This window comes from Pinus tabuliformis, chromosome J, assembly GCF_031772625.1.
Source record: "Pinus tabuliformis cultivar Carrire ecotype Pingquan chromosome J, CPIR1, whole genome shotgun sequence".
NCBI lineage: Eukaryota > Viridiplantae > Streptophyta > Pinopsida > Pinales > Pinaceae > Pinus > Pinus tabuliformis.
In genome coordinates this window covers 1,611,174,918-1,611,247,006 of record NC_142295.1, presented here as the reverse complement: position 1 = coordinate 1,611,247,006, position 72,089 = coordinate 1,611,174,918, and positions in this window count along the sequence as shown.

The window sequence follows — 72,089 nt, the reverse complement described above, 5'->3', positions numbered from 1 at the left end:
AATGTTTGAGATGGCTAGAAAGACAATGAATTGTATTCCTCACCTGTTAAATAATAATTTCAGAATCTCCAAACACTTTCAAATATTGAACCTTGAGGCCAATCGCTTTATATAGTCCTTGGACTAAGGCTTCATACTCAGCTGTATTATTCGTGCATTCAAACTCCAACCTACAGGACATCATTGTTTTTTCTCCTTGAGGGCTAACCAAAATACATCCTGCTCCCGAGCCTTCGCTAGACTTAGACCCATCGAAATATAGTGACCAAAATAAAGAAGTATTAACAATTTTATTTACAGTTTCCTCAGTATCATTAAAACATCTTGACCTATCTGTTTGTGAATAATTTTCGATCTGAGATGTAGAATTGTTTATTGAGAAAGGAGATGGTTGGGCAGTGAAGTTGCCAAAGAATGACTTAGATGAATAATTTCCCAAAATGTTGTTATTAAATGCTATTGGTTGATTTTCTTGTTCAAATTCTGTAACTGTATGGGTCATGTGTTTCTCCCGATCGATTTTTATTTGATTTGGCTTTCCCTTGTAGGGAAGCCACATATGGGACCAATCGGTAGAAATATACCCATGGAGTTTTTCAGACCAATCCCTACTCAAGATCAAACCATAAAATTCAGGTATATCGGCGATTAAGATATCAATTCTTTGAACTACTCTAGGATCAACTGATAGCCTGATAGTTACTGAGTTGATTTCCCCTAAAACCTGGACTTTAGTCCTGTCCAACTGCACAATATGAATAGCGGACTTTTGGGGTTCAATGTTCAGTTTGGAACAAACTGAAGCTGGCATTATATTAGAGGATGCCCCTGAGTCAATCAAACAGTTGTTCAGGTTTCTATAATAGATCTCATAGGTTAGAAGGAAAGGTGGAGTATGAGAATTTGATCTATCTCCAATCAGAACTGCATTAGTAGCTTCGACCATACCAGAAGGTGGTTGACCTAAATCATTTGCAGCTTTAGCACTGGGAAGGGGTGAAGAAGGAACAACATTCAATTATTTGAGAAGCAATTTTTGCTGATGTTTCAATTTATTGAGTTCAAACATGGTAATGTTTGCCTTAGTCTTTTTCATGTCATCAACAATATTGTAATCCATTGAATCGGATATTACCAATGTCTTAGATGTTGACGGAATATTTGAGGTTGAAGGTTGGTTTTGCGGAACTGTTGTAGGTGGCTTCTTTGGGGGTACCTTTTCCTTTGTTGTAGTAGCACCTGCACTCCTTTTCTTTGAAGTTGTCTGAACAAGTTCGGAGGTACTTTTACTCCTAGTAGTGATAGGAAATCCTTCTTCTTCATTTTCTGTATCGGAGTTAGGCAATATAAAATCCCACATTCCATGACATTCAACAACTTCCTCTTCTTTGTCAGTTGATGAGACTGTTTCCTATTCTCCTTCTTCAGGATCTGAATCTGCATTAGATATAACATTCGGTGGTTTTGATTCAGCTTTCTTGTAATTCTTAAAGGGCCTTTTGGTTGAAGTTTTAGCTACTTGTTTTTTGATTTCAACCATTTCATTTGACATAGTCTTGAGGACCTTTTGTAGACCCTCCATGTCATATGGATCTTTAGGGGTTTTCTTCTTTGAATCATCTTTAAAAGAAACTTTTTTGGTTTTTCTATCTTCAAGAGCAGCTTTCTTCTCTAGAGCATTAATACGTTTCTCCACAGCAAGTGCTTCTTTCATGTTTTCAGCTAAAGTTGGTTTTCCAGCCCTGTCTACAAAAATAGCTATATTGGCAGGTAGGGCAGTTATATACCACTCGCTTCTGATTTGCTCACTTGGTTTGGAGGCCGTTGGGATTTTATTCAAGAGTTTATTGAATCATGCATTAAATTCTTTAATCGGTTCCCTATGCTCTATCCTAAGATTGGAGAGATCATTTATTAATGTAGTGTTAAGGGCCCTGAAATCGCGTCAACAAGGGGGATACCCACCCGGTCGGGAACCTGGTTGGCGGCTCCGTGCCCGTTTGGTGTAGCGGGTCCGACTGGGGATAACGGGACCAGCTTCCCGTTCTAAGGGGGTGTGTGTGTGTAGAGTTTGGTGATGTGTGTGTGTGTAGAATTTGATAATGAATATATGGAATTATTTCTAAGCTAATCTAGTTCTAAACTCTGAGACTGAATTTTATACTACTTTAATCTATCAAGAACAACACATCTAATCTATGCTAACCCGGGATAGAACTTTTTCCATTATGCGATCTAGAAAGATTTCACACAATAACTGGTATTGAAGATTATTCAGCTATTATGAGAATATAAATCAATTAAGATGAACCATCCTGCATAAGAAGTTAAACAAAACGGTTGTGAACAGCATATCGCATAATCAGTTATTCATGTATTAAGCATAAATCAATGACTCCACCGTACAAAAGTGCCAAATGGTATTCCACTCATTCATACGTTAACATATAAACAACATCAGCTGTATATTACTCTAAGAATGCAAGCAGAAACTCGTCAAGAGATAAAAGTACCATTTATGACTGACTTTATACTCACAGACCTGAAGAAATAATGATCTATTTCTACTTACTTCTAATGCCTACTAAGAGTACAGAAGTGCAACATCAGTAGCAGGTATTAAAATGCAAACATAAATAAATCTTGATCCGTCCATTCATCAAAAACCCCCTCCGAGGGTGCAAAAGTGCATGTTCTGAGGACAAGTTTTTTGACAAATTTCCGGACCCTTCTCCAATGCAACGAGAAGGGTTAAATACTACTAACCAGCTAATTTTAATTACACAAATTTAGGGAACGGCTTCAAATGACCGCCCTTTTACTAAAACAAATTTATTTCTAAAAACTGAATCTAATTTCTAACCATTTCTGTATCTGCTCCTTAGTGCTGTAAGCGATGCACTGTTCGCCGTGAAAGAGTCGGCTGCTTGTCCTTTCCTTTTGTTCAAGCTTGAAAATTAGAAATAACAAGAGCTGGCACCTCTTTCTGACAAACTAGAAGATATTTTTGAAAGTGTTCTTCTAGAGGAGTGTCTTCACGGCGTGTATACTTAGTACAACTTAGATTTCTTCCAAACTGATTGTGCTGTTGCTATTTCAGTTTCCAGTCGTGCGAACGACTCAATGAGCTGGGGGTTTTGTTGCCTGAACGATTTTCTCAATTGAAACTTGTTTCCATTCTTTGTTCCAGGCTTTTCTGAGACATCTTTCCCCTTAAGCGTTTTTCTTTTTGCTTTACCCAATTTGGGACTCAGGATCTTTCATAAACGCTTTGCTTTTGTGCGCCTTTGACTCTGAGTCCTAGATAGCCTATTTCCATCAGCATTTGTTGAGTGATACTCTGGGATCCGCGGTCCTGCTGTATGCGGTATCCATCTGCGAAGTCATCTCCTCTCTTGTTCTTCTAGTCTTGGCGCTTTTCCTTGGATGTTTCCTGCATATAGATTTATATCAGTTGCTGACTTATAGTTCACGTAAATGAAAAGAGACAGAAGAAAAGATTGACATGAAAGCAATTAAGTTCTAATGAATGCATAATCATGTCACCCATTATGACTTGACTCTTCGAAAAACGCAACATAATCATCTTTGGATACACAGGCGTACAATCATTAATTTCCCGTAAGGTGCGCGCCTAATTTTAGGCTCACAGATCATGCCGAGGAATGCCTGCGACGAATGGCTTCTGCGATTTGCATCGCAGCATCGAAGATTGCGATGTAAATAAGTGGCATCGCAGCGATTGATAGTCTCATTTGTCGCACACCATAGATCGCAGGTCGCAGCTTCGCATGGTCGCAGATCGCATATCACAATATCACAAGGTTTTTTGCTTTGTCACTTTGTGCTGCTTATGCGACATTGCGACGTGCGACGTCGCATATCGGCCGTCGGCGGTTCTTCAGGTTTTCCCCTTTTGAGCGCTTTTAATGCACGCGATGCGATGAGTTCTCGCGTCGCTCCTCCTCAGTGTGTTTATGCGCTTTGGGGAAAGCGCTCCTTTTTCCTTTGCGACGCGATATAGCTCTTAGGGAGTTAATACAAAATATTTTTCAAACAAAAATATTTTTTGGATTTTTTTTGGTTAAGGGTCCCCCTTTGCTTGATGTTATTACTAATATTAAACAAAGAGGGGGGTTGTTGGTGACCACAACAATGGCGATTCACTGTGAAGAACCAGTTATCTCTGCATTTCTATTGACCGTTCACTTCCGAAACAACAAAAATATTTATATGTCTAAATTTTGTTATGGAAAGATAGAGTAGATTGCCCCTCACCTTGTCGACGATATTTTGTCTCAACCCTTTTTATATCTCAATTTCTTGCTTCCTCAGGTTTTTTCTTGCATTCGCATCAGACATTACTTGGTCTTGATAAAAGATAAAATAAGGTCTTCTCTGCGTACTGGCTTAAAAGTATGCTCATTTGTCGTAGGTAGAGCCTCTGCTGCCCGCAAGCGTCCATAGCCTCGACAGGGTTACCATGTTATCCAGCAATGATCCTTTTTCCTGCTTGAGGTTACTCGCAACATTCCAGAGAAAAATCTTTTTTGACACACTTTTCCTTTTTTAATTCTCTAAAGAACAATGTCTTGGTTTGGTGGCCAAATTATGACACAGTCATTCACCTGATTTACACTTTTGCTGAACAAGCCGGCTCGTGATGAGACCTCTTGTCTTTTGATTGCAACAATCTTAAGTCGTTGCCCTGTTTTGATAGACAGTATTGGCAAAGTCAGCAAGTTATAATATCTGTGATCATGATAAGCCGGCTCGTGATGAGACCTCTTATTCCTTGAGATATGGTGTTTTGTTTGGATTGTTTCTCTGAATGCTGTAATTTCCTTTTAGCAGGGAGGAAGTCATTGTTTTTCCTTAAGAAAGCTCTGGACGAGAATAATAGAGTTTTTTGAAAACAACAGCTTTGCAGAGAATGCTTATTTTATTATTGATGATACCTTTCATGGTGCTGATACAAAACAATTCTTTTACCAGAGGTTGCTTTTGTCAAAGTTTTTTAGAGGTCGAAACGAGTATCTTAATCAAAGTGAAGTTAACTCTATTTGTCAATAATAAAATTCAGATTTTCAAATTTTTTTTGCTATTTGTACAAGCGAAATCAAAATCTGATAGAGAATTGGCGTGCTCTTTCATGAATCCTTTTTAAATGATCATTTACAACGGGTTTTATTCATAAGAAGAGAAAAGCAAAACAAAATAAAAACTAAAAACTAAATCTATCCTACAAAAATTAGAAGATTTCTCTTCTATGGAAAATATAATTTAAGAATTAGTCCATTGACAGGTAAAGAATCTCTCCTTCCTACCAGATCCTGCAACACGAATGTAGACGGGCCTACGACTTCTACAATCTGAAAAGGGCCAAGCCACAACTTCTGAAATTTCGTATGTTTGCCCTTTTCTTCATGAGCCTTATCCCATTTCAAAACTAAATCACCCATCTGAAAGCTTTTTCTGGTTATGATGCTTGAGTCAAAAGAAGATTTTATTTGCGCTTGGTGATGAGCATGGGTTTTCCTAGCTTGTTCTCTTTGTTCTTCTAGTTTGATTATTTCCATTTGTCTTAATTGTAAAGAGGAAGTAGATACTTCATCGATATATTGCACTAAAGACAAAGAGGGAATGACTAGGTGAGTCGGAAGAACCACTTCTCTCCCATAAACTAAATTAAAGGGAGAAGTGCCGATTGAAGCTTTCTTTGTGATTCTATCAGCCCATAAAGCATTTACCAACGCTTTGTGCCAATTCCTTTGGTTTTGGTCGACTGTTCTTTTGATAATTCTGATTAGGTTCTTGTTTGTTGATTCAGCCAATCCATTACCTTGCGGATAGTAGTTGGCAGAATATTTCAGTTTGAACCCTCTTTTAAGCGCAAACTCAGTCATAGTATTTCCAGAAAAATATGAAGCATTATCAAACATTAATGTTGTTGGCAATCCAAACCTAGTGATGATAAATTGATCTATGAATTCAATAATATTTTCAGAATGAACTGTCTTGAGAGGAACTGCTTCTACCCATTTGGTAAAATAATCAGTTGCCGTAAGGATATACTTATGCTGCTTAGAAGAGTGAGGAACGATCTCACCTATTATGTCCAAGCCCCATTGACTGAATGGTTGGTCGATGATGACTGGTTGTAGCGGCATGGACGGTTTCCTTTGTTTTCCTGCAGCAGTCTGGCAGACTTGGCATTTCCTTACGTGATTGTATGAGTCTTTGAACAGCGTGGGCCAATAATATCCTGCACGCAAGATTTTATGTGTAGTCGCATCTCTGGCATAGTGTCCGCCCGCTGGTCCATCGTGGAGTTCCTGCAAAACCTTTTCGGCTTCAGTTTTCTCAAGACACCTAAGAAGCACAGAATCGTAATTCCTTTTAAACAAGACATCATTTATGAGCTGGTATTGTTTAGCTTTTAATCTCAGAGCTCTTTTCTTGGTATGATCCAGACGTGATGGAGCATACCCGTTCTTAAGAAAATAAATGGTGTCAGCATATGATGATTCTGCATCGTTTAGGCTTACCTCGTACGCTTGTACCTCTTCAGATGAGTTCTCCGGGATTTGCGATGCTCCGGCTAACATCTTGCAGAAGCCTTGACCTCTTACGATGTTTGCTGGTTTGATCTCAAGATCATATTCTTGTAAAGCGGTAATCCAATTAGCTCTCTTTTCGCCCACGTCTCTCTGCACCAAAAGGTTTCTTACCGCCGGAAATGGTATTACGACTTTAGTGTGGGCTTTAAGCAAGAAAGGTCTGAAATATTTGATCGCTTTGAAAACAACATATGCTTGTCTCTCTACGTCTGAGTAATTAATTTCAGCACCTTGTAAGTTTGAGCTGAAGAATGCGATTGGAGCTTCCACCTTCTCTTGATTTGTTTGGGTCAAAATCGCGGCATAGGATTTCTCTGAGGCAAAAGTGTATAAGGTAAAAGATTCTGAAAAATTTGGGGTGGCCAAAGATGGAGCATTGATGATAGCTTGTTTGATTAAGTTGAACGCTTCATGCTCATCTAGACCCCATTTGAAATTTGAATTCTTTTTTATCATATTTTGTAAGGGAGAAATAATACGTGAAAAATCCGGGACAAATCTTTTGAAAAAATTGATCTGTCCAAGGAAGGATTGCATGGCTTTCTTGTTATGGGGTATGGATATTTTGGAAATTTCCTTGATTCTGTCGGGTTCTATATGAATACCAGATTTCGACACTATGAATCCGAGCAATTTCCCTTCGCTTAATGCAAAGAAAGATTTCTTTGGGTTGAGCGAAATCCCATACCTCAAGCATCTTTGAAAGATTTGCTTCAAATCTTTGAGATGGTTGTTTCGTTTTTTGGAGTACACTGTTATATCATCCAGGTAAATCACCACCGATTTATTGACTAACCCTTTAAACGCGATGTCCATGGCTCTCTGAAAGGTAGCTCCGGCATTGATCAGACCAAATGGCATCTTCCGATATGCATAGGTGCCCCATTTGGTTCGGAACGTAGTCTTTAACTGATCATCGGGATGCACCAATACTTGATTGTATCTTGAAAATCCATCCAGGAATGACATTAATTCTGAGCCTGCTACCGCCTGTAATATTTGCTCCATAGGTGGGAGGGGAAAGCTATCTTTCTGACAGGCTTTGTTGAGATTTCAGAAATCGATACAGATTCTAATGTCTCCGTTTTTCTTCCTAACGGGCACCATATTGGATACCCATTTAGAATGCCTGACGGGGAAGATTATTCTGGCTCTCAACAACTTATTAAGCTCAGTTTTTATCTGATTTTCTAGGTTAGGGTGTATTTTTTTGAGCTTCTGCTGGACAGGTTTTTCATTGTCAATCATAGGGATAACATGTTGAATGATAGAAGTGTTGTATGTTTTTAGCTCATCGTAATTCCAGGCAAAAACGTTTTTGTATTGTCTCAGAAGACGGATATATGCTGATTTCTCTTCAGGGGCTAGGCCGTGACCTAGGTTAACGTTTTGTGGCTTCTGATCGGTCCCTAGGTTTACTAATTCATAGTTCAGGGTAGAACTGCAAAGTTTAGCATTGGCGGACCTTTTAAACCGACTTTTCAAATCATATAAATCTTCTAACTTGACCACCGATTTCGGTATAGCATTGTCAGAGCCATTTTGTTGTATTTGATGATCATGATGGTCTTCGTCGATTATCTGATTTGAGTAGGATCCTTCAGAAGTAAGGAAATTTACGATGTCAGGATCGTCGTTGAACACTCTCCAATTGGTGATATTGTCAGGGATGGATGGTCTAAAGATTAATTCTATTGAAAACCTATCAGGACTAAAATCTTCAGAAGGGATAAGTCTAGAGGCTACGTTAGCTAACAGGTTTGCGCTTGCGTTTTGAATTCTTGGAATTGACGAGATGTTGAATGCTACGAAATGTGCAGTGAGATCTTGAACTAATGATTGATAATGCTTTAAATGACTTGACAGGCAATGTATGGTGTTACGTACCTGTTTTACGACGATCTCTGAATCTCCAAAGACTTGAAGATACTTAACGTTCAATCCGATTGCTTTGTATAGGACTTGAACCAAGGCTTCGTACTCCACTGTGTTGTTCGTGAAATCGAACTCAAGTCTGCATGTGAGCATAATCTTATTCCCGTCTGGGTTAATCAGAACGCATCCTGCTCCTGCTCCCTCATTTGATTTAGATCCGTCAAAATATAATTTCCGAAATAAAGATGTATTTACAGAATTATCTAAAAGACTAAAACATTTTGAGTCATCAGTTTGGGAGAAATTTTCAACTTGGGATAAAACTGAATTCTCTAAGTATGGTGAAATATGAGCATTGAAATTACCTAGGAAAGAATCTATTGCGTAATTGCCTACAATGCTGCTATTGTACGTTATGGCCTCGTTTTCTCCTTCCAGTTCTATCACTATGTATTTTTGGTGCAATTCTCGTTCAACCTTTATCTGATTTGGTTTACCATTGTATGGTAACCACATGTGCGACCAATCGATTGAAAAATATCCGTGGAGTTTTTCCGACCAATCCCTGCTAAGAATCAAACCATAGAATTCCGGGATATCAGCTACTAGAATGTCGATAACCTGACACACTTTTGGGTTAGACAACAATCTTATGGTCACCTGATTGAGTTCACCAACCACTTCGACTTGGGATCGATCAAGTTGAACTATACGTACTGCGGATTTTTGAGGTTGCACATTCAATTTGGCACATATTGACCTAGGTAAAATATTCGTTGAATCACCAGAATCGACTAAGCAATTGTGCACGTTTTTGTTGAAGATTTCATATGTGAGAAGAAAAGGAGGAGTATGAGATCTTGATCTTCCTCCAATCAAGGCGATGTCATTTGGATCAATTTTATTGATCGTGTTGGTTGGAGGCCTTCCCAGATTGTGGGAAGCTACAACTGTAGGTAAAGATGTAGTAGGCACAACATGTAATTCTTTCATCATTATTTTCTGCTGGTGTTTCAATTTACTCAATTCATACAGAGTGATATTAGCCCTAGTCTTCTTCATGTCGTCAATGATGTTATACTCCATTTCATCCGACACTATTAGTGTTCTTGATGGAGGCGTTTGATCAGATTGGACTGGGCTAAACTGGGTCGCTTTAGCAGTTGTCTTTTTTGTTGCGACCTTTTCTTTTGTTGCAGGGCTTGCGCCCTTTTGTTTTGGGGTAGTTAGGGGAGGATCAAGTTGATTTTTGCTTCTCGTGCTAACAGGCAATGCTTCTTGATCCTCTTCTTGTGGGAGGATGAAGTCCCACATTCCTTGTAGTTCTACGACCTCTTCCTCGTCGGTCTGCCCTTCAGTGGTATTCTCTTCTTCTTCGTCTTCTTCAGATTCAACATTTGAGACAACACTAGGTGGTCTTACCTCCATGGGAGGATTTCTTTTAAAAGTCCTAAATGGCTTTTTCGAAGAAGTCTCTGCTACTTGTTTCTTAATATCAATCATCTCATTTGACATGGCTTTCAACACTTTTTGTAATCCTTCCAAATCGAAAGGATCTTTCGTTTGCTTCTTCTTGGTGTCTTCTTTGAAAGAGATCTTCTTAGATTTGCATTCTTCTATAGCGGATCTCTTTTCTAGGGCTACCACTCGTTTTTCCACTGCTAACGCTTCTGTCAAGTTGTCGACTAAGGTGGTCTTGTTTGCCCTATCTACGAAGATAGCCAAGTTTGGAGGTAAAGCCGTGATGTACCATTCACATCTTACTTCCTCGCTGGGTTGTGAGGCAGCGGGGATTTTTTTGAGGATCTTATTGAACCGTAAATTAAAATCTTTAATGGGTTCTCTAGCCTCAGCCTTAAGATTAGATAGGTCATTGATCAATGTCGCCGTGAATCTGTCATCACCAAACTTGGTGAGGAACTGACTTTGAAAAATGTCCCAGCTTGTGATGGATCCAGAAGGTAACAAAAAGTACCATGACCCGGCTGTTCCTTGCATTGTATAAGGGAAAAGCCGGACAACAGCGTCTTCGTTAGTGACTCCGTTAAGATTAACAAAAAGCATGAAATTATTGATATGTTCCTCGGCTAGCATTCCTGCTTCCGGATTGAATTTAGGCAGCCATTTCTCAGGATGGGCCGGTATAGGGCTCAGGGGTGGAGGCATTAAAACCGCCCCAGGATTGTTCCATGGAGATTGGGCCATCGTTGAGCTGCTAGTTAATGGAAGTGCAGAAGACGATCTCTGATGCTGAGAAGATGAAGATATTAAGATCTTTGATGTTTGAAGAGGAAGGTTTGTAGAAGATGGGTGAGTGAGTTGGAATGAAAGAGTGGGTGGTTGACTTCGCGGTGAGGGAGTTGATATGGACGAAGTGGATGAAGGAGTCTGACTGTCAGACTCTGGTGGTGTTTTCCTTGCTCTTTTCCTGGTAGGGAGAGGGAGTTCACTTGGTTGTATGCCAAATTTTTCACTCTTTGATCTGGTAAGGGGATGAGCAGGGTTGTACTGCGAAGTCACGCTGCTTTTAGATTTATCAGACTTCTGGTTAAAAATAGAGAATCCATGGAGTTTACGAATCAAATTTCGAATTTCAGGGGGATCAATGATAGATTGGTCTGATATATTCGAATATGTAGCAGTGGTAGGTACTCGAGCGACTTCAAATTCCGGGTTTAACCGTGTTGGAGAAGTCAAGGGAGTTGATGAGGGTGTATTACTCTCAGAATGGTATTTAGATATTTCTTTAGGTGCCACTCATAGTTCGGGCCCTCCTTCTAGCGCCAAATATGTTGAGGCCCTGAAATCGGGTCAACAACTAGGGGGATACCCACCCGGTCGGGAACCTGGTTGGCGGCTCCGTGCCCGTTTGGTGTAGCGGGTCCGACTGGGGATAACGGGACTAGCTTCCCGTTCTAAGGGGGTGTGTGTGTGTAGAGTTTGGTGATGTGTGTGTGTGTAGAGTTTGGTGATGTGTGTGTGTGTAGAATTTGATAATGAATATATGGAATTATTTCTAAGCTAATATAGTTCTAAACTCTGAGACTGAATTTTATACTACTTTAATCTATCAAGAACAACACATCTAATCTACGCTAACCCGGGCTAGAACTTTTTCCATTATGCGATCTAGAAAGATTTCACACAATAACTGGTAATGAAGATTATTCAGCTATTATGAGAATATAAATCAATTAAGATGAACCATCCTGCATAAGAAGTTAAACAAAACGGTTGTGAACAGCATATCGCATAATAAATTATTCATGTATTAAGCATAAATCAATGACTCCACCGTACAAAAGTGCCAAATGGTATTCCACTCATTCATACGTTAACATATAAACAACATCAGCTGTATATTACTCTAAGAATGCAAGTAGAAACTCATCAAGAGATAAAAGTACCATTTATGACTGACTTTATACTCACAGACCTGAAGCAATAATGATCTATTTCTACTTACTTCTAATGCCTACTAAGAGTACAGAAGTGCAACATCAGTAGCAGGTATTAAAATGCAAACATAAATAAATCTTGATCCGTCCATTCATCAAAAACCCCCTCCGAGGGTGCAAAAGTGCATGTTCTGAGGACAAGTTTTTTGACAAATTTCCGGACCCTTCTCCAATGCAACGAGAAGGGTTAAATACTACTAACCGGCTAATTTTAATTACACAAATTTAGGGAACGGCTTCAAATGACCGCCCTTTTACTAAAACAAATTTATTTCTAAAAACTGAATCTAATTTCTAACCATTTCTGTATCTGCTCCTTAGTGCTGTAAGCGATGCACTGTTCGCCGTGAAAGAGTCGGCTGCTTGTCCTTTCCTTTTGTTCAAGCTTGAAAATTAGAAATAACAAGAGCTGGCACCTCTTTCTGACAAACTAGAAGATATTTTTGAAAGTGTTCTTCTAGAGGAGTGTCTTCACGGCGTGTATACTTAGTACAACTCAGATTTATTCCAAACTGATTGTGCTGTTGCTATTTCAGTTTCCGGTCGTGCGAACGACTCAATGAGCTGGGGGTTTTGTTGCCTGAACGATTTTCTCAATTGAAACTTGTTTCCATTCTTTGTTCCAGGCTTTTCTGAGACGTCTTTCCCCTTAAGCGTTTTTCTTTTTGCTTTACCCAATTTGGGACTCAGGATCTTTCATAAACGCTTTGCTTTTGTGCGCCTTTGACTCTGAGTCCTAGATAGCCTATTTCCATCAGCATTTGTTGAGTGATACTCTGGGATCCGCGGTCCTGCTGTATGCGGTATCCATCTGCGAAGTCATCTCCTCTCTTGTTCTTCTAGTCCTGGCGCTTTTCCTTGGATGTTTCCTGCATATAGATTTATATCAGTTGCTGACTTATAGTTCACGTAAATGAAAAGAGACAGAAGAAAAGATTAACATGAAAGCAATTAAGTTCTAATGAATGCATAATCATGTCACCCATTATGACTTGACTCTTCGAAAAACGCAACATAATCATCTTTGGATACACAGGCGTACAATCATTAATTTCCCATAAGGTGCGCGCCTAATTTTAGGCTCACAGATCATGCCGAGGAATGCCTGCGACGAATGGCTTCTGCGATTTGCATCGCAGCATCGAAGATTGCGATGTAAATAAGTGGCATCGCAGCGATTGATAGTCTCATTTGTCGCACACCATAGATCGCAGGTCGCAGCTTCGCATGGTCGCAGATCGCATATCGCAAGGTTTTTTGCTTTGTCACTTTGTGCTGCTTATGCGACATTGCGACGTGCGACGTCGCATATCGGCCGTCGGCGGTTCTTCAGGTTTTCCCCTTTTGAGCACTTTTAATGCACGCGATGCGATGAGTTCTCGTGTCGCTCCTCCTCAGTGTGTTTATGCGCTTTGGGGAAAGCGCTCCTTTTTCCTTTGCAACGCGATATAGCTCTTAGGGAGTTAATACAAAAGATTTTTCAAACAAAAATATTTTTTGGATTTTTTTTGGTTAAGGGTCCCCCTTTGCTTGATGTTATTACTAATATTAAACAAAGAGGGGGGTTGTTGGTGACCACAACATGTAGCTAAAGACCTATCATCACCATACTTAGTAAGAAACTGTTCTTGGCAAGTGGTCCAACTGGTAATGGAACCAGAAGGCAAGGAAAAATACCAGGATCCTGCTGATCCTTGCAAAGTATAAGGGAAAAGCCTAACGACAACATCTTGCTCTGTTACTCCCTTCAAATTAACTGCTAACATGAAGTTATTAATATGTTCCTCAGCTTGTGTTCCATCATCTGGATTAAACTTGGGTAGCCATTTCTCAGGAGCATCAGGTAATGCATGCAATGGTGCAGGCATGTTGACTGCACCAAGCCTGGTCCATGGATCTGCCATTGTAACCGCAGTAGTGGATGATACTACTGTTGAAATTCCAGATGTCTGGGAAGGAGTTGATATTGAGGATTGCGCAGGTTGGGATGTTGAAGTTGCTAATCCCTGATGAACAACAATGTGTAATGAGGGAGTGGATGGTTAACTTCGCACCGGGGAAGATGACATGGAGGATGTGGATGAAAGTGCTTCACTGTCAGATCCTTCAGTGTTCTTCTTCGCCTTTTTCCTTTTGGGTAAAGGGAACTCAGTAGGTTCAATACCGAGCTTTCCACTCTGAAGTCTGGTGAGAGGGTGAGGTAAATTGAATTGCGAAGTCACACTGCTTTGAGATACCTCAGATTTCTGTGGTGATATCGAGAAGCTCTGAAGTTTATGGATGAGAGACTGAACTTCAGGAGATTCAAGACTTAATTGTTCTGGAGTATTGTGGGTTTGAGCAGTGGTAGTTGATTCCTCTTCTTCTTGTTTGGATACTGGAGAACCAGCATGCAATTGGGAAGTACGAGGTGATGTGGAGGGAGAATTACTCTTAGAATGGTCTGTAGATTTGGGTTTGCTTGCCATTCATAGTTGAGGCCCTCCTTCTAGCGCCAAAAATGTTGATGCCCTGAAAATTGTTGTATCAACATTGGGGGATAACCACCCGGTCCGGACCTTAATACAGCTCCTTCTCCATTTGGAATGGTGGCTCCGACTGGGTATAATGGGACCAGTTTCCCAATAATGAATAAAAGGGGTGGATGAACGATTGATTTTCTAATCTAACGATAGGTGAATAATTTAATCTATCAGCAAAAATAAAAGAACTACTACTAATCCCGGGAACTATTATTCTTTGAAATGTAGCGCTTGATGATCTTTGTTTATTGACAGGCATATAGATGACTCTATCTAATAAACATAGACATTTATTCATTCAATGATTACTTTGTTTAAATAGTTAAACAAAGTGATTAACACAATATTGCTACACTTATCATTTATATTATCGATACATATATGATCAAAAGAAAAGCATGCTGTAAACATCCAATAGTGGAAGGAATAAAGAATGCTGTTAAAAACACATGCATATATCCGATAATAGCAAAAGCGATCAAACAACAATTCATATAAAAAGAATGAACTCAGACACAGATAATAGTACCATATGAGCTGCTAATCACTCCCAATATCAATCGCTATTTGGAATTCTTCTTCCGACTCAGAAATACTTTCAAACAAAGACAGTAGTGCACATCCGCATAAAAGCTTCGTTGTCAAAATCAGAATGATTGGCCCAATTTTATAAAAGAATATGCCTGAAGTACAGTAGTGCAACTTCAAGTTTTAAGTCATATACAAAACTTACGACCCTTTCTAAATACATGAAAGGGTCTATAAATACTTGATTAAGCTAACTACCTATGAAACTAAAATCCTACTTAATTGGTATAACTTGATTCTGAATATCTCCTTCACGACAATCTGGCAGTCGGCGGCATGAATCATCACTTAGGCTGTTTGCCTTTAGAACTGAGCTGGCATATCGCAAGCATTGGTTCCACTTCTAGTGGTTTGTTGAGACGAGAATTGAGTTGGGCAGCATAGGTAGCATCCTGTATATCGGGAATGATATACCCGATTGCATCTGTGAGGCATTTGAGGGCGGCTCTCTAAATGTATGGTTTGACTAAGAACAACCAATAGGTGTCCCATGTCAAACTGTTAATTCCTGTGATTAATCTCCCATTTTTCTCTAGTTCCGGATAACATGACTGCTCCAATGTTTTAGCCGCTGTCAATTTACCTGGGGTACATTGAGAAATCATGTTAGACAAGTAGAGAGTATCATTAACCAATTCAACCAAATTACTTGTGGTTAATTTGCATCTTGAAATTGCTCTCTCTACTTTCATTAACTGGGACTGCCATTCTGTAAATAATATCTCCTTATGTGATTCTAGGATTTTTGGCAAATTAGCCGCCTGTCCCTCATCAGTGTCTTGCCACTCAAGAAAATTAGTTAGTGTTTCATCGGCTTGATCCAAGTCTGTTCTAGCTTTTTCCGATTTTTCACCTATTGATGTCGTCAAGTCGCATAAAGGTTCCGCCTGGGTGATTTGTTGACATAAAAGCTTTATCTGTGTTATCAATGCCTTGTTTATCTGTAATGCCTCTGCTCTAAATTCAGCTGGCTGTGGAAGATTCTTTGTTTTCTCTAGCTGGGCTGATAGTTGAGCAATTTGCTCATCTTTCGACTTCAACATTTGTTCATTCACTGCTTTTAGTTGTGCCAATGCCTCAGACAGCTCTTTCTGCTTTTGAGCTGCACTGTAATCAATCCTCTGTTTCTCTTCCTACAATTGTTTATTCAATTGATTATTTATTTGTTGTTGTGTAAACAATTTCCGTTCTGCTTGCTCTGCCTTCTACTGTGCCTCCGATAGTTGTGCTTGTAGTGAAAAGATCTCCTGGTCTTTTCCTTTTAATAAATTACTCACCTCTGGTGCCTTGTCTATTGTAGTTGCCGAATAGGCTCCAACATATTGGGATAGTTTTGTTAGGTCATCAGAGGGATCAAATTCCTCTTTCCAAACCACATTGCCTGTCACTGTTTGTTCAGGGAATAGGGAAGGTTGATCAGTCCTTCTCCTTTTCCGCTGTCGTTTTACTACAGCCTTGTGTTTTGGGCTGTAAAAGACATCTAAGGGAGGAATTTCTTCTACTTGCAAAATAATCTGATCGGAGGGATCCTTAGGGATTATCTCTACTTCTTTAGAACTGGGTAGGCCGCTGGTTACACTTGGAACCTGTTTTGAAGTTGTCTCCTGTGTGTCAGCCGCTTTTGATGTTTCGGCTTCCTTTGAGCACTCAAGATTGCTGATGATTGAGTCGAATTGCTGCCATTCCTGGAGCAATTTCGGGTCAATCTGGGCATCTACATTCACCTCTGAGCTGCTCTGTTCCTGCTCTTTTGTCTGGGTTTCATCTTGTTTTTTCATATGCACTTCCTCCTGTTCTTTTGATGTAACAGGAGGTTCCTTAGTGAGTCGTTGCTCAGGCTTGCTTGATTCTGTCGTTGGGGTTGTTGCTAACAGATCTAGAGGCAGAGTTTGCAACCTCTGTTCTCTAAGTCTGTTGAATTCAACTAACCCGTCATCCTTATATTCCATTCTGGCCAGCGATTTAACTTGGGACATTGACTCGGCTGAGGAGAACAGGTCATCAAACATATCTTCTTTATGATCGAACTTTGTCAATTTTGCCTGTTCAAGTGCATTATAGGTGACTTTGTTTGGATCAAATCGCCTATTAGGAAGAGTTTCTAGACTTAATGCCTTTATTTTTTCAGCTTCTTTCTCTGCATGCTTAAAGTCATGCAGAGCGTAGGCACCACATCTTAGAGGAAAAGAGGGCCAAACCTGCTTCTTTTTGTTCTTTAGAGTTTGTGTAACTCCTTCGGATGTAATCTGATAGGCTATCTCCCTAGCCAACAGTTTATCAGGTATGTACAAAGGGAGGACATGAGGTGTGGCTTGGCTGCCGAAAATTCTTACATAGGTAAATTTTTCCTCTCCGAACCATCTTCCTATGGATGTCAAATCAACCGCTGCTTGGTAGGAAATCTTAGGAGCAGGTTTATCAAAAATAGAGTAGTGAATGGGTAACATAAAACCATTGCAAACTTGATATAAATGGTGCTTATAGTAAGTTTTCCACAACTTCTGATGGTATATATGAATGGGCACGGGGTCTTGTGGAGTCCACCTCCATCCAAGCACAGGAAATTCAGAATTAAAACACAGGGTGTCCATGATATAAGCACTATAGTAGAATGGGGGAATAAACCTTTCAGTGATGCGGGTTTTGGTTCTAAAATCAAGAATTGCAGTTGCTAGCTTATCCGACAGTACAATTGCCCAATCCATTATTTCACTATTACATGTTGCCTCCATCAAAGGAACCATTTCTATAGTGAAATTTGCGGAATCATGTAACCCCCACAATCTACACATCATTATCCCGACATAACAATAAGGCGAACACAGAGAATCAACAGAGTACTTACCCGAAGACTCTTGCTTGTGTTTTGCTGGATTTTGCCTCCAATCCTGAATGGGTTCGAATTCAATTTCGTTCTCTTTTATGAATTTCTCCAAGAATGCCTTGTTGTACTTCTTCTCCGGTACAGGCAAATGATACATTTGCCTCAAATCATTAAGTTGAAATGAACCGAAGATTCTCCCATCCATGGTGCAAAAGGTTCTGTTTGTGATTGGGATTTCTTCAATTTCCCACCTCACTACATCCGTATATAGGAGAATTTGTTCCCGGGCTGCTATCCGATGAAGGAAAGAGTCGGCTAAATCCTTTAGAGTAGCATCAGATTTTCGAGTCGTATCTGCTGTGGCTTGTACTGCTGTCACCTTGGGTTCTTCGGCCTCAATCAAATTATAGGTACTTTGCCAAGTAGTTTTTCCGAGTCCTAGACATGTAGTGTCGGATATCAATCCTTTTCTTTTAGTTCCTGGATCAGCGATGAGTTGTCCTGTGGCTGGCGAAGTGGAGGCTATTGCAGTCTTCTTACACTTCTTCCCCATTCTGCTTGAATCTACTGCTTCCGAAGAGCTCTGCACAAGAGTGAAAATGAACGTAATACAGAGAATTGGTAGCACAAACCAAATATGAGCGAGATATATTAATCATTGCATGATGAAGGATTAACTTAAAGTGGCCGCGGATACAATCTGTGAAAAGATTTTTTAGACTTACTATTTCATTAAATGGTCGTTAAAACCTGTCAATCCTTTAATTTCCCATCTTATCGTTTATTGGCCGAATGATTCGTTTAAGCGTGTCTTGGATGTTTTGGCAGTTGAGCGCAAGTGAATCGCTATTGGGAAGATAAGGCCTTTAATACGAATTAACCGTAATATCTCTGCTTTATCAATTTTTTTTGAAATTCGCGCTTTTAGCTTTATCGCAATTGGCCGTCGGGGAAAACTTAAATCGTTATATTGGTTCCTTTTGGAATCCTCGATTGTCGATAGCGATATCGCCAATTCGCATCGGAAGTATTAACTGAGGACTTTGAAAAGCATGCATGGTACATCTCCGATCGCCGATAGCGATATCACATCGTATCGGAGCGAAAGAGACTTTTGTTATGATAACTCGTTATTGCCGATATCCGGTAGCCTTTTGCGTGTTGTTGCGTCGGAGAAAACCAATGGGTCTTTAAGTTATGCCTCCTTTGTCATTGTGATATGCGATCTTGCGATCGCTTTATCGCAATGATAAAAGATTACTCATTTATATATTATAAGACCAATTAATTGGTTTATCAAAAAGGTTTTGTAATGTTTTCATTTTGTTTTCGGATCTTCTTGAATAATACTAAGTTGATACCAATAAAAATAAAAAGGGGCCCATTTCATATTATAGTTTTGAGAATAAACTTGATATGAAATGGGGGTTTGTTGTAGAGCACAATACCTACATAACTTATTTCCCTAAGAAATAATAAGAGTGTGAGGCCTAGAATCATACATAGCATGACGCTTCCACAAGTATGGTTGGCCTAATAATACATCACAAACTTCAAGAGGAGTAATATCACACAGTACCTCATCTGTGAAGGGCTTGAGGCTATAGGGTGTTAGTGTCAGGGTCTGCATCCTGCCATTAGTGATCAAAATCCTCTTTTCATATCATTTTAAGGGTCCGATTTAGAAATTTTTTATCATTCCACAAGGTCATGCAAAAAATTAGTCGCTAATGGTAGTCCTAGCCCAAAAACACCACTCTTCCCTAAATGTGATTACTTGCTGGCATAGTTTCATATCTTTTTGACTGTACATCATCCATAAAGTTATTTTTATCATGCCATTTGTATCAGTCATGAGGTCATTATGTCATCTTGAAATTCAATCCTTCAAGGTCTCATTAGGTCTTTAGGGTTTTTCAAGGTTTCATTAGGTCATTAGGGTTGCCAAGGTTCCATTCCATTGCATAAGACCAACAAGTAAAGAGTGATCAAATAACATCCCTTCACCACGTGAAGATGATTTGTAAAGAGAAATGCTTATTTAATTATGTAATTTTATGTCTTTCAAATGTAATAATTTCACCATCCCAAGCTGTTAAATCAGTGTTCTAAAGATTCCAGAACATCAAAAGATCAATTTTTCAAAGGAAATAGTCAAGTGAAAGGGTAAAGTTTCAAAGAGTTAAGTGCATGCCAAAGGGAGTTGTTTTTTCCCAAGGGTGTCCAAATCATCATTTTCCACAAGCATTAAACCCTAATTTCCTCACCCATTGAGCTAGGGTTGGATATGAAATCAGAGAAATCTGAGTATATGAGACATGAGGGAGGTCATTTCAGCAAGTATGAGGCCATTCCAACTCATACACATCATGCCTCCATCATTTTTCAATAAGTCATTCCAAGGGACAAATCATTTGCCACACATAGGTCCGGTTTTTCTTCAAACTATGTTTTAGACAAAATAGGGAAGAATTTGGAAAAAGTGAGAAAGGTTTTTGTCGATAATAGGCCAAGGAAGAAAAATGTCCTTCAATTTTTACACAGGTGTCATGGTTTTAGAGAAATCTCAAAAATACGGTTGCCTCAGGAGAGTTGATGCACTTCTGGAGTGACCTTGGGAAAATAAATATTTATCCTAGCTGGATTGACCAAATGAATTGCCTGATGAGTCAAATGATAACTAGACATGTTGAGCTTTCCAATGAGCTATCATTAGCTCAATTTGGAGTTGAGAAAGACCTTCACACGTTGACTGCAACATCACTCTGCATTTTGGCAGCCTCATTCTGCACATTTTGACCAGTCTTGGGAGATTGAGCTTTTGACAGGGCAAATGAACTCCAAATTGAAAAATTCAAGGTGTTCTGGAAATTCGACTCGACAATATTTCCAACGAGATATCCCACGCCTAATTTTGACACCGCAAAGATAGTCAAAAGTTTCCTTGAAGTGGCGCTACACTTCTGGAGGGTGGCGCTGTGCTTTTGGCCTAGCGCTGCGCTTTTGGCAGATTTTCCCGTTGCAAATTTACACAGGCACTGTGCTTTTGGCTTGGCACTGCAATTCTGAGCAGTGGCACTACACTTTTGGTAGGAGAGATTAAAAACCCTCAAACCCTCATGGAAACTCTAAATTTCTCTCTCCTTCCATCATTACAAGGAAGTGGACATCCCTCACTTCAGTTTTGGTTTGCAAATCAAACTTATAAGCGTCATTTTCCATGTTAAAAATGAAACCCTAAAATCTCCCTAATGATGCCTAAAACCCTAAATCCTCACTGTTCATCCTATCACCTATCCCTACAACTCTAGATTCCCCTATCCCTATTTCCCTATCCCCTTATCCCTATTCCATATCATTTCCATCCCTCTATCCCGCTTCCCCAAGGGCATCAAACAAAACAAACCCTCCATCTCATTTCCTACTCCCTCATTCATTTTTAGCCCATAAATCCATTTCCTATCCCCTCACTCCTAAAACACTTTCACTCATTCCCTTCATACAACCTCCAGCCTTGCAAACATGGACATAAAGGACCGAGACTATGAGGAGGAGGAAAACACAGGTAGTGACACCTCAACAGATGAAAGCTAGGCTAAGGCGGGCTCTAAAAGGCAAAAAAGAGGAGGATAGGCTTAGGTTGCTTGCTGAAGCTTCCTTGGCTCATTAGAACACTTGATGATGGTGCTTCTCACCAATTTTGGGCAAATTTGGAGCAAATTTTGTCATTTGCAAATTTTGGAATTTAATACACAGAAAAACTACCTAGAAGCGCAGCGCCGCTTTTCCTAGGGGCACCCAATGAAGAAATGGTTTGCATTTTTGGATTTAGAGCGATTAGGACATGCACCCTAGCAGGTTTCAAAGTTTTTGGGGCAGAACTGGTCCACCAAAAGGTAAAAAAAAAAAACCCTAAAAATGACCTTTCTGCCACTTTTTGGACACACAGAAGTAGTCTTGGGAGAATCAAGTTTTTATGGGCCAAATTAGCTTAAAATGTAGAAATTCTAGTTGTTTTGGAAAGTATATTTGAATACCTTTCCAATGAGCTATCATGGTCTCAATTTGGATTCCCGGAAGGCCTCCAAAAGGGACTTGAAATTGGCGTTGTGCTTTTGGCCAGTGGCACTAGGCTTTTGGAAATTTTTCTTAGGGTTGCTATTTTTCCAGTTTTTTATTGTAATCATGGATTCTCTCTCATGGTGGATGATTTACCATTGTAAATGATGAATTTTCATGTAATTATGATAGATAAATAGTAATAGAGGGTAGATTCATTGCTTTAGGAGTTAGTTTGAGCTCAAATGAATCAGTTTTTCACTTTTAGAGGCAAGTTGTTAATGATGCCTATATTCCTGTTTCTTGTTTAGTATCAGTTAGATTAGCTCCTCATCTTAGGGATTCGACCCCTCAGGATTGGAGGAGGTTGAATACTTGTCTATATCTTCTTCTTATTTCTCTTTGTTGCAGGTTGGACTCAACTAGATGCTCATACCTTGATTGTACACCTTTTGTAAGCAGTTTGGCAGGAGATGAATAAGAGTTGTAGCTATTTTTATGGGATCCATGTGGTATGGATTTTTAGTATAGTTTATTCTTATGTGATCATATTTTAATGTGTTTTGTATGCTTCTTAATCATTTCATTGCTTCTAGTTGAATGTTTTCAAGTTGATAGGCTGAATTCACTACATCAGTGCTCTGCCTTGGGAAACCATTCACCATTTCATGTTTTCTACAGTCTAGGAAGGATCCATGGTTTTCACATGCCCTTCTTAGCTTCTCACCAGTCTAAAAAATCTCATCCCATCAAGCCCTTGAGTGCTAAAGCCTATGCCTACCTTGCCCCATTGAACACCCTGCAATTCTGACCTAATTCCCTAGACCTAAACTGTCCAGCTCCTCCTGATCCAGCAAAACCCCTTCAAAATCCAATCAAAACTTTGTGCTACTATACCTAGCCTAATATCCTTTACTTGATCCAGTCATCTTGGCTAAGATCCTTACGGAGAGAGCCCTCTCCCAGCCTAGTAGGGCTAGCTACTTGGCTAAGCGTGGTTTGTGGTTACCCTGGCATTGCCTTCCTTCAGCCTAAGGTTCAATCCAGGTGATAGTGGTGACCATTCTGGGGATTGAAGTTTTATGTTCCTCAGCAAAATGTATTAAGTTCATATCTAGATTTGATTGTTGATGGTGGACAATGATCAGACATTGAAAGGCTGAAATCATTCACTTGGCGACTCCAAATCAATTTCGAGATCAGATCCAAGGACTCCACTGGAGGATGAACTCGACCAGTAAAAACATGAAAGGACAATATGGAAAGATCAGGTATTCAAGTTGGAATTTCATCCAAGACATTACGTTCTTTGTTATAAATTATTTCTTCTCTTTTCCCGAGAATGTCAAGAAGGCTTTACAAAGTATACTGTATTTGAGAAAATATCCTAGACCTACATCTGATTCCTTCCCTTTGAAGATTATGAATACAAAATATTCTCATGCCTTTGATCTCGATCAAGACCCTTCTTCCGAATCTTATGATGATCGTCTTTAAACTGATGAGCCTCAAGAGATCAAGAATAATTCTACAACTTTTTTATATACTCCTATACCTTGTAAACTTCCGGATAGATACAAGCCTCTGAATTTACCTCCTATATCCCATGCTTTCCCTAAAAATCATTACTTATATCTACCAAGATTTGATGGTGAATGTGACAACATCATCGCTAAGAGACATGTACTGAATTTTGAGTCTTTTCTTGACCTTTTTGAAGTTGACGAAGAGGATGTCAGTATTAGGCTTTTTTCTCTTTATTTGTAAGGCAAAGTCAAGAGTTGGTTCAAAACCTTGCCTGCTGCAAGCATCTCAAATTTCTAGTGGTTCATCAAAATTTTCCTCGACAAGTGGGTGGTCAAACAAAACCCTTTCTTGATTCTAGAAGAGTATAACCAACTGAAAAGACTACCAGAGGAGAGAGTACAATAGTTTTCTACCAGGTTTAACCAAGTCTATTTTTCAATGCCTGCTAATATAAGGCCTCCTCCTGGATCCACTCTCTTACACTACTTGGAAGCCTTTGATCCGGAAATGGAGTTTCAGCTGAGGGAAAGGAACCTTGCAACACTTGAAGAGATGCAAAACAGTGCAGTAGATGTAGAGGCTAATCTACTGATCAGAAGGGAAAAGTTTAAGGAAGAAGAGATGAAGAACATAGATCCAAAGGAATCGACATCCTTAGAGCTAAAGCTCAACATTTTGGTAAGTACAGTGGAAGAGATGATGCAAAATATCACCACAAGGAATGAGTATGATGTTCAAGACCATGGCTCGCTGATTGACGAAAAACAAGTGGCTGATCCAAAACACTTCCTTTCTTATCCCAGTTGTCATAGATCTGATAATGATTATTTTATAGATCAACTTGCAGAAGAGAGATCTATTGATCTGACATGTATGCTTGATGATGTGTTTTATACTTATGATTTGCCTAAGTTTGATCAATATGATGATGGTTATGTTCTCCAAATAGAAGCTAGTCTTGCAGACAAATCAACAACTGGTTTGTGGAAGGAGGAAATTCACTTTCAGCAGCTCGTGACCAGCCGATGCATATCAGCTATGGAAGTGAGGAGGAAAGTGCAAAAAATTTCGAATTAAGTGAAGGATCTTTACCTCTTTGTTTTACTTCAGTTCAGTTTATTAGAAACGACTTTCGTGTAATCAGAAATCAACCGTCAATAAGTTTTGATCTTGACCATCTAGAGGGTAATGAAATCCTTGTTCAAGACTTCCCATATCTAGATTTGCAGCCTCCGAATGCCATTGAATGTCAGGTTGCAGATGAAGACTCGGAAGCTGGAACTTATGATCAAATGATGCAAGATGATTCCGTACCATTATGTTTTGAATCATTTCAGTTTTTGAAGGGAATTTTGCATAGCATATCTTCAAATGAGCAGCCTATAGAAAATCATGCAATCTCATTGGAACCAATAGAAAATGGGTTGCAACAAACTTTTCAAGTTTTTCACGATCCAATAGCTGATGTGTTGGATGATGTCTACAGTCAAAGTCCTTCTCCATTAGCTAACTTTGACCTTGAAAAAAGTATTGATACAAACTTGATCCTGCAATAGGTTTCTTTGTCATTTTTAGCAGGAGTCTTGTCACAAAGCTCAGATGAAAGTTTGCATTCATGGTATGAGGAGAAGCAAAGTAATCCATTGGATGAGCTAAGTCCCAGTGCACATGAATTTCAAGATCCTTATGCAATATTTTTGGAGTCAGCGAGAGAATCCATATTATTCAATCTGGGAAAATTTGGATCTATTAGAGTTGCATTTCAGTAGTTCCCTCTTGTTGCTCATAAGCAAGCACTTGCAGAGAATTAAAACAATAGCCAGAATGCTTAATTGGTTGCATTAGTTGTTTCATTTCACTTGATCAGTTGAGGAATGGATCACTTAGAGTAGGGTGTGATTAATAATCTCACAGAAGTGAGCATGGTTTAGTCAGTTTCAGAGTTAGTTTGTGTCATCAAGTCGTCAGCTTTCAGTCATGCATTTCAATTTAAGTTTTTGACTGTATTGGCCCACATGGTTAGGCACTTGGTCTACGGTGTTCTTGACACCTCCAAGGAGCTTCCATCCCCAATAAGGCCGATGTTAGTGTCAGTATTTGCATCCTGCCATCAGTGATCAAAATCTTATTTTCATATCATTTTAAGGGTCCGATTCAGAAATTTTTTATCATTCCACTAGGTCATGCAAAAAATTAGTCGCTGATGGTAGTCCTAGTCCAAAAACACCACTCTTCCCTAAATGTGATTACTTGCAGGCATAGTTTCATATCTTGTTGACTGTACATCATCCATAAAGTTATTTTTATCATGCCATTTGTATCAATCATGAGGTCATTATGTCATCTTGAAATTTAGTCCTTCAAGGTATCATTAGGTCTTTAGGGTTTTTCAAGGTTTCATTAGGTCATTAGGGTTGCCAAGGTTCCATTCCATTGCATAAGACCAGCAAGTAAAGGGTGATCAAATAACATCCCTTCACCATGTGAAGATGATTTGTAAAGAGAAATGTTTATTTCATTATGTAATTTTATGTCTTTCAAATGTAATAATTTCACCATCCCAAGCTGTTAAATCAGTGTTCCAAAGATGCCAGAACATCAAAAGATCAAATTTTCAAAGGAAATAGTCAAGTGAAAGGGTAAAGTTTCAAAGGGTTAAGTGCATGCCAAAGGGAGTTGTTTTTTCCCAAGGGTGTCCAAATCATCATTTTCCACAAGCACTAAACCCTAATTTCCTCACCCATTGAGCTAGGGTTGGCTATGAAATTAGAGACATATGAGTATATGAGGCATAAGGGAGGTCATTTCAGTGAGTATGAGGACGTTCCAACTCATACACATCATGTCTCCATCATTTTTCAATAAGTCATTCCAAGGGACAAATCATTTGCCACACATAGGGCTGATTTTTCTTCAAACTATGTTTTAGACCAAACAGGGAAGAATTTGGAAAACGTGAGAGAGGGCTTTGTCCATAATAGGCCAAGGAAGAATGTTATGAAACCAGCTCAAGAAAAGATAGAAAAGATAGATCAACGCCTTAGAATTCAGCCTCTTCGAGGGGGCAACCTCCTTTACATTACATAAATGAACAATTATTCGATGATACAAATGACCTAACAATAATAATATAGAGCCACAAAAATAACAATAGAGGGATTCTATGGGGCACAGAAATAACAATATGGGGGTAATAGGGGCACAACAATATAAATAAGGGGTATAACTACAATAGTAATGGGGTAATCACTAGTATTATAGGGACCCAACATGCCCCTCTCCTTCAAAAAAGTGTTGTCCTCAACGCTTGAGTAGTTCTGGATACTTCTGCATAAAATTCTCATCCTCCCATGTGGAATCTTCAGCGGATAAGTTCTTCCACTTGATAAGATACTCTGAAATTGATCGATTTCGTAGCTGTCGAGTTCTTGTTTCTCTGACTGCTTCCGGTTCCAATATAATTTTTCCTTCCTCGTCAAGTTCTGGCAATATTGTTTGAATTGGGAGCTTGTCGCCTATAACCTTCTTTAAACATGAAACATGGAAAACTGGGTGCAATCGAGAAGCTGCAGGAAGCTCCAATTTGTATGCCATAGTACCAATCTTTTGCAACACCTTGTACGGACCATAATACTTTGGTGATAATTTATTATCCTTCTTAGCTTGCTTTAGGGACATTTGCTTATATGGTTGTAGCCGTAGGAATACCCAATCACCTACATCAAAACTTCTTTCACTGCGATGTTGATCTGCCTGTTGTTTCATTCTATTTTGTGCCAACACGAGGTTATCCTTTAAGAGTTGGAGGACTTGTTGTTGATGTTCGATGTGATGTTCCACTGCCTAAACCTTAGAATTTTCTCTTAAATATGATGTGATGGATGGTGGTTGATACCCATAAAGTGCCATAAATGGGGTCATTTTTGTTGCTGTATGGAAGGAAGTGTTATACCACCATTCAGCCAGAGGCAACCATTTGACCCATTGTGTCTGTTTATCAGATACAAAGCAACGAAGATATCCTTCCAAACATTTGTTTACTATCTCAGTTTGCCCATCAGATTGAGGATGATAAGATGAGCTATGAGCTAACTGAGTACCAAGACAAGAAAATAATTCTGTCCAAAAATTTCCAGTGAAAATGGGATCTCTGTCACTTACAATAATCTTTGGGTTTCCATGTAGCTTTTGAACTGTTTCCATAAATGCAGTAGAAACTGTACTGGCTTTAAATGGATGTGATAATGCACAAAAGTGTGCATACTTGGTAAGTCTGTCAACTACCACCATGATGACACTCTTTCCCTCAGACTTGGGTAAACCTGTGATAAAATCCATTGAAACCTCCTCCCAACGTTGGCTTGGAATGGATAAAGGTTGTAATAGACCTGGTGTCTTAATTGTTTCAACTTTATTTTGTTGGCAAACCAAACATTCCGCCACAAACTTTTGAATATCTGATTTAAGGCCATCCCAAAAAAATTCCTTCTTAAACCTGTGGTAAGTTTTTAAAAATCCTGAGTGCCCTCCTAAGGGAGAAGTGTGCAATTCCATAAGAATCTTTTGTTTTAGCTGGGAATTCTTACAGAGGTATAAGCGATCTTTGTACCATAACGAATCATTTTGCCAGCTAAATGTATCAGAAGTACTGGAATCTTGTTGTAGCTTTCGAATAAGTGCCCACACTTCTTCGTCATTCTTCCATTCCTCCCTTGCTTCGTTTATCCAATCTGGTTGGATAATAGAAATGGCACACAACAATGCTTCCACATCCTCATCCTTTCTTGAGAGTGCATCTGCCACCACATTTTGCTTCCCTTTTTTGTAGATGATTTCAAAGTCATAACCCAACATCTTTGTGACCCACTTTTGTTGCTCTTTAGAGGATAATCTTTGTTCTAAAAAGTATTTAAGGCTATCATGATCCGTTTTTACCTTGAAGTGTCTTCCCATTAGGTAGGGTCGCCATTTCTTAAGTGCATGGAGTATTGCCAACATTTCCTTCTCATAAATAGCTTTGCTTAAAAACTTTCCCTTGATTGGACGACTTTCAAAAGCAATGGGTCTTTCATCTTGCATTAGAACAGCACCAATTCCATTTCCTGAAGCATCACATTCCACAATAAAGGTTTTTGTGAAGTCCGGTGTAGCTAAGACCGATGCTTGGCACATTGCCTCTTTAAGATGTTCAAAGGCCTTTGTTGCTTCCGGAGTCCATGAAAATGAATCTTTCTTCAATAATGTTGTTAGAGGTGCTGCTATTCTCCCATAATTCTTAACAAACTTGCGATAATACCCTGTCAACCCAAGAAATCCTCGCAGATGCTTTATGGATGTGGGGATTTTCCATTCCTTAATGGCTTTAATTTTGCTAGGGTCTACCTTAACTCCTTCATGAGATACAATATGACCCAAATATTCCACCTCCTGGACTCCAAAGAAACATTTGGATCTTTTTGCATATAATTGTTTCTCCTCCAATAGTTGTAGCACCCTGTCAACATGTTCAACATGATCCTTCCAAGACTTGCTTTAGATTAGTATATCATCAAAAAATACTAACACAAATTTTCTAAGGAATGGTTTGAAAATTGAATTCATCAAACCTTGAAATGTTGAAGGTGCATTGGTAAGGCCAAAAGGCATGACCAAAAATTCATAATGACCCTCATGAGTTCTAAATGCCGTTTTCGGAATGTCTTCAATCTTCATTCTGATTTGATGATATCCCGAACGAAGATCCAACTTGGTGAAGTAAATTGATCCATGCAATTCATCCAGTAATTCATCAATAACAGGAATGGGGAACTTATCTTTAATAGTGAGCTTGTTGAGCTCCCTATAATCTGGACACATGCGCCATGATCCATCCTTCTTGTGCACCAATACTACTGGAGCTGAGAAAGAACTTTGACTCGGTTGAATTATACCAGCCTCTAGCATTTCTGCAACCATACGTTCAATTTCACTTTTTTGGACATAGGGATATCTGTACGGCCTGATGTTTGGAGGAACACTTCCTGGAATCAGATGAATAGCATGATCATGATCACGCATAGGTGGGAGACCTTTGGGAGTCTCAAATACCTTGGAATGATTGTCCAGGACTTTTTGGAGATCTGGAGAAATAGATGATTCCAATGTGGAAACATCTAGTGAACATAATTGTGCAATTACACCTCTTTGCTCCTTTTTTAGAAGCTTTGTCATGCCATTAGAGCTGATTATCTTTCCTGGTTTCCCTGCAATACCCCTTAATTCAACTTCCTTTCCTTCCATAGAAAATTTGATGAAAAGTTCTTGAAAATTAAAAGCTATTGTACCCAAGGATTGTAGCCATTGGACTCCTAGTACAACATCAGCACCTCCCATTGGAATGGAAAGCATTGGGCTAGTCAATACATATTCTCCCATGGATAGCTTGATATTATGGCACTTTCCAGAGCAATTTATTGTTCCTCCATTTGCAATCATCACTTGACACTCTGGTGCTGGATATAGGAAGCAATTCAATTCTTTTGCTACCCTACAATGAATAAAATTGTGGGTGCTTCCTGAATCAATCAACACTATTACCTTTTTCTTCTTGATTTGTCCTTCTATCTTGATGGTTTGAGGAGTGGTAATTCCCGCCAATGCATTACAAGATATGGTCGGATTTATTTGTTCTTCATCTAGGCTTTGTTCCTGGAGTATATCCTCTTCTTTTGACCTTTCTTGCTCCTTTTCTTCTTCCTCTTCACAATCTATGTAGAATAATTTCTTCTCAGCACACTTATGACCTTTTGTGTATTTGCTATCACAATTGTAACAAAGCCCTTTTGCTCTTTTTTCTTCCAATTGTTGTGGTGTCAACCTTGTAGGTTGTGGAAGACTAGGGGCAACAACACTTCCGTCTTTATAGTTGTGAATGGTATGCTTCCTAGTTGCCATAATTTTGCTTTCCATTTTTCTTGCTAACCTGAATGCCTTCTCTAATGAATCAGGTTACCAAAGGCGAACATCATGTTGGATATTATCCTTTAAAGACCCTATGAACACATCAATCCTATGCTCCTCTGGAATATCTTTTACCCTTATGTTCAATTTTTGGAACTCCTCAATGTGCTCCATTATTGAACCCTTTTGTTTGAGACTTATCAATTGGCTAAAAAAAGTGTTGCTTTTTGTATCCTCATAATGTGCTATCATTTCTTCCATAAAAATTGCCCAAGTGATAAATTTTTTACGAGAACAAAGCCATTGATACCATACAAACTGATTTGGTTCCAAATATACAGTTGCCATACGGACCTTTTGTGCGTTTTGCACATTATTGAGATCGAAGAATTGCTCCATCTGTAATATCCATGTGGCGGGATCCTTGCCATCAAACTTCCTCATATCGATTTTTGGAATACGGTGATTCTTCGATCCAACATTAGCATCTATGGAATCATGATTAACATTTCTTTTTTTCTCATCATGAGTTTCCTTTACTACCTTTTCACCATTAGTAAGTATTTCTTGTAGAAAATTTGTCAAATCTATCTTCAAATCTGCCATGCCTGTTTTCAAATTTGTGTTCAAATCTATCTTCAAATTGTCCATCTTAGCTTCCATGCCATTCATCTTAGCTTCCACGCCATTTATCTTAGCTTCTGTTAACTTTTGTGAGCGTGACATTTGTTGCACTTGTTCTTGTAATTTTGATATATCATGTAGCATTTCTTCCTCTTCTTCATGAGTCATGCTAGAGCTTTCAGGTTCCTTACTAGGTGTTTGCATTTTCTTTCCTCGGGGCATCAGTTACCGATAATAATGCTCTACTATGCCCTTTGAATTCCTTCAAAATAAATTTTCAAACCAAGCTTAAGCAAAAATTTAAAAAAATCTACACATCTTTTTTCACTTTGTAGGAGCTTGATATTGCCTCTGATGTATCTATGTACTTTCCAATCATCTAGTTCTGAATTTGTGACCTGTAGTAGCTCTCTGTGTCCTCTTTCTAATGCCACCAGTCTGATCCAAATTGGATTTTCCAAGAAAGAGTTATGCACAATCTCCCAAGATGACCTGATTATAGACCTTTCCAGAAGAGCGAACTTGTATGAAGTGCCACGTGTACAATTTTCGATCTTTTGTTTTGAAAAAGATATACAAGAAACTACAGTCCATCCTCTTTCTGTACCTTCTTACGAAATTTCAATCTGATTCCCAGAGAGAAAGTTATGACGATTTTCCCCAGGTCACCTGTTTTGAATGTAATTCAGGAGTCTGCAAAAAGACCAACTTCCTCAGATCATATCTCCGCAAATATCGCGCAAAAAGCTCTGAAATTCAGACCCAAGGTTCAAAGCGATTTCTTCTCAAATGGGTTTTTTTTGCGACTTCTGAAACATCACAGAAAAAAAAGTTATAGCGAAAATGCCACGATGACCTGTTTGGAGCAGCGAAACCCTAGAATCCAAAGCTCTGATACCAAATGTTATGAAACCAGCTCAAGAAAAGATAGAAAAGATAGATCAACACCTTAGAATTCAGCCTCTTCGAGGGGGAAACCTCCTTTACATTACATAAATGAACAATTATTCGATGATACAAATGACAAAACCTCCTTTCTATATATAGGAGTTTAAGGAGTCACAATATAATCCAGCCGACCTAACAATAATAATATAGAGCCACAAAAATAACAATAGAGGGATTCTATGGGGCACAGAAATAACAATATGGGGGTAATAGGGGCACAACAATATAAATAAGGGGTATAACTACAATAGTAATGGGGTAATCACTAGTATTATAGGGACCCAACAAAGAAAAACCTCCTTCAATTTTTACATAGGTGTCATGGTTTTATAGAAATGTCAAAAATATAGTAATATAGTTGCCTCGGGAGAGTTGATGCACTTCTAGAGTAACCATGGGAAAATAATTATTTCTCCTAGCTGGAGTGACCAAATGACTTGCTTTATGAATCAAATGATAACTAGACACAAAGAGATTTCCAATGATCTATCATGAGCTCAATTTGGATTTGAGGAAGACCTTCAAAAGTTGACTGCAACATCACTCTGCATTTTGGTAGCCTCATTCTGCACATTTTGACAAGTATTGGGAGATTGAGCTTTTGACAGGGAAAATGAACTCCAAACTGAAAAATTCAAGATGTTCTGGAAAGTAGACTTGATAATCTTTCCAATGAGCTATCCTACACCTAATTTGGAAAATAGGAAGGTAGTGAAAAGTTTCCTTGAAGTTGCGTTATGCTTCTGGAGGGTGGCGTTGTGCTTTTGGCCTAGCGCTGCGCTTTTGGCAGATTTTCCCAGTGCAAATTTACACAAGCGCTGCGCTCTTGTCCTGGCGTTGCGCTTCTGAGCGGTGGTTCTATGCTTTTGGCAGGAGAGCTTAAAAACCCTCAAACCCTCAAGGAAACTCTAAATTTCTCTCTCCTTCCATCATTACAAGTAAGTGGACATCCCTCACTTCAATTTTGGTTTGCAAATCAAACTTATAAGCGTCATTTTCCATGTTAAAAATGAAACCCTAAAATCTCCCTAATGATGCCTAAAACCCTAAATCCTCACTGTTCATCCTATCACCTATCCCTACAGCTCTAGATTCCCCTATCCCTATTTCCCTATCCCCTTATCCCTATTCCATATCATTTCCATCCCTCTATCCCTCTTCCCCAAGGGCATCAAACAAAACAAACCCTCCCTCTCATTTCCTACTCCCTCATTCATTTTTAGCCCATAAAGCCATTTCCCATCCCCTCACTCCTAAAACACTTTCACTCATTCCCTTCATACAACCTCCAGCCTTGCAAACATGGACATAGAGGACCGAGACTACGAGGAGGAGGAAAACATAGGTAGTGACACCTCAGTAGATGAAAGCTAGGCTAAGGTGGGCTCTAAAAGGAATTTAATACACAGAAAAACTACCTAGAAGCACAGCACCACCGGCACTGAGCTTTTCCTAGGGGAACCCAATGAAGAAATGGTTTGCATATTTGGATTCAGAGCAATGAGGACATGCACCCTAGCAAGTTTCAAAGTTTTTGGGGTAGAACTAGTCCACCAAAAGGTTAAAAAACACCCTAAAAATGACTTTCTGCCACTTTTTGGACACACAGAAGCAATCTTGGGCAAATCAAGTTTTGAGGGGTCAAATGAGCTTCAAATGAATAAATTCTAAGTGTTTTTGAAAGTAGATTTGAAGACCTTTCCAATGCGCTATCATGGGCTCAATTTGGATTCCGGGAAGGCTTCGAAAAGGGACCTAAAAGTGGCGTTGCGCTTTTGGCAGTTTTGCTCAGGGTTGCTATTTTTCCAGTTTTTTATTGTAATCATGGATTCTCTCTCATGGTGGATGATTTACCATTGTAAATGATGACTTGGCATGTAATTATAATAGATAAATAGTAATAGAGGGTAGATTCATTGCTTTAGGAGTTAGTTTGAGCTCAAATGAATTAGTTTTTCACTTTTAGAGGCAAGTTGTTAATGATGCCTATATTCCTGTTTCTTGTTCAGTATCAGTTAGATTTGCTCCTCATCTTAGGGATTCGACCCCTGAGGATGAGAGGAGGTTGAATACTTATTTATATCTTTGTTGGGCAGCAGATCCCCCCATAGCATGTTTTTGGGGCTTAAAGCCCAAGTTTTGGTCAAATGTAATGTAAAGACCCCGTGAAATGTGGGCGTGGAGCGCGAGAGTCTAGGGTTGTCCACCCTAAAATAATGTAATTTAGTGTAAAGTGTGTTGGCCTACCCATGGTCCGCAGAACATGGGATTGTATAAATAGATCAAGGCTCTAAGTGGAAAGAGAGTCTTAGTTTTGGAAAGCAATAGATAGATGCAAAGGCATGGTTAGAAGATAGAAATGGATCTGAAGGTATTGGGTTGTAGTGGTAGATAGAGGCTATGCAGTTGAGTGTGCAGAGGCCTAGTAGAGTCCGCAGCTGAGTGCGCGGACCCCTGTAGCTGAGTGCGTAGGGCGGAGTTGGGTCTGTAACTGAACTTGAGTATTAATAAAGATAAGATTGATTCAGAATATTGTGCGTCTGTTTGTAGATTTGTATTTCTATGTTCTAGTTATCTTTATGCATTTATATTGTTTTCAAGTACGTGCGCTAATCTGAAAGTTGAACAAGTAATAAGAATATTGGGCCCACACAAACTAAGTTAAGCACTAATATAATAGCACAGTAAGGATTGGATCAGAATAATATGGTATTCACAAAGGTGCGCACGGGTTGCAAAGAATAGAAAGCTACGCGGAGCAGCGCAGTGCACAGATTAGGATCGTGAACCTCCAAAACCCTCATCAAGACATCCCTAGGGTGCGGAAACCTGGTTCCAACACCCTCCCATACTACTTCGGGTGAGACCTCAGCCCATGCTCCATGGGCTGTTGCTGAAAGGGCTAGTAGTACCAAGATTTGCTTGGCTAAACTCACTGCTGAACCTGGGTCAGGCCCCACGTAGCCAATAAATGGTTCTGTTGCTGGGACCGTGATCTACCTAAGGGATGTCTGATGTCATGCCACTGGAACCCAACAAAGAAGGAAATTGAAGAGTGGTTGGACAAGAAGATTCACGGGTTTGCGACACAGGAAAATAGAACTTCACAGGTATCTGAGAAAAGGTGGCTGGATCACTACATGTATACGGAAATCCACAATAATTTCTTCGCATCCTTTCCTTCTGAACTATATGAGTGGATCGCGAGGTTAGCTGACAGCTAGGGAAGGTGTAAGCTCATCCAACAGGTAGTGTGGACTCTATAATTAGTGCGCAGACTGGAGGCATCAGAAGATAAGATCGCACGAGTTTTGGACCATTGGCTCGACTGGATAATAGGGGGATTTATCATTGACTTTGCGGTAGACATGACCATGAGCTACAATGAAGCAGAATAATGTTTTCTCAAGGGACCATGAGGTAAGTACATTAAATCTTTGAATACCTAGATTAAGATGTTGTTATGTGAAAAGAGGGTTATGCGAATACATTAATGTTTGGAATGATGCAGAGCGGAAAGATCTACAAAGGTAGCGGGGAATTAGGAAACAGTCCCTTAATTTCACATTCACGAGAGAAAGAGGAGGAGCTTGCTCAGGCCTCTCTGAGAAGGGCGGTCAATTTGATAAGGCAACGCATTCTGCAGTTACCACCTCCGCCCATCCCACCTCCCGCTTGACCTCCTTCACCCCCATCTCCACCCACTCCACCTCCACCAACCCTGCAGTTCATCATGGCAAGCATGATAAAGCTACCCGTATTCATAGGAGTAGGGAATGAGGATCCAGACCAGTTCTGGTTCGTGGTAAGAGCAGTGTGGGAAGCGCAAGGGGTCACAAATGACAACATTAAGAAGGCTACATTGGTGAGCGCGCTGCAGGATCGCGTGTTGACATGGTATATCAAGCACTCTAATGACCACCCAAATGCAGGGATAGCAGAGATCCAAAATGCGTTGAACAGAGAATTTAGCCGGTCGAAATCAGAGACACAGTTAATCATCGGGTTTAAAGAGATCACGATGCTTCCAGGCGAGACCCCCTGGGATCTAGATCAACGACTGAAGAGTACGATCCACAAGGCTAATATGACGCTCATGGATGCACAACATCGCGCATGGTTTGTGGCATCTTTTACACCGCACCTGGGGACGACGCTGTCACAACAAAAACTTTCTACCCAGGTCGAAGCGTTGGAAATGGCGGTGAGGTTGCACGAGACATCGATACAAGATCCAGTGCTGGGAGTTCAACAAATCCACATGAAACTACAAAATCTCTACCTGGAAATGCAGAGATTGAAGTAGAACAGGGCACCACGGCCAGAGGTGCGCGAGGAAGTATGGTGCATAAAATGCAAAGGCCAGGGCCATGACAAGGACCATTGTCCAGTATTCACGAACTACTTGGCAAGAGGGGGGCCAATGCCATTGAGACTGGAGGCACAAGTAGGTCCAAGTACGATACCCACATTATGGTGTGCGATCTGTCAGATAGGAGGAAAACAAACGACGGATAATTGTCATTTGTCGCAGAAGTATACGCAGACTCCCCAGAAGTTGTTTTGTAATTTTTTCAGGTCGGTAGGCCACGACAAGTGCACTTGTCGTAGTTACAAGTTAATGATGGACCAGACCCCAGTATATAGGATGCAGACAGAAATGCGAGCCCTTGACCCAACTGCGGGGATGGTGCGTGCTAGATTCCAGGGGTGAGGTCAAGGACGAGGAGGAATGGGACTAGGAAGGGGTCGCGGACAGTTAATTTGTTACAATTGTGGAGGACTAGGGCACTACGCCCGCGATTGTACTAACCCAACAAGAATATCCTGTTCATACTGTGCTCAGTTCGATCATGAAGTAGTAGATTTCCCTACGTTGATCGCACATATGCGCGAGAAAGGGGTACTCCAGCCTCCCCCGACTCAGAATATCCAAATGATGAGGTCTGAACCGCGTGAAGAAGACCCAAATGTGAACATGATGCTTAGAAGTGGTGCAACCATAGGGGAGGATAAGGGGAAGTAGCCCGAGGAAGATACATGGGTTCGCAAGGCTCCTACAAAGGAACCTGAGTTTGACTTAGAACGCGTAAAGGAGACGTTCATGGAAGCTAAGAAGAGCTTCGCGGAGGCCTCCACTTCAGGTGGTAAGGATCAACCAGAGCCAATGATGGATCCTTCTATGCTTACTACCTTTTTGGAGACATGCATGAAACTACTGCACGATAATAAGGTAGTTAAGGGACTATAGGAGTTGATCACCAAGTGCGTAGGGTCAGGGGAACCGCGTGTAGTCTAGAAACTGGGAAAGCATGCGTTGCGCACCGAGAGGGAAATGAGATTGATGGCGCAGATTGGCAAGTATGAAATGGATCAGGTAATCCTAAACCTGGGTTCGGATGTGAATGTATTACTGAAGGAAACATGGGAATGTATGGGAAAGCCCGCGTTATAGTGGTCCCCTATTCAATTACGAATGACGAAACAACAAAAGATTTTGCCCATGGGGAGGTTGCAAGGGGTAACAGTTGATATCGAAGGTTCGAGCACACAGACGGATTTTGAAGTAATAGAGATTTTCGATGAAAACAATCCTTATCCCACGTTTCTAGGAATACACTGGGCCACTTATATGAATGGAGTCATCAACCTGAAGAAGCGAAAGATGATATTCAAGAAAAAGTCCCTACGCGTAGTAGTTCCGCTAGACCCAGTCGAAGGAGCACAGTACACTGAACCAGTGCATGACGATGAGCTGGATTGTATTTACTAGATAATGGCGCAAGACCAAGATCGAGTGAACCCAACTACAGATGGGAGAATCTCGTGGGAGCGTGACAACTCCTATACTTCGGATTCATATGAAGAAGTAGAACGATGGCAGAACCGATTGCATGAAGTGACAACATTGAATTGCAACATGAAGATTAAATCACTACATTGCGTGATGACAGAGGTAAGGGAACTGCCAACATATGATGGAGTAATGGCAGTGGATGAATTCTTGAACAAATTTGAAAGCGCAGTACCGAAACAGCAACGGTATGGTGTGCTGGGATGGGCACTGCGCGCAACACCTGCACGATGATGGAGTACACATCAGGAGACCATTATAAACTAGTGTGAATGTAGAAGATGGATGTGCTTATGGTTTAGAAGCCCCTAGCGTCGAACGAGAGTCGGGCAGCCAGGATGAAGCAGTGTGCACGCCCACCTGTGTCGATGGGTGCAGACGTGTGCTATGCAAGCACATCCCAGAATAAGGATAAAAAATTAGAACCAAACACGATAATAGGAAAAGCGATGCACACCACAAATATTCCACGTTGGAGCATTCAAAAAACTATACAGAATCATGAACATAGTTCACTAGGCGAGACAAACTGACTGCGACCTGCACGTACCAGCGGTTCGATGGGCCTATAGGGCCATAAGCAAAAAATGGAGTGCGGAAATGACCCCAACATTGACGAGAAGAGACGAAACCATAAGAGCAAATATGAATCCCTATAAAATAGCTCCCACAGTTGGTACAATACGTGAGGATGAACATATGTAGATTCAAGAAGCCATTCAGCGAGGGAACCTTGAGCTTCGCGAACTCGAAAAAGATCGGGTACGACAGAAGCAGAAAAGCATGTTAATGGACGCGGAAATCAGAAAACTGGAAACCAAAATCATGCAATCATGTCGTGTTGATAGAAGGGCAGGACAAGATATGGGTAGCCATACCACCGCATTAGAAAAATTTGTGACCCTGCTACCATAGCTGCGACCGCACCTTACTAGATCAAGTAAACAGGGGAGCACACCATATAAGGAAGAACGCGGTGCACTGACGGACGCGAGGGTAATTGAGAGGTGCCTGTGGACCAGGTTAAAAGGTGACTTGAAGCCTCACATTGGTGGTGCGACCACCTGACTAGTCGTAGGAAGCATACTGTCAGCACTCCAAGCAGTTGAAAGAGAGCGCGGGACTATAAAAGAGTCTGTATGGGAGATGCGCGAGACGAAGGTTGCGCATAGGATTGGTATGTCACAGGGGTCGTGAACGTCCATAAGGGGCTGCGCTGCCGCACGGATAGGCTGGGAAGTGACCACTGGAGTCACTGTTCATGACTAGATGTCCAATTTAAGGCAATGAAGAGAGGGTAGCAGGCAATTAAGACACAAAGTTAGAACTAGATTTGGGGCAAACTGCCGCCAATGTCGCATTAATGAGCCGAATAAGGGGGGAACAGTTGAATTTGAATTCAAAAGTGCCTATAAATCACAGGAGGCTCTCCACTGAACAAACCTTGGCATTTTGAGAATTCAGTTGTTGCGCTATCAATTGGGTATGGACCTGACGAATTTGGAGGCTGTGAGAGAAAGTTCCATGTTTGAGACATTGCTAAAGGAGACACAGGATTTCTATATCAGAATGATGTCAATAACTAAGGGATCCATGCAGAGCTCTACTGATATGAATTGGATCCATAAAAGACTATTAAAGAACCATTACTGTATCAGGTTGGAACAAATCTCTAAAGAATCCAAAACAACGATCAAAAACACCCTGAACTAGTGGCAATGGCAGCTAGCATGGAACGATGAGGACCTTAGTCAAAGCGCTTTGACTGAGGCCCATGGAGACTGCGCAGGAGGTCAAAGTAGCCCCTGGGAGCCCTGGATCGGGAAATGGAGGTGATTTTTGATGCGCGATCACTAGGTGAACAGGGCCAAAATGGAGGAAGCCTGAGCACTCGATCGCGTTGGGAACCGGAGAACTGCGGGCAGAAAAGGTAAAAGTGCTAAAGTACAAAGGTGGGACCTGCGCTCTGGAAACCGGCAGTATTGATTGGGGCGCCCTTGAATGGTAAGAGGTTTTGGACGAGAGCAAAGTGATTCCATACATCGATCAATGCGTGGCAAGCGGAGGTGAGAGAAAACCACCATTGATCGCGTGCTATCGGTCGAGCAAGTCAACCGCGCGAAACGTGCGTATGGCATTAGATCTGGAGGGCTCAGATCGGATGGCTGAGATCGCGCCCGACGGAGGAAGTAGAATTGACAAGGGAGTATGTGGCGTTTTATAAGGGATTTGGAATCCGTTTGACCGCCACGGTGGAGGAAATGTTCATCCACGATGTAACTCAAGAAATGAACCGACGAAGCAGGCTAGTGCCATTTAGAGGAGGACATGTGGCCACTCTTTGCGAGCTGATGATGACGCCGAGCCAAGGAACTCACAGCGCAACTGCAAAAGGTGAATCGATAGAGGCGGAAGAAGAACTGAACAGGCATAGGGAACGAAAGGCTTCAAAGCCATGAACAGAGACAGGATAGGAGAGGAATCAGTCACCAAGAGGGACAGAGAACCCCAAAGAGACAAGAGAAGATTCCAGAATCCCAAGAGGAGGACGGAACACAGAGAAAGAAGGCAGTAAAGCAAATCAGAAGAGGACAGAGGGCTGAGCTGACCAGAGGCAACATCAAGCACCAGAGGCTTGAGAGATCTGAGCCATCCCAGAGAGGATCTGTTCGGGCTGAGCACCACATTGGGCTCTTCCCTGTAGAACAAAAGGTCACAGAGCTGGTAGGAAGAAGAAGTCTGTGTACTCAAGTGGCTTAGGGAATCCAAGGACCACCCTGCCAAGCACTACCTGCTTCAAGAGAACTTACATTGAGTCCCGCATTGTAATTCTCTACTTAAAGACACAATAAAATAAGGCCACCACTAAAAGCTGGAACGAAGATGTATCCCTAGAGAATAGGGTGAACTCTTTATTAAATTTCTTGTGTCTTTGTGTTTGCTTACTGTATTTCTCTGCTGTCTTTCCATTTAAATGTTTGTGTGTTGGCAATCTGATCAATCCGTTGCTTAAATAACACAGAACACACACCAACACATGAGTCTGTAATACCTTTGTTTAATAAATCTTTAACTGATGTCACTCATAGGGTGAATATTAGATCAAGTGGTATCAGAGCTCTAGGCTATAAGGTTAGACAAGCTTGTGTTGGTTTAGCTGTGAATGCTCACAAGATCAAAGCTCAAATTAGGACAAGGAGAGTTGGTGGAAACTAATCCTAAAGTTGGGAGAGTCTATCCTCAGAAGACAATGTCAGAAGAAGGTTCTGTAGGGCCAGACCCTCAATTCATAGAAAGCTTCCTAGCTATAAAGTCTATGGTAGAAGAAATGTATAGAGACTTTAGAAAGCATAAGGTTGAAGATTCATCAGGTCTTAAGCAAGATAAAGAAGAAGATGAGTTTCACTGCCATGACCACTCCAAAGGAAAGAAAGAGGAAAGCTTTCTCACACCTCCTAATAGTCCTATGCATAATAAGAAAGCATCTTTGATTAAACTAGATGTTAAATTTGATTTGCCTATATATGATGGAGAGCTAAATGCCAAAAAGTTGGACAATTGGATTAGACAAATTGATGTGTATTGCACGGTACAGAACATAAACTTAGACAAGAGTAAGATTCAGCTGGCAAGCCTACACCTAGGAGGCATTCCCTTTGTTTGGTGGGAAGGCAGAACCCAAGCTGATATGAAAACACATGGTAAGACCATCTTGTTGGGACTCACAATTGACCTATTTTTGACCTTATCTTTTGCCGTATTATTATCCTTTTGCAGTCATAAGTTGAAAGCTTTTATTTTATAATGACATATTGACCCCAAGGTATGAAGTAACCTTCCGCATATCTATGTTTAATTGTTTATTTCATATTCGTGAATATCTTTATACTTATCCTTGGAAACGCTGACTAAATTGTCAAATAATTGCCTTAAGTTTGCAGGAGTTATAATGTATAGTTGTTGTAACACCAAAGACAGCAACTACGCAGTTGCTGTAACACCAGAAACAACAACTACGCAGTTGCTGCAACACCAGAAGCAGCAACTCCGTAGTTGCTACAGTCAGCAACAGCAATTACCTAAAGCAAGCTATTTTGTAACAGCCACGAACAACAGATGGCAACTATTTAAAGAACCTTGACGTGGCATAATCAAGCGGAAGTCTAAAGAAAGAAGAACATAGTCAGCATGGCCCAAATCAAGAACAGCATGGGGAAATGGCAAAGGAATATGAAGATCCCGAGAAGACGGTCGAAGTCAGTTACCCGCTGTGTAACAGCCAAAGCTCAAGAAAGAATGTATTATCATATTGTTGTAACAGCACTCTGAATTGCTTATTTTTGACAAGATGGGTTAACTGAATAGGCTGTAATACTTTATTGTAATAGATGTATCCTCTATAAAGAGGAGACATCTACATGAAAAAGGGATTAGTCAGTGTCGATGGTCGGTTTGTAAGAAGAGATTCTGAGAACATCAGCAAGTCTGAACTCTACTGTATTTAATCTTTTTGGCAGATGAATATAAAACTGTTTTGAGCACTTAATCCAGTCTTCGTTCTCCTGGGGAATCTTGTGAGAGGGACTGGGCCCACCTTCCTCACAAGATTCACCCATTTACTTTCTTGTCAAGTGTGTAAGTGTGCAATAGTTCCTTTCTGGTACTCTGCTTGGATTTGATAGCATTACCTCTGGTATTCTTTGTTTTGCTAGTACTCTGTTTCATTAATCACTTGAGTTTGTTTCTCACCGGTGAATGAGAGTGCAGTGTGCATTAGTAAATCTGATTACAGGGGCAGGTGCTGAACGTCCCCATCTGGAGGATAGGGTCCTGATCCTCTGCCAACAGAGCATCCATCATTTCGCTTTCCAGATTCGTAGTTTTAATTAATTGCTTTTATTTTAACAAAGTACTGTAATGACATAGCGTAAGAATTACGTATACTACAGCTTTTTGATGCTTTTAGACTTTGAGTACATACAGTACGCAGTAGCCTTTGAAATAAAAAGACTTTCCCTGCTTGACAATTAATGTGGTACTTGAATGTTTAATTCATAAACAATTCAACTAGCCAACACATCTCTGTTTGGAGTGACTTTGTTTCTACAATCAAAAAGCAGTTCTATCCATTGGCCTACATGCAACAAGCCATGATGAGTTGGTAAACTCTTAGACAGTTGAAAGGGAAAAGTGTGCAAGGATATACTCAAGAATTCAGAAAAAGAGCATTGATGTTGGGTATCTCATTAGACTTACCAGAGACTCTTTTGAAGTACATTGGTGGTCTACACAGCTACATGAGGCATACCATCCTCATGTTTAATCCCACTGGTATAGATGAGGTATCTGTACAAGCTACTCATCTAGAAGCTAGAGGAAACAATGGCAATCCAGAAGTTGGGGGACCATCTCAACCAACTATAAGCAAGAGTAAGGAGAAAAGGAAGCAGAAGTGGAAAGCAAGGAAGGCTAACACTGCATATAAAGCCAAAGCTTCATGCACTCACCGTAAAAAGGAGGGGCATGATGATGAGCATTGTTGGATTCTACATCCATAGCTAAGATCTAAGAAGTCTGAGGGCAAGAAGAAGAAGATTGTTGTAGCTATTCAGAAAGATTTGGGGTCAGTCTCAGGAGATGAAACAACTATAGCAGCCACAGGTATAAAAGGTAAGAATTTTGAAGCATCTACTAGTAATTCTGCTCAATCTATTATTGATGAAGAAAATGAGAGAAAAAGACATGAGCTTTTCCATATTCGAGTTATTTCCAAAAATCAAAAGATTGATATTTTGTTTGATAGTGGCTCACAAGTAAATTTGATTTCTAAAGCAATTGTAAATAAATTGGGATTAGTAACTACACCTCACAAGAAACCATACCCATTAGGATGCTAGAATGATAAATCACAACTACAAGTGACTAAACAGTGCAAACTCAAGTTTTCTTTTGGGTCAGGATTTGTAGATGAGGTTGAGTTAGACATAATTCTTTTGGATATATGTGGAATTGTTTTAGGAAGCCCTTACTTGTATGATAGAAAGGCTATTTTCTATAGAGCTGAGAACAAGTATCTACTTGTTAAAGATGGAATCAAATACTTTGTAAGAGCTCATAAGCTCAAGAATAATTACACTCTCATAAACTCAGGACAGATGAAAAGAATGATAAATTCATGTAAACAATTCTTACTGATGGTTGTAAAGGAAAAGAAACCTGATAAAACCAATGTATTTGAGGGCTGTAATGCTGAACAACAAGCTGATATAGAAAGGGTTTTTCAGAGTATGATGTCGTATTTCAAGAACCTAAAGGTCTGCCACCCAAAAAGGGAATAGTACATTATATTATTTTGTAGCAAGATGTTCCTTTGCCTAGCATTGGGATTTACAGGTTGTCTGCTTTAGAGAATGATGAAATCAAGAAGTAGGTGCAGGAGTTGCTCGAAAAAGGGTTTATCAGACCTAGCACATCACCATGTGGGTCACCAATCATTTCGGTGAGAAAGAAAGATGGCTTGTGGAGAATGTGCATTGATTACCAAGCACTGAATAAGATAACAATAAAAAATCGTTATCCCCTTCCTCGCATAGATGATCTTTTAGATCAATTAAAGGAAGCTGTTTATTTCACCAAGCTGGATTTGCACAGTGGATACCATTAGGTCAGAGTTGCAGAGCAAGATGCATGGAAGACTGCTTTCAAAAAAAAGCAGGGATTGTATGAATGGCTAGTTATGCCTTTTGACTTGACCAATGCTCCTGCTACTTTCATGAGATTAATGAATGATATACTCAGACCTTTTCTTGAGGATTTTGTTATTGTGTATCTAGATGACATTCTGATTTTTAGTAAAACGTGGGAAGAACATTTAAAGCATGTTAAGCAGACATTAGATGTTTTGAAAAGAGAAAAACTTTATGTTAAACTCCCAAAATGTGGATTTGGTAAAACATCTCTAAACTACTTGGGTCATATAGTAGGGGGAGGTGAATTAAAAATAGATCCCTCTAAAGTGGTAGTCATTGTGAACTGGGCTAAACCCAGGTCTGCTACAAAAGTGAGAAGCTTCTTAGGAGTAGCACAATACTGGAGGAAGTTCATTTCTAACTTCTCCTCGATTTCAGCTCCCTTACATCCTTTAACAGGATTGAATAAGGTGTTTCAATGGGAAGGCAAACATCAGAAAGCCTTCAACACCTTGAAAGAGAGAATTACTACAACACCTATACTAGCACTGCCAGATTTTCAAAGACCATTTGAGATCCAAACTAATGCCAGTGACTATGCCATGGGAGCAGTGTTGACACAGCACGGTAAACCCATATGTTATCATTCTGAGACTTTTAATCCTGCAGTAGTTAACTATCCTACATATGATAAAGAATTGTATGCATTAGTTTAGAGTGTGAAAAAATGGAAATATTATTTAATGGGCAAGGAGACAATAATACATACTGATCATCAGCCACTTCAATATCTACAGTCCCAAACTAAGTTACAACAATCAAGACATTACAGATGGATGGGTTTTCTACAACAATTTCATTTAGTCATCAGATATCAAAAGTGCATACATAACAAGGTTGCAGACATGTTATCTAGACTCATTATAAATGCATCCACCATACTTAAGCATAATTCTATGCTACATGAAAGCTACATAGAATAATATGCTCAGGATATGGACTTTAAAGATGTATATTCAACTTTGATTCAAGGCAACAGAGTAGAAGAATTGGACTATCATGTCACTTTGGGGTAAGTAAAACAGTTGCACAGCTGCAAAGGTTCTGCTATTGGCCGAAAATGAATGAAACAATTTCTAGATATGTAAGAGGGTGTGCCATATGTGCTAAAAGCAAGCCCAGCAATAGAAAACTAGGCTTGTACACTCCATTGCCAGTTCCTTCTCACCCATGGGAAAGTGTTTCCATGGATTTTGTTGGAGGATTTCCTAAGTCTAGAAAAGGTCATGATTATCTATATGTTGTTGTGGATAAGTTCAACAAAATGTGTATTTTGATACCTTGTAATAAACAGATTACATCTGAACAAATAGAAAAATTGTTCTTTGAACATGTATGGGTTCATTTTGGATTACCCTCTTCCATTGTATCTGATAGAGATGCCCGATTTGTGGGCAAGTTTTGCTCGAGTCTGTGGGAACTGATGGACACCAAACTGAAGAAAAGCACAGCTTTTCATCCACAAACAGATGGCCAGACAGAAGTAGTAAACAAAATAGTGATCCAGTTACTGAGAGGTTATTGCAGTAAACATCCTAAGCTTTGGGATGAACACTTGTGTTATGTGCAGCATGCTTACAACAGAGGCAAGCACTCTTCTACACAGAGGTCTCCTTTTGAGACCTGTTTTGGTTTCCCACCAAGGTCTCCTTTGGATTTTGTCTTTGGTAAAGATACCATGGTTGATGGACACAATGATGTGGACAAGGCAACTAGGTTCATTGAACAGATCCAGGAGATACACCAAGTAGTACAGGAACAACTGGAAAAGAGCCAGGCCAAGTACAAGGCTAGGCATGACAAGCATCAGATGGAGCATAGTTTTCAAGTTAGAGACCAAGTCTGGCTGTATATCAACAAGGACAGGATGCAAGGTGAAGGTAAAAATCTAAAGCCTATCAGGTATGGACCCTTTAGGATACTTGAGAAGATTGGTGAAAATGATTTTCGCCTTGATCTAGCAACTTACATGCACATCTACTCAGTCGTAAATGCAAGTTGCTTAAGATTGTTTGAACCTTCAATGATTGAGGACCCTGAAGAGCAGAGTTAATTGCCTTCTATTGATGACCTACTACCTGAATATCTTAATGAATTGTAGGAAGACACAGTGCTGGACAGGAAGGTGAGGAAAACACGTAGGGGGGATGTCGAATACCTCAAGATTGGGCTCAAAGGTTCAAAGTCGAGCAGCACAACGTGGATTGAGATTGGACAAGTGAAGAAGCAATACCCTCACTTAGTCGATGCTTGAAAATCAACTTTTGGTGGTCCAAAAGCCTTTTCAATGGGAAGGTTGTGATCCAAATTGGATCCATAAAAGACTGTCAAAGAACCATGATTGTATCAGGTTGGAACAAATCTCTAAAGAATCCAAAACAGCGATTGAAAACACCCTGAACCAGTGGCAATGTTAGCCAGCGTGGAACGATGAGGACCTTGGTCAAAGCGTGCTGACCGAGGCCCATGGAGACTGCGCAGGAGGTCAAAGTAGCCCCTGGGAGCCCTGGATCGGGAAATGGAGGTGATTTTTGGTGTGCGATAACTGGGAGAATAGGGCCAAAATGGAGGAATCTTGAGCACTCGGTCGCGTTGGGAACCAGAGAACCGCAGGCAGAAAAGGTAAAAGCGCTAAAGTACAAAGGCGGGACCCACGCTTTGGAAACCGACGGTATTGATCGGGGTGCCCTTGAACGATAAGAGGTTTTGGATGAGAGCAGAGCGATTCCATACATCGATCGACGTGTGGCAAGTGGAGGTGAGAGAAAACCACCGTTGATCACGCGCTATCGGTCGAGCAAGTCAACCATGCGAAACGTGCGTATGGCATCGGATCTGGAGGGCTCAGATCAAACAGCTGCGATCGCACCCAATGGAGGAAGTGGAATCGATAAGGGAATACACTGCGTTTTAGAAGGGATTTGGAATCTGTTTGACCACCACGGTGGAGGAAAGATTTATCCACGATGTAACTGAAGAAATGAACCGACGAAGCAGGCTGGCACCATCTAGAGGAGGACATGTGGCCACTCTGTGCGAGCTGATGATGACACCAAGCCAGGAAACTCCCAGCGCAGCTGTAGAAGGTGAATCGATAGAGGCGGAAGAGGAATTGAATAGGCATAGGGAATGAAAGGCTTCAAAGCCATGAATAAAGACGGGAGAGGATAGGAATCAGTCACCGAGAGGGATAGAGAACCCCAGAGAGATAGGAGAAGAGACCAGAATCCCAAGAGGAGGACGGAACACAGAGAAAGAATGCAGTAAAGCAAAGCAGAAGAGGACAGAGGGCCGAGTTGACCAGAGGCAGCATCAAGCACCAGAGGCTTGAGAGGTCCGAGCCATCCCAAAGAGGATCTGTCTGGGCTAAGCACCACATTGGGTTCTCCCCGGTAGACCAGAAGGTCACAGAGTTGGTAGGAAGAAGAAGTTTGTGTACTCAAGTGGCTTGGGGAATCCAAGGACCACCTTGCCAAGCAAAACCTACTTCAGGAGAACTCAAATTGAGTCCCTGCATTGTAATTCTCTGCTTAAAGACACAATAAAACAAGGCCACCACTGAAAGTTGGATCGGAGATGTAGCCCTAGAGAATAGGGTGAAATCCTTATTAAATTTCTTGTGTCTTTGTGTTTGCTTACTGTATTTCTCTGCTATCTTTCTATTTAAATGTCTGTGTGTTAGCAATTTGATCGATCTGTTGCTTAAATAACACATAACACACACCAGCACATGAGTCTTTAATACCTTTGTTTAATAAATATTTAATTGATGTCACTCATAGGGTGAATATCAGATCATCTACGCCACCGGTGGGGTATGCATCAGAAATCCCTAAATCGCCCCGGACGCTAAGGCCCACAAAGGATCCACAGGCAGCAGGACCGGTCCATTGTCTTCGTGAAATCCATGGTTCGATAAATTTTCTATGGAAGATAAGGGCAAGACTGTTAATCTGGAGACCGATGAGGAGGAGGAGGATCTCCAAGCATTCAGAGAAGAAATCAAGGGGGATGATGAAATAGTGGAAGACATTCAACTAGTGCATGTTAAAGCAAAACTACCCAAGTATGTCCCTCCGCCGAAAGGGAGAGTGAAAGTACCCAAATATTTGGATGCCGTTAAAAGCACACTCCAAAGCCCGTCTCTCCTAGATGGAATTCTGGTTGAAGAATCGGTCTTGGGCCGCATTCCCACAATGAAATTTGAAGATTTGGACCTCGCGGATAGTGAAAATTTCCCACATTTGGAGACCAGCCAACTCATGAAACAAAGCAAAGAGGGGTCAGTTACAGTGCTAAAGCCGCAGAAATGGCCGCGCGGTGTGCAGAAGGCCAAACTACTCCACCTACTATGGATTCCACACTTTCATCGAGCACCAATCATGATCTTTGTCATTATGCAACTGCTTTGCTTGGTGCATGATGGGTACCTGTGGCTGGAGGAGTCGATTCCCATCATGACGGAGCTTATTCATAGGATTTCTCGGCTTCCCTGTACAGGAAGGGACCCTTTGGAAATAGCTGGAAAAAGCAGAGGTTTGGCACTCACAAAGGCCATGAAGAGGAAATACCAGTTGGAAAAGAAGAAGAGAGGCTACGTAATCAATAACATTCAAGACAAAGGGGTGCGCATAGCCACCTAGCTGTTGGAAGGAAAAGTGATGATAAAATGTCACGGCAATGAGGTATTGACAACAGTCATTACATTGGCCGAACAATGCGCAGAGGGGGCATAGTTTAACTAGGCGCAGTTCCTTTTCGAAGAGCTTTTGACGAACTGCAAAGAGGCCCAGGAGCAGGGTAAGACATTCCACTACGCATGGTTGCTTTTATCCATCCTATTGGTTGCAGGGGAACTGCCCGAGGACAATCAGTTTCCTCCTCTTGACCTGGACTTGCTAGAGGCAGCAAAATATGCATCGCTCTGGGCGACAAAGGATGTCATGCGAATTCGCAAGACCAAGATCTTCTTGATACTCATGGAGGCAAGTGTCCGAATGTGGATCAACAAGTGGTCACACCTGTCCCTCACGGTGTATGACAATCTGCGGAGCTTTGCATATTTTAAGGAAGATATGCACAATGTGTATATCAAGGCGCGGAAGGATCCAGAGCAGAACTGGACCAAACTCCCTTTCATCGCAATTGATGATGTTGTTTTCACGGTGCTCGACTCATGGCCACCTGAATGGCATGCCTCGAATCTGACAGTGCACGATGAGGCAATGATACAAAGAGAGAAGGATGTTGCCAAGCTGTTGGCACAACAAAAGCGGAACGAGTAATCACTAAGGAAGTAAGGGCTTCTCACGAGGTAGCGAAGAACGCTGTAGAGCAGACTAGGGCCACCGAAAAAGCAGCAGCTGCTGGGGCCACCATGACGCAGGAGGCAAGAGGCCCAGACCTCAACATAGGATAAGGGACAGACGATACGACGGAAGGCGCGGACCCAAGCACAACCTCTACACAATTGAAATGGTTGCGCGGTACGGAACGAACAGGGCCACAGAAGAAGACCAAGGCTTCCAAATTGGATGGGGAGCCTATTACACTGACAGAGGGTGATCTATATGACATCGGTGACACAGTTTGCGAGGTCACCAGGGAAGCACTCCAAGAAGCAATGATGGAGCAGCAAAATGTGTTGGGGGCACTCAGGGTACAACTGCATGGACTTCAGGTGCGACTCCCACAAAAAGGAACAGTAGCTGTCTATGGTGTCACGGGAGCATCGGCAACAGAGCAGTTGTTGTGGGCCAAAATGACCAACACCGTCGCGCTGCCGAAAGGAGCACTGATAGCGGACAGCATGGAGGATAGAGTTGCGGTAGGATGGATCAAGGGACTCAGCCTAAATTTGGCTGCCCTTCCATGAGATATTTTATACTAGCTACAAGACGAAGCGACAGCAGAACTCCGTGCTAGGAAGGGACACGCAGTGCAAATTCTAAGTGAACAGTGAATCAACATCGAATAGCTTAGCCTACAATGCGATGAAGCGGTGGTGCAGAACTAGTAGTTGGAGCAGATTGTAGAGGAAGCATGTCGCTGTGTCCCAGAACTGGAAATTACGACAGATCTACCAATAGGAATGCGGATCCACAAATTGGCCAGTGGATTCCGCGAGGCAAAGGAGGAAGCTACTGGTGAACTCTAGTATTGTAGCAATAATGCTGCAACTCTTGGGGCTTCCTTCTTTACTTTTATCAATCTGGTAGTTTGTAACAAACTTGGAAGCGATGGTGCTATATGCACAAGTACTAGCTCTTACTGCAGGCTGCCACTTGATCAGCTGGCACAAGTTCACTAGGAGCTTAAGCCAACTTCTATGAGTTCTCAGAAGAAGCTTTTACTGTGATGGAATAAATCTAACTCTACAGGGGCTATTCTACTTGCAGAAAGAGAAGGAAAACTGAAATGAAGCACAAACCCTAGCAAACCCTAGTTTACCCACTAACCCTACTTTTGCAAGAAAAGAGATGGAAACTACTAAAATGGGTGCCATTGACCAATGAAAAGGTAAAATGCATGTATTCAAGCTACTTCTGAAGAGAAATGAGAAGAAATCATCTTTTTGTACTTTTGAGTATTTTTATGTGGAATTATTGTGCTTGTGATTTGACTGGTTGTGACTGTGCAGGGGTTTGGTGGCAAAGGAGGATGGAGTTGGATTTTGCAGATGGTGAGGAAGGAGTGGAGAGGTCCTAAGAAACCCCTCGTACCCTTCTAGAGACCTCCATTGTGATCAAACTTTGAAAAATCACTCGCATGAACTTCTATAGGAGGCTGCAAGGGATCTACAGGAGGTTCTACAGGAGGATCTACAGGAGGAGGCCGAAAGTGGTTTTTGGAGGTTTGAAGGTGGAAAAATGATGGGAAAAGGGAAATGAAGGCTGGATGGAGGTGTTGAGGGGTCTAGGACTCTGTCAATGAAGATCAGGAATGAAGGAGATGGTTGGATTTGTTCAAAGGTCAAGAAAGCAATTTTGCACAAAAACGCAAAAAATAGGGCAGTTTGGCGAAATGAGGCGAATGAGTGGGGAAATCTTGAGAGATGAACTGGTACAGGCTGTGCTATGGAGGAAAGATAAGCTAGAGTGTTTTACAAGTGAGCTGCACACTTACTTTTCAAAATTGACCCAAGCAAAAACCGAAAAATAGAGTTTTGTCTATTTTGACCTAAAACCAGAGAAATGCTGAACAGAACTTTATGGACAAAAATTATGCGAGAAAGATATGGTAAATGAACAAGAAAGGATCTAAGAATGTGAATCCAAACTGATATCAACTTCTCCAACTCAAAATATCACACTAGCAATTGCATTGGAAGAGCAAAGACTGTTTTTTTGGTGGAAGCAATAGTGCCTTGACCTCAAATCATGCTCCCAAGGAGGGAGAAAGGAGATCAAGACCCACTGGTAGAATTCTTGATCTTGTTCTATTACTACAACAAACTATCTAATCAACTTGAAGCAAGAACAACTATTCTAACCATCAAAAGCAACCTAATTAACAAAGCAAGATTTAACCTAAACAACAGAAATTATCTCATGAATGCAAGAAAAGGCATATAAATACACAAAGGACATGCTGGGCAGCTTGGATTGGGCCCTAACCCAAGAGCTTCAACCCTCTAGGAAAGATCAGTGCTGGTTCAAAACTGGATTCATCTTCATTTATCAAAAAAATAGTAGTTACATCACAAAACTGTCTTCAAAAAGAGCTCGAAAATGAGCTGAGTACCAAGCTGCACAAAAGTGCAAAAATATACTATGAAATTGCTAACCTACTGAGGCTTGAAGATTTCTTATTTATACAAGTAGGGAATCCCAACAGTCCTCCTAAACTTAAGGAACTTGGCTGCCTAAAACTGAAGATAACAACAACTCTACTAGACTTGCTCGGCTGCCCCTTGGAATCATCATTGTGGGCCTTTGTACTCCGAGCTGCTGATGGAGAACTCAAGGAAGGGGTCATTAATGAAGGAGACACCCCTCCTATAAGTCCTCAGCCCTGTTTCCTTGAGTTTGGCTGCCATTTTTCTCATAAATGTCTGGTCCTTGTCCAAAAATGTCCAAAAATCTGCAATAAACACTCATTAGACTATGTGGCAAAGTGACTATCCCCATTCACTCTATTGACATAAATATATTCAAAAACATGCACAAAACTATTGAGAATGGTGGATTAAATGAAAATAATAGGCAGAATGAGCCCATATAGTTACCCATTTCTGGGGCTCATCATCACCCCCCTGCTGAATGGGTTGCTCATCCTCTGAGCAACTAATCTAGTTCTTCATCTTTAATAGCTTTAATAGCTTCCCTGACATCCCAAGCCTCTGATGTGATGTCTTCTTCTCTGTCATGGAAACTGGCTTTCCTGTCCACTTCCTCCCATTGTTTCTTTTATTACTCCTCCTTAAACCCTTCCAACAGTCTTAGCAACAGTGGAGGACTGTATTTAAGACCAATCCAGTTACCTTTCAAGTTTTTCATTGATTGTTTATATAAGGGCACTCTCCTCATATCTTCCCTCATTATGGTTGGGGAGTGATACTCCCTAATCTTTAGGCTATGGGACAATGTATTCCATCTTCTCGTGCAAGCATGAAGGCTGTTAATCCCAAATAATCTCTCCAGATCTTCAAAATGAGCAATAGCTTGTGCTTGCTTGTCAACATAATCAGGGAGAACCTGACGATTGGCTGCTAGGTGTTGGTGGCCATAAATGAGAGCTAATGGATCTGCTGGTTGTTAGTTTTGACAACGAATTAGGTAAAATTGTAAATATACAGTTACATACCGAATGTTTAGTTATATAACGGTAGTTAGTGATATAAAAATATCGAATGCTCATGTAGACAGTGAATCATTCTTGAATAAAGTCCAATCCAATTCAGTTTCGTATCTCTTGGTCATTCTGTTTTGTTTTTCTTCTCCTATTTTCCTGTTGTTCTTTCTACAATTGGTATCAGAGCCTGAGCGTGGAAGGAAGGAAGGGCATCCAGCGAGAGTCCAAAACTGGTGAAAGAAAGCAGTCCAGAACCGGTGCACATTTCAGAACCTGCGTGAGAGGAGTTTCAGTCTTTGTCAGGCATCCAGCGTGAGAGTTATCTCTGTTCAGTGTTCCAGTTTTTTCAGGCATCCAGCGTGAGAGTCTCTGTTCAGCGTTCCAGATTTTCAGGCATCCAGTGTGAGAGTTATCTCTGTTCAGCGTTCCAGATTTCAGAACCTACGTGAGAGGTGCACGTTTCAGTCTCTGTCAGGAGGTCAGCGTTCGTTATCTCTGTTCAGCGTTCCAGATTTCAGAACCTGCGTGAGAGGTGCTCTCTGTCAGGAGGTCAGCGTTCCAGTTCAGCGTTCCAGATTTCAGAACCTGCGTGAGAGGTGCTCTCTGTCAGGAGGTCAGCGTTCCAGTTCAGCGTTCCAGATTTTAGAACCTGCATGAGAGGTGCACGTTTCAATCTCTGTCAAGAGGTCAGCATTCCAGTTCAGCGTTCCAGATTTCAGAACCTGCGTGAGAGGTGCACGTTTCAGTCTCTGTCAAGAGGTCAGCGTTCCAGACCAGGTATCATTTTTTCTATTGCTAAATAATTCTGGGCTTGAATTCACAAATTGTTTCAGGATTTGTTTTTTAAAGGAATGTGTGAGTGAAATAGGAGGAACAGGAGACAATTTTTTTTTTTTGAAGAAAATAAAATTTTAAGGGTTTTTTGGAGAAATAAGGAGACAATTTTTTTTTAATTATTGAAGAAAAGGAAATTTTTTAAAGGTTTTTTTTTTCTATTTGGAGAAATAAGAAGATATACTCCTTAGGGTTCTTTCTATTTGGAGAAATAAGGAGATATATTCTTTAGTTGAAGGAAAACCTAAAAAAAAAAAACAAAAAAAAGGAAATATAAAACCCTAGAAAGACTGAAACCCTAGGAAGGAGGAAAAATGGCCAAGATGTCGAATGCAAGATTCGAGGTGGAGAAATTCACCGGAAAGAGCAATTTTGCTCTTTGGAAACTGAAGGTTAAGGATCTGCTTGTGCAACAAGGGTTGCACAAGGCATTGGATGGGATAACTAAGAAACCTGCAACCATGACTACTTCAGACTGGGAGGACTTGGATGCCCGAGCTCTCAGTACCATCCGGTTATGCCTAGCGGATGAAGTTCTCTTCAACATTGTTGAAGAGACTATGGTGTTAGGATTGTGGGAAAAACTTGAAAACCTCTATATGACAAAATCATTAACCAACATAATTTATCTAAAACGACAGTTATACAGTCTTCGAATGAAAGAAGGTTCAAACGTTGCAGAACATTTGAATGTTTTTAATACACTAATTTGTCAATTAATAGATATGGAAGTCAAAATACAGGAAGAAGATAAAGCCATAACCTTGCTGTGTTCTCTGCCTGAATCATGGGATCACTTCGTAGCTTCAATCAGTTTCAACTCTGTTGATTCTTTGAAGTTTGAATCGGTCGTGGGAGCTCTTCTGTCTGAAGAAGTACGAAGGAAATCCAGCACTGAAACAACTGCATCACAAGCCATGGTCGCTAGAGGACGCTCAAAGGAAAGAGGAGAAAAACCAAGGGGGTCTTCCAGGTCGAAATCGAAGGGCAAGAAGTGTAAGGCAAAATGTTGGAACTGCGGTAAAGTTGGACACTTGAAGAAGGACTGTTGGAAACGAAAGGAATCCGAAAACCCGAAGAATGAAGCGAATAAGGCTGATTCAGGTATGGTAGATGAAGTATTATCTGCTGAAAAATTGTGTATGATAGATGAAACTTCACCTGAATGTAATGTCTCTCAGAGTTTTGATAGCTGGCTGTTAGACTCTGGTGCTTCGCATCACATGTGCCCACATAGAAATTGGTTTACTTTGTATGAAAATGTAAACGGTAGTTCTGTGTTTATGGGTAACAATATGTCATATCAGACTGTTGGGATGGGAGATATCAGGATTAAGATGTATGATAACACAGTTAGGACATTAACTAGTGTTAGACATGTACCTGATTTGAAGAAAAATTTAATCTCTTTGGGAGTGTTGGATTCAGATGGTTATAAGTTTACAGGTCAGGATGGCATCTTGAAAGTCTTCAAAGGAGCCCTTATGGTTATGAAGGCAGAAAAGGTCGGAAATCTTTACAGGTTAAAAGGAAGTACTCAGGTCGGTGAAGCAGCAGTTGCGTCAGAAAAGGAAGAAGCAGGTACTCGTCTGTGGCATCAGCGTTTGGGTCATATGAGCGAGAAAGGTCTTCACATACTGATGAAACGTAAATCTCTTCCCGGTTTGAAATCCTTGAATTTAGATTTCTGTAAACATTGTGTGTATGGAAAACAGTGTAAACAGAGATTTAAAGTTGGCAATCATAATAGTAAAGATGTTTCAGACTACATTCATTCTGATCTGTGGGGGCCTTCCCCTGTTATGTCATATGGAGGTGCATTGTATTTTTTAACGTTCATTGATGATTACTCTCGTAGAGTTTGGGTCTATATGCTAAAAAGGAAAGCTGATGCATTAAATGTCTTTAAACAATTTAAAGTAATGGTAGAGAAAAGAACAGGCAAATCTATTAAATGTCTAAGAACTGACAATGGTGGTGAGTTCACTTCTGTTGAATTTGAACAATACTGTAAGGATGAGGGCATTGTTAGACACAAAACTGATGTTTATACTCCTCAACAAAATGGTGTTGCTGAGCGTATGAATCAGACTCTTATGGAAAGAGCCAGAAGCATGATCAACAATGCTAACTTGCAAAAGGAGTTGTGGGCAGAAGCAGTATCTACTGCTTGTTATTTAGTTAACAGGTCACCTTCAGTAGCAATTGATTGTAAAATTCCTGAAGAAGTCTGGACAGGTCAGTCTTGTGACTATTCTCATTTGAGGATATTTGGTTGTGATGCTTATTCTCTTATTCCGAAAAATCAGCGTTCAAAATTAGATCCAAAGTCGAAATGTTATGTCTTTGTTGGGTATGACTATGCAGTGAAAGGATATAGGTTGTGGGATCCTACATTGCGGAAGATAGTCATTAGTAGAGATGTAACATTTGATGAATCCTCTTTGTTAAAATAAAATGTTGAAAGAATTGAACAGGAACAGGTATCACCGAGTCAACAAGTTCAGTTGGAGGCTAGATCTTTTGGTGACAATCGAAAGGAAGGAGAGACTTCTGGAGACAAAGGTGTTGAAGACAGAAAGGAAGCCGTTGAAGCTTCTGAACCAGTGCAAGTTTCTGAACCAGTTCAACAACCAGTCGCTCTGAGAAGGTCTACAAGGGAAAGGAAAACTCCCAAAAGGTATGAAGATTATGCTTCATCTGTTACTTTGGTTACTGAATATGGGGAACCTTCTTGTTATCAGGAAGCAGTAGATGATACAGATAGCGAGAAATGGAAAATGGCTATGGAAGAAGAAATGGACTCCTTAGCCAAAAACAATACTTGGGATCTTGTAGAGCTTCCTAAAGGGAGAAGTGTTGTTGGATGTAAATGGGTCTTCAAGCTGAAACGGAAAGTTGATGGTAGTATTGAAAGGTATAAGGCGCGACTGGTAGCAAAAGGGTATTCTCAGGTTGAAGGTATAGACTTTCATGAGATTTTTTCTCCAGTTGTAAAACTTGTCTCTATACGTACTGTGTTGGCACTAACTGCGTTGCTTAATCTTGAGTTAGAACAGTTAGATGTTAAAACAGCTTTTCTACATGGTGATTTGAACGAAGAGATATATATGGAACAACCAGAAGGTTTTGTACGAGGTCACAGCAGAAGATTAGTTTTCAAGCTCAGGAAATCATTGTATGGTCTGAGGCAGTCTCCTAGACAATGGTACAAGAAGTTTGATTCCTTCATGGTGAGCCAAAACTTTATAAGAAGTGAGTATGATCATTGTGTGTACTTCAAAACTTTCAATGACATGTTCATTATCTTAGCTTTGTATGTTGACGATATGCTTATTGCAAGCAGAAGCATGGAAGAGATCAACAGGTTAAAGGCTCAACTCTCTAGGACGTTTGATATGAAGGATCTTGGAGCAGCAAAACATATCTTGGGCATGGAGATACACAGAGACAGGAAAAATGGTAAGCTTTGGTTGTCACAGCAGAAGTATGTGGAGAAGGTACTTGAAAAGTTCTCTATGAATAATGTGAAACCTGTTAATGTTCCTTTAGCTTCCCATTTTAAGCTTTCTTCGGTTTTGAGTCCTAGAGCTGATGAAGAAAAGAAGTATATGTCTCATGTACCATATGCAAACGCTATAGGAAACTTAATGTATGTGATGGTATCTACAAGACCTGACATTTCACATGCAGTTGGAGTTGTCAGCATGTTCATGGCAAATCCAGGTAAAGAACATTGGAAAGCAATGAAATGGGTGCTTCGATATCTAAGAGGCACAAGTGACCATTGCATCATCTTTAATGGTAGTGAAGGATCAGTTTGTGGATATGTAGATGCTGACTATGCAGGTGATTTGGACAAAAGAATATCTACTACAGGTTAAGATCTACTACAGGTTATGTCTTTACTCTTGCAGGTGGAGCAATTAGTTGGATGTTAAAGCTTCAAGAGACAGTTGCGTTGTCCACTACCGAAGCTGAAGATATAGCTGCTTCAGATGCCAGTAAAGAAGCAATCTGGTTAAAGGGTCTGCTCGATGAGATTGGAAGGACGCAAGAGAAAGTGAATGTACTTTGTGACAGTCAAAGCACTATTCACTTGGCTACAAACCCTGCCTATCACAACAGAACCAAGCACATTGATGTAAGGTATCATTTTCTGAGACATGTGATCGATGGCGGAAAAGTAGCTCTTAAAAAGGTCCATACACGAGAAAATTGTGCAGACATATTCACAAAGCCAGTTACAGTAGAGAAGCTGCGGTGGTGTTTAGCTTATTTTGGCTTGCAGGAAAGATGATGAATGGGAAAAGTGTTGTCAAGGTGGAGTTTGTTAGTTTTGACAACGAATTAGGTAAAATTGTAAATAGACAGTTACATACCGAATGTTTAGTTATATAACGGTAGTTAGTGACATAAAAATATCGAATGCTCATGTAGACAGTGAATCATTCTTGAATAAAGTCCGATCCAATTCAGTTTCGTATCTCTTGGTCATTCTGTTTTGTTTTTCTTCTCCTATTTTCCTGCTGTTCTTTCTACATTGGTTCTGGCCTTATCATGAGGGGTTCACTTAGCTCCTTTGTCATGATCTTCTGAATTTACACTGCTCTCTTTTCTTCATGGCTCAACCAAGAAGCCATAGCCATGAGCTATAGGTCTCCTAATGCATCATTTGGATCCCATAAATTCATGTTAGTGAGTGTCATATTGTGTAGGTAAAATTTTTCTAATTTGGCTTTATCCTCGACTGAACCATCATCACATAAATGCATAAACTAATCATAATTTTGGAATGGGATTGTGCTGCTCTGGGCCAATGTTTCAATCTAGAATTGGAGCCACTGGTCTTTGAGATATAGTGCATAGGATCTAGTTGGTTGTCTACACTGCAAGGCCTCCATTGCCCAGCTGGCCATGCAGGCCGTCTGGGCTTCCTTTTCCTACAACTGTTGTTTCAAAATCAACACTTCAGTTACTGCCTGAGATTCTTTTTCTTGCTGCTGTTTCTCTACTGCTTCATTATCTGCTAGAGGACCTTCTTGCTGTTGTTGCCCTTCCAAGATTGGCAACTTGTCTCCCCTTTGAGTTTCCTATTCCTGTAACTGCTTCTTCAGCAGTTCATTTTCTTCCTGTAGTTGGGCTCTTCTAATGCTCTCTATGTGCCTTACCATGCGCAAATCCCTTCTCAACTCTTTCAACTTGTCTTCCATGTGCCCTATATCTTCAACTCCTTTAGATTTAGAAATCTGCATCCAGGTGTGGGTTCTGATCCTTTCTTTTTCTAATTCAAAGAAAAGATGCACAGTGAATTTTTGTGGGATGATCTTCCCACCTTCTAGAAGATTGTAATGGGAGCCTAAATTAGGTTTAGGGCTTGGCTCAGGTATTTCTTTTTCCTTTCTTTCCTCTTGTGACTGTTTTGTTGCCTTCTTTTCCAATTTTTCAGTATCTTTAAGCTTGGCCAGTGTCTCTTGTAGAGAGGTTTGAGCATCCTGTAGGACTGCTTTGGAGTCCATCAATTTGATTCTTTCCTTCCAGGGGGAGGTCTTGGGACTCCCTATCTCGTAGGTGATAGAGATCTTAGAGGGAGATTCCTCCTTCTTCTCAGTAGGTGCATCCTCAATGACAATGGGTTCTTTTGATGGTGGCTGGGGCTTGCCCACCCTAATCCTGGTGCTCCTCCTAGCTTTGAAATACATAGATGTTTACCTCTTTCTTTTTCCCTTTTGTTTTGATAGAGTGCTTAATGCAGCAAGTACAACTGCTACTTCCCTTGCTAGTGTTTCAGGGGATGTTTCTTCCTATTGTTCTTCTCCTTTATCTCCTGCAATTTTTCCTGTGTATGCTGTTTTTTCTTTTGTCTCTGTTGCCTCTGGTGGTGTTTTCTCCTTTTCTTGTTGAGTCCCACCCTTTCCTGTGGCAGTCTTTTTCTGGGCTTTCTTGGGATTTTTCTTCTCAGCCTTTGTCCTTTTCCTCTTCTATGTTTTTGAGGCTATCTTCTTTTCTGCCTTAGGCTCAACAGTGGTTTTGTCAAGTTTCTCCTCTTCTTTCTGTTTCTCCTCTATTTTTCCTTCCGTTTGAATATCTTGTGCCTCCTCATTACTGTTCTTCTCAAGTTCCTCTGCCTGCTCCTCCTCTTCACTTCTAGATGGGATAATGTCCTTAATCAAAGTTTTGATGTCATCTTCTCTGGACATATGTTATCCTCCTCAAGCTTGACAAAAATAAAGAGGTACTGGTCAGTGATGACTGGGGAAAAAGGGAAAAAACTTGAATAATTTTTGGTAGTAAGTCGCTCTTGAACATGACACTTTCACTTCATCTCCATGATTGAGTTGAGTTGGGTTATTCCATTCACCGGTCATCATACCATTGGTTTTTCATACCATCCATCTTTTGGGGTTAACACTACCAATTCATCTCAGTGTCACTGACATGCTCAAGAGAAGTTATTCAATTGAGAATTCATCATCCAGTTAATGTCTCATACACTGCAATACCTCCAACCTTCATTTTTCATGACCACCATTCCTGAACCTTGTGTCGTCAGTTCATTTTCACCTCCAGAAATCATTTGCTTCGTTTCATGTCGTAGATGTGGGATACATCAAGGCCCTCCTACGACGAGTCGCTTCTTGTCGACATCAGCTCATTATCCAAGAAGTTGACTTAGAAACAACCCTTTCAGTGCTTTGAAGCTTGCATACATCAATGGTAAGTTTCTCACTTCCAGCGACAGGTTGACATCAATGGCCTTCGACCAAAATATTTTGCGTGGTGTTTGACATTGGATCATGTATTCACACCACGTGAATTGTACTGTAGTACCTTGAGGATCATTATCATTATCGGTGATCCCTCTCGCATCTGTTAACAGCTCACATCATTGGCTGGTAATCAGGCGATGTCTTTCCATGTTCGACTTCAGAACATCTCTTCACATGGTTTGACTTGTACATCGAGTGAAGATTGAATGAGTTTGAAGACCCCGGATCTAGTTTCATCCATTCAGGTTGCAATATATTCAGGGATATTAAAACATCAAATGTACAAAGGCTCTACACAGATGGTCATCCTAATCATGGATAATGACTCTATATCTGTAGAATCACCAGTCTGTTTCTGCAGACGACTATCTGATCTATGTACATGAAAATGAAATTTTTAAAGCTGAGCATGGGAATGCCTCCCTCAGCTATATCATGAAAATCATATTATGATGATGTATTATATTGTAACTTATGCAGGTCACCTTCCAGTTCGAAACTTTGGATCCTCATGATAAATCATTTCACCCGACACGAATATTTACGACCTCATGCTTTAGGGGGAAACTATTATAGACATATTTGGGCACATCAACCCCAAACTTATATGTCTATATATTAGGGCTAATCAACCCTTAAAAGAGTTGTTTCATACCCTAAAGGAACATACTCATCTGAATACATCATTCCCCCAAAGTTCCATCTGAGAAACCATCCAGAAATTGGCTAAATTGAACCATACTGACTGCTCCACTAATAAACTGCGATGCATACTGAGTGGTACACTGCCAGGGTGTGATGCATACTGTTTAGGCCTTCTATAGGGTGTGATGGGTGAGGATGGACAAATTTTCAGAATAGTTTGTTAGTTGGTTGCTCAAGGAATCTTCTAGAAACTTCACCTGTGCCACTTGCCTCTCTGAATTCACCCAAGGATGAACAAGGGAACTAGGAAACCATCTCCAATCCCCTCTCTTGTGGAACCAATTGTAACAAGTGGAATGACACTAATCAAACCCCATGGATGACTCACACCCTTGCAAACATCTATAAAAGGATATTCCATCCAAGATATCTAAAGGCTGGAATGGTGTGAATTGCAAGTAAGTGCTGATAGTTTGTCATTGAGGAGAGAGCATTGTATTCTTGTTGGTGTGATCTTGCTATTTCATGAGGTTAAGAAGGATTGAAGTTGGGATGATTGCACTGGATCAGACAACTGGGTTGTAATTCTCCTTTCTATTAATAAATCTCTTTAAGTTTTCTCCCATATGATTGTGCAATTGTGAATGCTATCATTTTGCTCATTATATATCTGATTTTGTAATGTTTATGTTGTAATAGATCATGATGCTTTGACAATTCTTTGTTGTTGTACTTGTGCAGGTACTCTCCAAGCATGTTAAGTATGGGGAGGAGTTGCAGGATCTATCAAAGAAGTTCCAGGTTGGTTCCACTATCTTTCTTTTATCTGTTACACATAGGAAAAATCATTGAATTGCTTTAAACTATTGTTTCTAGGGTAGCTGCCAAACCTAGAGGGTTAGTCGTTCGACAAGACACTAATTTTCTCAAAAACACTATCCCAACAGGCCCCCAACACAAATATCGCGACTCGCCCCTGAGTCACTCTATTGGTGCGGAGATCTTACTACAGAGACCTCCCAACTCTACTTGTGCCACTACTACCTCAGTCGCACTCTGCATGGCTGCCTGTTTGATCTTCTCCACCAGCTACTCTATTGTTGGTCCTACACTGTCTTCCTTGTTCTTCTGTTGTGTTCTCTGTAGGTCGGCAACTTCTTCTCAATGTTGGCAGAGATAACATAGGCCTCATCCAGCCAAGGCCCCAATCTGGCCTTAAGGATCACCTCTTTCCTTTGTGCTGCCTCCACTGTGCCTGGATGTAAACATGGTGGAAGTCCACTTTGAACTTTGTGTACCCCGAGAGTTGCTCAAACACGATTGGGGACAATAGTGATTCTCGTTGATTTCCATGCGAATGCTTGCCTCCAATAGTACCCAGAAGACTTTTCTCTCTGTGACCTGTGTAGCATCTTTGGTGGCCCAGAGAGATGCAAACTTCGTCATTTTTGGTAAATCCTTCTCCACACGAGGAAACTGGCTATCCTCCTGCAAACCCCACACGACTAGCACAATTGAGAGCAACAGCCATGAATAGTGAAAGGTCTTACTATCGTTCTGTTCCTCTATGCAATTTGCGAGGAACTCGCTACATAGGTAGCGCGCCCTATTGAACTGTATGCCCTCCACGCACTGAGCCACCAATAAAACCACTAGTGCCGGAACCTCATCCACGCGGCACTTTCGCATAAATTTGTCAGCCAAAATTTGTGTGGCAATCTTGACCGCGGGGTCAGTAATGCTGGTAATTGAATACCCGTGCGGCTTTTTGACAAGTTTAAACTTGTCCTTCATCTTCTCAGCGAGGTCGCGCTCGCTCATCTTTCTGCCAAATGCCTTGGTTGGATTCAGTCTTGAATGGGGTAATAATGTGATCCGATGGATCAACATATCTATGATAGGGATCAGTTCATTTAACCACAAGCACCCATCATGCACCAGGCACAGCAGCTGCTTAATGACAATTAAGTTGATATTTGACCAATGATAGTGCGGCACCCATAATAGGTTTAGCAACCCTGACTTGTTGAATCTGCGAATCCATTCCATTGGCTCTAACGCGGTGACACCAGACTCCTTGTAGAAAATCCTGTGCATGAAGGTGTCAGTAGCAAGGTGGGGGAACCTCTCATGGTCTTCCAAATCCCAGTCTTCGACCTTCAAGTGATGTTCTCCGGCAATGGGGGTGTGTTGACGGAGAACTGTTTGACATCTGGTTCCTTCGGGACCTTCACCTTGCCCTTATGCAGAGGGATATACTTTGGTAGCTAAGAAATAGGGTCCACCCCCTCAATGTCAATATCCTCTGTGCCTTCCTATGCCTCTATATCCACCACTTTCCCCTTCTCCTTCGCACTCGAATTTTCTTTTCGTTACGCCTGTGTAGTTGCATGCTTTCGCGGTGACTTGTGCACTAGCATGAGCTTCTTTTTTTATCCTTCTTCGGCTTGGGGACCTCTCTCGTCGGTGTAGGCTTTGGCCTAGTTGACCTTAGCGCCATAGGCACTACTTCTGGAACCTCCATACTCATCACTTTTGGAGTATCTCCCTCAGAGGCAATCACTCCTCTAGTGCTTGCAGTTTCTGTGGGACCTGGTCCTAACATGATATCATGAATGAGCTTTCCCTCTGACTCAGGATACTAACCAAACATGGGGCTTGTAAGAAAATCCTCAAAGAACTAATGGTTGATGCACAATAGACAACACAACGCAGAAATTCTCAGAATGCAAAGTTTTTCTCGCTGGACAGCCACGCGTATTTTATAGGTGGATTTGAATTCAAATTCGACCATTCCCATCAAAATTCGTCTATAAATGCTAGATTGGCGGTAGATTTCCAAAGATTTCACTATCTTAATTTTAACCTTAAATTCCTTAACTGTTGGTTGCCCGCTCCTCTTAACCGTCTTCTAACAGTCAAATCATGAACAGTGACGGTAACGGTCACTTTCTAGCTGCACTGTGCGGTCTCTCCTTCTACAGTGCATCTCCCTTTGTGCTTATTCTGGTACTCTGACACCCTCCTATTTTGTGTAGAGTCTGTGTCATGCAACTCTACACACTAGGCAATGTATTTTATAGTCCCATGCCTCCTTGCAGCTTCCTGGAGCACTAAGACTGTGCTACCATCATGTAGTCATCGGGTTGGAACCCTGTGTATGGCTTTAATAAGCTTCTATTGACCTTTCCTAGAAATGGATCGCCATTCAATACAAGTTGAACTACTCCACCACCGATAATCTCTTTGATCGGTAATCTCTTTGATCACATATGGCCCCAGCCAGTGCATCTGAAATTTCCCTGGAAACTTACCAAACTTACTATCATATAATAAAACTAAATCGTTTACCTTGAAGGTGTGCAGTTTGATGTGCTGATCGTGCCAAGATTTTTCGCGTTCCTTCTGAACCTCCTGATGGAATCTAGCCAAAAAGCTATCCTCGTTGAGCTCTGTTACCTGCGTGAGCCGCTCTTCTAAGGCTCCGTGATCTGCGATACCTATGAATGCCACTATGCATAGACTATGCACGATATATTCCATAAGCATCACAGCCTCTATGCCATAGACCAACTAAAAGATGTCTGACCAATAAGATTTTTACAAGTAGTTATGTAAACCCATATACTGTTGGTACGCGCACGTCCCAATCATTTCTCTACGCATTGCAAACCTTTGTTAGCGCATTCTCCACTATCTTATTAAACACCTCAACCATCCCATTGGCCTGAGGGTGATATGGCATTCTCTTTTGGTGATAAACCTAGAACTCCTCTATCAGCACATTGATCATTTCATTGAGGAAATGCGTACCACGATCACTCATCAAAATATTTGGGCAACCAAACCTGTTCAACACATATTCAAATAAGAACTTCGATGTTGTTGCCCCCGTATATTCCTTCACGGATTGTGCCTCCGCCCATCTGGTCAAATACTCGGTCGCGATGATGATATATCGCACACTCGTCTTCTTTCCCGAAGGCTGAATCGGTCCTACAAAGTCAATTGTCCATTTCTCAACTGGTTGCAATGATACCTATGGATTCAAAGGCAACTCATCCCTCCGTGATGGCCTGTCAGTTCTCTGACATGCATCACACTCCCTACAATACGCTTTGGAATCCTTATGCAATGTTGGCCACCACAACCCAGCGCGTAACATCTTCTGCGTTGTTTCTTTTCTTGCATAATGGCCTCCCGCAGCTCCTCCATGAGCTTCAGCAAGGATATTGCTTCATTCAAAATCAGGCACATAGCGTCGCAGTATCTCATCTAATCCCATATTATACAAGTGACCTGCAATAACAAAAAAAATTGTCGCGCGCACCACCAATTCCTTCTTCTTTTGACTAGTGTATCCTTTTGGACTTGTTCTCGTAGTCAGGAAGTGGATAATGTCTACAAAGTGATTGTCTGCTATGCACACCGCAAAGAGATGCATGTCAGACACCCATCCTCTAAATTAGTAGGCTCCTCTCATGTTTCAATGCGCGACAAATGATCTGGCCCTGCATTCAATCGCACTGGCTTCACAATTACTTCGAAATCATACCCCTGAAACAACAACAACCATCTGCATATTTTCTCCCCCAACACAGGGTTGCTGACTAGGTACTTTAATGCAGAATGGTTTTTATACATCTTAAAGTGTCCACCTAGCAAGTAATGTTTGAACTTCTGGAGCACATACACCATAGCCAACCCTTCGCGCTCTATCGTCGAGTAATTTTTTCAGCCTTAGATAGCTTCATGCTCGCAAATGTTATCAGGTGATCCAATTCTCCTTCACCGGCCTATTTCAAAACTGCTCCCAAAGAAATACATGACGCATCCACATGCACATGAAATTCCTTCTTCTAATCCAGGAAGACTAGGATCGGCGTGGTAACCATTTTCTCCTTTAATACATCCAAACTCCTCTGACATTCTTCATCCCAATCGAATTTAGCATCCTTCTTCAATAGATTTTCCATTGGCACGGTAGTCTAGGCATAGATCTTGATGAAATTTCAATACTATCTAGTATGACCCAGCATTTTGTGCAGCTTTTTAACACTCCTTGGCGCCTCCAAATTAATTATGACCATGATCTTAGCAAGGTCCACCATTAAGCCTTTCCTGCACACTACATGACCCAAGCAAGATTCCAAAAGGGACACAAAATAATAACTTCTTCAATTTTACCGCAATCTGATACCTCCGACATGTATCCAGCATCAAGCATAAACTAGCTACATGGCGTTTTACCAGTCCAAACACTGTCCAATCATCAAAATATACCTCCAAAAACTTGTGAATGAACTCTTTGAACGCTGCAATGACTACACGCAAGAAGATTTCCAGCGCATTCTTAAGTCCAAAAGGCATTACCGTATACTAAAAGCATCCCCACTCAGTCGTGAAGGTAGTCTTACTCCTGTCTTTTGGCGTGATCTTTATCTGATGGTATCCAAAGAACCCATCAGTGAACGAATATGCTTCCTATCCACCAACATTATCCAATACCTCATCTATGAACGGAGTTGGAAAAGGATCATGAACGCAAGCATCATTCAGCTTCCTAAGATCTATACAAATCCTTATTTCATCCTTTTGCTTCTTTTCCTGAACTACCATTGGACTCACCCAATCAGATTCCTCCACTGGTTCAATAATACCTGCTGCCAACATCTTGTCCAACTCCAAGTGAACCTTTTCCTTGTACTTAGGATTAAGGCAATATGGCCTCTGCTTAACAGGCTTCGCGTCTAGTTTCAACGTTATTTTCATCACTCCCAAATTGCCCATGATGCCTTTTAAGTCCAAAAAAATTGTGGGAAACAAATCCTAATATTCGCGGAGAAACTCAGCAACCTTATCGACCGTAGCATCATCCCAGTAGTCCCCTATCTTCACAAACTTCGGCTCCACCTCTGTGCCAATGTTCACTTCTCTGGTTTTCAGTGGCGCGGTGATATCTAGATTCTCTATTTGTGGTCCCTCAACTTCGCGATGGCCTTCTACCTCAGGGATGTTAATGTTCCTTGGATCCTTGTCTTCTTCTTCAATAGTCACATTATAGCACTCCAGCGCATGGCGCAGCTAGGTAGTCCAATCTGGTTGAATCAAATCCAAGGGATCCTTCGGTATTTTGAAGATCGTTTCCTTGACCTCCTGCAACGCTTCGTCAATACATTCAAACCCATATTCAAAGTTGAATGTATTTAAGAATCGCTGTCTCAAAATATCCACTCGCCAGTGTTGTGGCAAAGCTCTGTTTCTAGGTACCAATTCATTGGTAACATCCAAATTGTGACAGAACAAATGCACACACTCTAATTGCGGTTTGCTCCATAAGCGTTAATCCATTTTGCAAAGTGATTGCACGGATCATTCCTCCCATCATATTTCTCTGGTAGTCGCACTTTTGGGCAACCAAACCACAACCTCATCATCCTTCTGTATTCACGCCATCCATCAAAATTGTCTTTATGCGTACCCCACCATCTTGCGGGCATAGCGCACAGTGCCAAATCCAGTGCTTGGAAGCGATGCTTCTCAGGCACTTCCCTTTCAAATGCATCCAAAAATTTATCTACATCAGTTAGACCATCATAATAAGGAAAACTCCTTACCTCCGATGATACACAGCGCAACGATTTAGTCATCATGTTACAATGTAGTGTAGATACTTCATGCAACCTATTCTGCCAGTGTTCCAACTCCTCATCTGAATCTGATGTATAAGAACTTTCACGGTCCCATGCAATGCGTCCATCTGCTGTCGAATTCACCCAATCTTGGTCTCGTGCTGTTATTTTGTAAATCTAGTCCAAATCATCATCACTTTCATAATCGCGGACCGGTTCAATATAATGTGGTCCTTCTGCAGGGTCCAAAGGTACTACTACATGGAGTGATTTCCTCTCAAATGACATTGTCTGCTTCTTCAAATTGATCACCCCATTCATGTCAATAGCCCAGTCGATCCCAAGGAGCGCAGGGTATGGATTGTTGTCATCGAAAATCTCTATCACTTTGAAATCATCCAACGCGCTCGCGCCTTCAATATCTACTGTCACTCCCTGCAATCTTCCCATGGGGATAATCTTCTGTTGATTTTCCATCCTTAATTGAATCAGATACCACTGCAGCGCAGGTCTCCCCATTCTCTCCCATGTTTGTTTAGGCAAAACATTCACATCTGACCCAAGATCCAGAATAACTTGATCCATTTCATATTCTCCTATTTGCGCAGTGAGCCTCATCTCACACCCTGTTATTGCCTTATGCTTACCAATTTTTTTGACTACGCAATGTCCTTCAAGAGCATTTTCTTTACCGGCACATTTATTTATCAACTCCTGTAATCCTTTCACGGCCTTGCTATCACGAAGCAACTTCATACATATCTCCAAGAATGTGGTAAGCATGGAGGGATCCATTTCTTTAGATAGCTTATCCTGACTTCCCGAGGTAGAGGCCTTAGTGAAGCTTTTCTTCACTTCCATGAATGTTTCTTTCGTGTGCTCTAAATCAAATCCAATTTCTCTCATGGAGCTTTATGGATCCACTCACTTTCTTCAGGTTGCTTTCCTTTATCCTCACCAGTCGCCATTCCACTCCGCAACACGATATTCACATTAGGATCTTCTTCGCGGGGTTCAGCCCTCATCATCTATAGATTTTGGGTAGGCTGTTGAGGTTGCGCCCTTTTTTCCTATATTTTATCTATCAATACAGGGTAGTCCTCTTTCGTGTGGTCAAACTGGGTACAGTATCGGCATGACAGGTGTGTAGGGTTCGTACACTCCCGTGCGTAGTGTCCTGGCACTCCACAATTGTAGAAAGTAACTTATCATCGACCTCTCGCAGGTCCTCCTCCACCTCGGCCTCGTCTGCACCTCTGATTTCCTCCGCACGCTCCCCCCGCACCTTGATCCGGTGACCGAGTTTAGTATTCATTCAATACGCATGTGTTCTCTCCATCATCAAATCATAGCTACAGTAGTTACACTCATCGTGGCCCACTAATTTGCAGAAGTTGTAGAAGAGTTGTTGCGGTGTTGTACAAATTTCTGCAGCAAGTGACAATTTTCTATTACATGTTTTCCAGCTACCTGACAGATAGCACACCACAGCGCGGGCCCTATACCTGGCCTAGCTTGAGCTTATGGCCTCAGAGGCATTGGCCCTCCTCCTATAACATAATTCGCGAAGACAGGGCAGTGATCTTTATCATGCCCCAGGATTTTACACTTCAGGCACCAAACTTCTTCGCACACCTCTGGCTGAGCTGCTCTATCCTTCTTCAGAGTTTGGAACTCTAGGCAAATATTTTGCAACTTTGTTTGAATCTGTTGAACTCCCAAATGAGCATCTTGAATTGGTGTCTCATGCAATCTCATCACAATCTCTAGGTCTTCCGCCTGGGTCCCAATCTTTTGTTGTAATAAAGCAACCCTTAGGTGAGGCAAGAGCGAAGCTACAAACCATTCGCGATGTTGTCCATCTGTAAGATTCATGTTAGCTTCACAGATCTACCATTTCAATATTTGATCCAGCTCCCAGGGTGTTTAGCCAGGCCTCATCATGATTTCATTGAATCCAATGATTGATTGCGATTCAAACTTGGGCCTACTAAATTCCTTATTCAACGCACTCTGAATGTCTGCTAACGGAGCCATCAGTTTATCAATGCAGTACTTAATGTACCATGTTAGCGCACGATCCTATAGAGTAGTAAACAACGTTGATTTCTTCATCTGATCGTCTGTAATATTCTAGGTTGTCCACAAGGCCTTCATAACAAACCAAAACTGGTTAGGGTCCTCATTTCCCAAGCCCTTGAAAACGGGAAACTTCACTGATTCTCCATATTGAACGGTAGCGAAGGTGGAGGTGGTGTGGGCGAAGGTGTATGTTGTGGAGGTGAAGATGGAGGTGGTGTGGGTGAATGGGGTATTCGCGGGAACCCTTGCCTTATTAACTGGACAATGCTTTGCGGTGAAGCCTGTGTTGCTCTTTTGTTGTCCCTCAGAGGAGGCTCAATCAGTGGGATATATTCAAAGCCTGTTCTTCCTATATCCATGAATAAATTTCTGCTTCACGTAGCTCCAAACATCAAGGTAATGGCATAACCTGCTTTTCACACAAGAGCATTTTAATCCAAAGTATTCAAAGATCTCAAATACTTACCTCGCAGTCCCTTGAAGAAGCACCGCTTAGCTTCGTTTTAGCTAATCGAGGTATCGACCGTGAATTCTATCACAAATCCTCTAATGAAACGATCAATCCAGTGATCGATAGTGCACGTGATCTTATCTTCAGAGGCTTCCAATCTCCGCACTAACTCCAGGGTCCAAACTATTGGACCATCAAGCCTCCACCTTCCCTGGCCGTCTGCCAATTTAGCGATCCACTCGTATAGCTCGATCGGGAAGGAAAAAAAGAAAATTTTGTGTATCTTTGTGTACAGATACCTGTCCAACCACTGTTATTTCGTCAGGCGTAGTTTTTTGTTTTCTTGCGCCGCAAATTTATGGACCTTTTTATCCAACCACTCCTCAATTTCTTTCTTTGTTGGATTCCAGTGATGTGACATTACACATCTATTTATTTAGATCCTGGTCTCGGCAATGGAACCATTTGTTGGCTTAGTGGGTCTTGACCCAGGTTCAAAGTTAGTTTTGCCAAACAAATCCCTACACTACTGGCCCTTTCGACATCAACCCACGGAGCGTGGACTGAAGTCTCACCCAAAACAGTATGGGGGGATATTAGAACCAAGTTTCTGCAACCAGATATTAGTGTAATGTCATTTTATGCCCTAAACCTGCCTTCATGCAAATCGATAAGCCCTTAGGGCTTCTCGATATAACTTCCCTTAATCAGATTCTATACCTCCGTGAACGTTCATGACTATCTCTTGCAGACCCTAAATAGGTGAATCAACCGCTTACGCGCCTCTGTGGTTACCCTTAATCCTGTATTCACCCAGATCAACTTAAGTGTTTGATAACTTTAACATGCAACAATATATGCTTTGCGTAAATAATTATTATTATGTGTGTCCATATAACAAGATAAAATCATGTAAAATTACGCATCAATACAATATTAATTCATAAACCCATCGTTCATCATAACAAAATAACTCATTCATTCATAGCAGAAGGAAATATATAAACACAAGAATTTATGGAATAATCTCTTTATTAATACTTCAGTTATGCTTACAGACTCAAGACCTTCCTGTGCACTCAACTGCAGGGGTCCGAGCACTCAGCGGCGAACTCTACTCTAGGCCTCTGCACACACAGCTGCAGAGCCTCTCTTCTGCTCTATGACTTCTTCGCTCTTTCTTCTACTGACCCATTACATTCGTCTTAATCCTTCATTATTTTCCTTAGACTCTCCTACTTATACAATCCCATGGTCCGCGGACCATGAGTAGGTCTATACAAGCCGACATAGCT